At 44.7% G+C, this 72,089-nt stretch overlaps 2 protein-coding genes across 3 annotated transcripts; one reads left to right on the top strand and one right to left on the bottom strand.

Annotated features, from left to right (window-relative positions):
• Positions 1-18,539: 18,539 nt before the first annotated feature.
• On the bottom strand, positions 18,540-56,743 carry shrb (charged multivesicular body protein shrub). Of its 2 annotated transcripts, XM_055061674.2 has the most exons (7): positions 56,398-56,743; positions 54,375-54,552; positions 51,744-51,858; positions 48,681-48,804; positions 26,454-26,586; positions 23,087-23,185; positions 18,540-18,840 (listed from the first exon to the last, which is right to left on the bottom strand). In XM_055061674.2, the coding sequence occupies exons 1-5, from the start codon at positions 56,579-56,581 to the stop codon at positions 26,510-26,512; spliced, it is 678 nt and encodes a 225-aa protein (XP_054917649.1). In that variant the 5' UTR covers positions 56,582-56,743; the 3' UTR covers positions 18,540-18,840; positions 23,087-23,185; positions 26,454-26,509. The 2 variants fall into 2 exon arrangements, with proteins under 2 accessions (XP_054917649.1, XP_050050311.1); XM_050194354.3 differs by lacking the exon at positions 23,087-23,185 and having other exon boundaries at positions 56,398-56,742.
• Positions 56,744-57,026: 283 nt separating this feature from the next.
• On the top strand, positions 57,027-57,974 carry Tcs5 (TP53 regulating kinase). The gene has a single exon (XM_050194353.3). The coding sequence runs from the start codon at positions 57,237-57,239 to the stop codon at positions 57,921-57,923; it is 687 nt and encodes a 228-aa protein (XP_050050310.2). The 5' UTR covers positions 57,027-57,236; the 3' UTR covers positions 57,924-57,974.
• The last annotated feature ends 14,115 nt before the right edge of the window (positions 57,975-72,089 follow it).

Genomic DNA, 72,089 nt, shown 5'->3' with positions numbered 1-72,089 from the left:
AAAAAAAAAGGCCCGAGGACACCTAAGCCCTTATGATTTGCGAATGCGAAAACATTAATGTCCAATTGAACGCCGCTGAGCGCCCCTTCGAGTTATTAACTCCGCGGCCAAGCGAGCGCATTGAGACATACATGCTTGGCGCATTTTAATTTGGCCTTAACGAGGCGCAGTTAAACGCTGGCGAGAGCTTGAGCGGACAAGGAACGCGCGGATAACACAGGCTTCCGAGAGCGAGGGTTAAATGATGGAGTTTTACGTGAAAAACCACGATTTGTTTATGAGGCACGCCGTAGTGGGGTACTCTGGATTAATTTTAACCTCCTGGGGTTCTTTAACGTGCACCTAAATCTAAGTATACTAGTGTTTTTTGTATTTCATCGCCTATCGATATGCGGCCGCGCTGTGGCCGGGATTTGATGCCGGGACTTCGTGCTTAGCAGCGTAACACCACACTAAGCAACCACGACGGGTCCGAGAGCGAGGGTAACATGGCGTGGCGGCGATGCCCTCTTCCCTGACGCAGCACCTGGCGCGCTACCCTTCGCCCGCGCTGCGCCGTCGAGGTGCGCTCGTGCCGTGGCGTCGCATCCAATGGCAACGGAAGCTTAGGTGCCGTTTCGCTGCTATAGACTCGAGGCGCGAGGCTTTTTCACTCAATGAGCCATTTCACGCTTTCGCATCAAAAAGAAACAAAAAATCATGAGTTATACTCGCACTATAGCTGAGTTATTTGCAAAGCCCACGTGACACTTTCCGCATTTGCATGCACGCCGCTGCCTATGAAACCATGTTCGTGGCCAAATTACAAGATATCTCACACTGACTGCATAGAAACCAAATGACCTTTCTTTATGCATCAAGAAAAGCTCTCCAACCCATAATTTCCTTTCAAATGACGAAGAAACCCACAGAACTTCTGAGGCAACCACCGTGCAATAACGGGAGCCGCACGTACACGCAGTGTCTGCGTCGGTGGAAAAATTGTGGAAAAAGCGACATATTAGGGCGCAACTATTAGCTGCCCGTTCCTGCGGCGTGCTCCGGCGTTGTCCCTCGTAATCGAGCGAACGAACACAGCTAAGGATGAGAACGAACGTGGAGCGCATGGGGAGATGAAAGACGGCGATAGCGAAAAGAGCACGAGGAGAAAATCGGAGGAGGATGCAGCGGAACCATGAGGCGGAGGAGGAGTAGGGTATGAGAATAAAAGCATAATGTCATACAAAAATGCCTTTGCGGCGATGATGGCTTTGCGGCGCGGCCAGATCTGCACTCGGCGTACGAGCCTGGGAGCTAGGAGGAGACGAGTGCAAGTTGTGTGTGCACTTCAAAAACGCTTCCCAAGTCACCTGTGGACGAAAGTGGGCATGGAGCAAAATTTCTGGAATCTTACTTCATCAACAATTGCTTCTGGGCACAAGGGCACAATAGCCTAACCTGCTGGCTAGCTGGCATGCACTCATTATGTACCGTGCAAAGGACGCCAAACATCCCGAGGAAATTGGGGGAGCTATTAGTTGTTATAGTGTGAATGGGACTATGCATGGGAATATTACAATAGCACAGAGGGCAGCAGAAAGGGGGGTTGGAGTTGGGGTATTCATTCATAAAAGTATGAATTTACAAAGGGTCAAACAGGAATGCAAGGAGCATTTATGCCTAAAAGGGAAAACAAGAAAATGGTAGAATGCATAGCAAGTAACATTAACGAGCTAAGAGATGCAAGATAATTAGACCTGGAGGCATGAATGCGCACATAGAAGATATGGACAGTTACAGAGACTCGGGCAACATGCTGCTGGATATGTGTGGAAGGCATGACTTAGCTGTATGTAACACTACTGAAAAGTGTGAAGGGCGCATAATATGGGAGGTAGGGAGCCTGCAGTCAATGACAGATTATGCATTAACGTCACATAGGATGCATAAGCAAGGGGTAATGAACATAGATGAACGTGGCTCCAGAAGTCTAGGTAGTGATCACAAGTGTATCAAGCCGAGTTGTAGACGAGAAACGAAAGTAGGAAGGAAACAAGATGAACTACCAAATGAGGATTTTTTACTTGGAAAAGCAACTGTAGATAGCAACCAAATAAATTGAGGAAATAATTTCCGAGGATACTAAAGCAGAAAGAACATACACAAGTTTAACAGGACTGTTTGAGCTAGATAGAGGTTGCTAAGGTCCAAGTCAAGCCCAAAGGGAAAAGACGCAAACTCAAGATTTGGTGGATGAGGAGCCCATAAGGAAATGCCAGGAAGCCAGAGAACACCTAAGGAAACCTTCAGAAAACCCAGATACTCTAAGCAGAGGGGTGATCCAGAAGCTGATGTTGACAGGAAATGGGATAACTTCTTAAACTGTAGAAGGGAAGCAACCCACTCGATCAATGAGAAGATTAGAAGAAAGGGGACCCAACAGTTGTCAGAAGTAAACAAAAAGAATAGAAATACAGCTATGAAATTTTGGAAACATCTGAACTCCTTGAGTAATAAGACTGGCCTAGAGCAGAGGTTTATAGTTACAGCTCAAGGTGTTCGGCTAGAATGGGATGAGGCAATGGAGCATATAAGAACAATGACAGAAAATTTTAAAGAACGAAGAATGTTGCATGTACTTTATCAGATGAAAATAGACCAGTTAGTGCAGTGGCTCCAAGTGAACAATAGTGAGAAAGGGTAGAGAAGAGAGAGAGAGAATAACTTTATTGAACTGGGGAAATGGGGATAGGGGATTAGGAGCTTGATGGGTGGTGCCCCAAGTCCAGGGCTCCACTGGCTTCTGCCGCTAGCCGAACGTGACCAAGAAGAGCCTTCTGCACCTTCGGGTCTGAGCTGGCGAGTTGTGCCTCCCATTGCTCCAGTGTGTTGGTTAGATTATACCTAACTAAGTAGGCATTTAAATTTGGTGGTCTATTTTGGCATCCCCATGAGATGTGGTACAAAGACGGTGGTGAGTCGCTACACCACGGACAGGCACGCCCGTACATCGTTGGGAAAATTTTGCTTAATCTTAACAAATTTGGGTAGACCCCCGTTTGAATCCTGCGGAGATCTATTGCGTCTTCCCCTTGCAAAGATGTGTGGGGGGCGCCGTATTTTTGCCGCATGCCGCGCTGGTGAGCAAGAATATCGCGTGGTGCCATACGTGCCAGATCGTTATTCTCCTCCTCGCGACGGCTTCCCTGTGAAGCGGCGGGTTGTGAATGGGAGTGCGATGGTTGCTCCGCTCGGTTCGTGAGCTCTCGAGCTAGAGCGTCAGCCCTCTCATTCCCCTCCAGGCCTGCGTGTCCTGGACACCAGACCAGCCTGTATGTATTCTTGAGTTCCTTTCCCAGGAGGTGGCTAACATTGAAAGGGAGACGGCCGTTCATAAAGAAGCGGCACGCCTCCTGAGAGTCCGAAATGATGGTGTTGTAGGACGGCCCCGTCCGTTCCCGGTCCTTGATTGCCAAGGCGATGGCGAAGCATTCTGCCTTGGAAATAGAGGACGTGATCAGGGAGGCGCTTGAGATTAGGCTAGTCTTGTCATTGCCTATGACAGTAACTACTGCACGCTTCCAGTTGTACTGAGAGGCGTCAACATAAACGGTGTTCTCATTATTTCTGACTAGTTTGCCTAGCCATTTCACTCTCTCTTCTCTTCGCTTTTTGTTTCTGTCTTTGTGCATATTTCTCGGGACAGGAGCGACCGAGATCCTGCTTCGGACGGGACCGGGAATATCCACCAGTACCTCGTCCAAGTTTTGGGGGTGTGGTGGAATACCCACCCGAACCAGGATCTCTCTGCCCGATCTCGTCTGGCTAAGTCGGCTTCTTTGTGAAATTAAAGTTGCCGCCTTGAGCTCGGAGTATGTGTTGTATACCCCAAGGCCAAGGAGCTTGTCTGTCGGGGTGCCTACCGGTAAGCGCAAGGCCACCTTGTAGGCGCCTCTGATAATAGTGTCAACCAGCTCCTCCTCACTCTTGTTGAGTGTGTGAAAAGGGAGGCTGTATGTTAGTTTGCTGATAACGAGCGCCTGTACTAAACGGACAGTGTCGCTTTCCCTCATGCCTTGTTTGTGGAAGGTGATTCTTTGAATCATCCTTGCCACTTGTTTTGTTGCTGACTTTAGTAAATTGATGGTGTGGCTGGCTCTGCCGTTGCTCTGAACCCAGAATCCCAAGATCCTAGCAACAGTGACCTCTTTGATTTGCTGATTTTCGATTTCAATTTCTATGTTCCCATTACTTTTATATCGTTTCCCGTGGATGCGTATTAACTCCGATTTTTCGGGAGCACAGCTGAGACCGCTGGCCCTGGCAAAGTTTTCAACTGCAGTGGCCGCCTCTTGGAGGGTCTGCTCCTTCTCTGCTAGAGACCCGCGCGTAGCCCAAAGAGTGATGTCGTCCGCGTAAATAGTATAACCCAGTAGCGGGACACCGTCTAGGGTCCGCGCAAGTCTACACATGGCGATGTTAAAAAGTAGAGGAGACATGATCGCTCCTTGAGGCGTACCTTTGTTGGGCATTTGAAAAGGATCGGATTTCACAAGCGATATTCCTATCGTAGCCTTCCTCCCCGTGAGGAATGCTCTAATGTAATTGAAAACATTTTCTCCGCAGCCAATTATATTAAGCTCGGAAAGTATAGATTCATGTGATATATTGTCAAAGGCGCCCTTCAGGTCAAGAGCTAACAATAGGTGCTCCCCACCCTTGGGTACGCCTTTAAGTACCTCTTCCTGTAACAAGAGAAACGCGTCTTGTGTCGAGAGGCCGTTGCGGAAGCCCAACATGGTGGCCGGGAACAAACCCCTGTCTTCAATGAAATTTTGAAGCCTAGTGTGTATGACCCGTTCGAAGAGCTTTCCCATGCAAGACGTCAGTGAAATGGGTCTGAGCGCCTGCAGGGATGGCTTCTTTCCGGGTTTTGGTATTGTAATAATTGTTGCAGTTTTCCACTCTTCGGGGATCTCCCCCTTAAGCCAATAGTTCTCATTAAATTGCCTAGTGATAGCTTCTATGACTTTATCGTTAAGGTTTCTAATCATAGCGTTGGTAATCTGATCGGCGCCAGGGGCTGTATTCCTTTTGGCCGCCTGGGCTGCCGCAAAAACCTCTTCCGTGGATATTGGGGCGTCTAGCTTTGCATTTTCGATGCCCGTATAGTTAATTTGGCCCGTTGATTGTATCGCGCTCCCTCCGACATATCTTTCCTTGAGAGCGTCTATTAATGCCTCATTCGTGCCTGGAAATTCCTCCGCGATCCTTTGCAATGTTCTGCTCGTCGCGGATTTGGACTTTTCAGGGTCTAGGATATTCCTCAGGATGGCCCAGGTTTTTGCAGTGCTCAGTGTGTCTTGTAGCGAACTGCAAAACTGGATCCAGCCCTCAGTTGCCAATTTACTGGCATATTGATTTGCTTCCTCTGCCAGAGCTGCGATCCTGCGCAGAAGGTTTCTGTTCAAGCGTTGTGTTCGCCACCTTTTTAGCAGCTTACGCCTGCTTTCCCACAAGCTTAGGAGATGGCTGTCTACCGCCGGTATATCCACCGTCCGTGTAATCTTTTTAGATGCCCTCCCGTGTGCTGCTTTAATGAAATGGGACCATTCCCCCATGGAGTCCGGTTCAGCATTGGGTGGAGGTTTGTGTAGTCGGAATTTTGTCCAGTTTGTCAGAGTCGTTTCCCCCGCCACCCGGCGTAGTTTGGGAGTTGATAGGGAAATGCTGATGAGGAAGTGATCACTTCCTAGATTTTCATCTAGGTTGGTCCAGGTAGCGTCCCTGATGTTGCGTGTGAAAGTGAGGTCCGGGAACGTGTCTCTACTGACGCTGTTGCCGATCCTAGTGGGCATGGTGGGGAGTGTGATCAGGCTCAGCCCCAGCCTGGATGCAGCGTGTTCGAGACGCGTTCCCTTGGGTGTGTCTTTTGGGTAGCCCCATGCGGTGTTGGGAGCGTTGAAATCTCCCAGCACCACGAGGCGGTCCTTGGTACCCGAGATTTTAAGAGCCTCCGCGAGGAGTTTGCTAAAATCTTCATTCCTGTTTTTGGGGGGACTGTACAAATTTAGTATTACAGTTCTTGCCTTGCCTCTTTTTAGAGGGAATAAGCTTATTATCTGATGATTGATCTGAAGATTTTCTATCTGCTCTGCTTTGGCCGCGATAGTCCTGCTCACCAAGGTGGCAACGCGGGGACAATTTGAATTTTGTAGGGTGTAATATCCTTGCAGCTTGACCACTTTGGGGCCAATTTCCTGCAGGCATATTACATCTGGTCGGATTGGTGCACCGTTTATATAATTTTGGAGTGCGGCTGCGCGCTTGTGAAAAGTGCGGCAATTCCATTGCCAAATCTCTAATTGTTCCGCACTTTTCGATTTAGTTTGAGCCATGATGTACGAGAGCCTCCGCGTCGTCCCGACCCGCCTTTGATGGTTTATGGGTGATTGGGGTAGCAAGAGGACGCTTATTAATTGCTCTCTGCAAGCTCCCCACCGTCTCGTTTACATATTGTTTCTGGATTCTTAATTCCTCGCCGATGAGTGATTTTATGTCTGACATGAAATTTGTTAAAAGGTCGTGGAGATTCGCAATGCTACTCCTATTTTCTTGGACTTGGTTCTGGATTTGCTTTATAATGTTGTTCGTGTGCGTGGGGATGCCAAGAAGCTCATCACCTCTTCCCCCGCCTACTTCCATTTCGTTTTCTTGGGTGGGATGTATTTGTGACTCGTGCCCGTTAGGGTTGACCGCCGAGCCAGAGGCCTGCAGCGTTTTAACTGTGTTTTCGAACTTCTTTTGCAATGAGGAGATTGCCAATTGGAATTCTTGGCGCTCTGCCTCCATTTGGATCTTAAGCTGTTTAATTTCTTGCGTTAGTTTTTTGTTTTCATCAATGATTTTTCTGTATTGCTGATTGTCTGTTATCGGAGCACTGGGAGACACGACCCCCGCCAAGCTCACCTGATTGTTTGGTCGGTTTGCAGCGGCTTCTTCTGCTCCGGTTCCGGTCTGGGGGGATGTCTTCCTGTCGTTTTTGTTGGTCGAAGTATTCTTGAGGTTTGTTTTCCAAGGGGTGTCCTCGGGTTTGTTGGCTTTGGTTTGGCGTGCCCTCGATGTTGGTCTTGATCCTGATCGTGATCTTGATCGGGATTTCCTTCGACTCATTGATTCCTCCCTTTCCGAGCTGAACCATCGAGGGTGCCTTTGTTGCTCGAGTTCGGGGAAGTCCTTTTTCGAATTAACCCACTCCGATTTCAGTCGAGGCTGCTCGATTCTAGACCTTCGGGGGGCGATGTTCTTTAGCTTCTTTCGGCATGAACTGTCGCCCGTCGCGTGTTCGTCGCCACAGATGGCACACTTTGGTGAGCACTCGTGCCCCTGATTAGGTTCTGTCGCCCCACATTTGGAACACATGAGGATATCTGGTGTTGGGCACACATCGGTGCGATGACCCGTTGAACGGCATATTTTGCAAACCTGTATTGTCGGTTTGTATGGGTAGCAGATCGCTTCCGCTCCCATAAAGTACACACACCTTGGAAGCACCTTTCCGGTGAAAGTCACTATCGCCGATTTGGACGAGCCCAGCATGCGGGCTCTTTCAATCTTCACACCTTGAGTGCGGATCCGCAGGTTCTCCATTAGTTCCGCCTGAGGTGTTCCGGGTGGTAAGCCGTGAACAATGCCTCGCAGAACATCTTCTGGGTCTGCCACATATGCATTGAAGGAGTGAAGCTGCCCCCTGATTCTTAGTTGTCTGATTTCGCGCAGCCGTCCCGCCACTTGTTCGTGTGGTGTAGATAATATGACAATATTGGATCCCGGATGAATCCGCAGCAAAAAACTGCTGCCTCCAAAAGTATTCTGGCAGGCCTCTATCACTGCCATAGCGAGCTCCGATCCAAGCAGATCTTTAACCATGAGGCCCTTGTGTGGCCTCAAAATGACCTTGATGTCATCCTTCGGGAGAGGCGGAGGTCCACGGCGTTTCCTACGTCGGAAGTCGCTGTTAGCCTGGCTCTCTCTATGTTTTGTCGAGTCACCCTCGGATTTCTTGATATTCCTTCCGGTTCCCTCTTCGGGTTCCTTTTCGCTTTTCTTACAGTTCTTTTTCTTGCGACGTGATAGAACGGTGTGCCACCCGTCCTCCGTCCATGTTTGAGACGCTGAGATATCCTCGGCGTTCTCGAGAGACGCGTCGCTATTTCCCCGCGCCTCATTATCTGATGTTACATGTTGCAGGATGTCCCCCGCTTCATTTGGTTGAAGGTCTGACGCCCGAGAGGGGCCCGGAATCGGCTCATCTACGTCCATATGGCCTTGAGAATTGCTAAGCCCTGTCCGGCATGCTCGGTGACCAAAGGAAAAGGATCGACCGCGGCCGTCCCCAGCAGTAAACCTGATCTCAGGCTTGGGCTTTTCCGTCAAAACGTGAGTCTTTTCCCACTCAAAAGTCTGAAAAGAGGGGGGAACGGCTCACCTTCGACTTTCTTGGCGTTAGGAAAGGTCCGTAGAGGCCGTAAAATGTTGATTCTAGTCCTGCGAGCACACACAAGCACCACATCCGGCACGGGTGAGAGTCTTCCCGCGCCGCGTCGCCGGCCAATGTCGACGTTAGCGCTAGTACTCCCACATGTGCGTCGAATCTTCTGGTGACGATAGTTCTTCGTGAAGTCGTCGTAGGTCCAAGAATTCGGTATCCTCGGAAACCTTGTGACTTTACGAACACGATGATATAATATATTGGTAGTGTTCAGCAAGATTTCCGCACGATAACATTTTAAAAACGGAGCGTGATGCGATCTGGTACTCACTGCTCTCAGACGCTTGGAGCGTCCCCGGTAGAGAAGAGGTTTCCCAGCAGCACATCAACAGGTCCTGATTGCATCCCAACTGTGTTAATAAAGACATTTGGCCCCAAATCTAAGCAAACATTGAGAGGTAGTGAGCAAAACAATAATGAACAGTAAAGCCCCCAATGGGTGGAGACTAAGCACGATGAGCATGATATTGATACAAGGTAGAAACATTTAAACAACGCGCGCAGGTTCGTGCGCCCCCCTCAAGAGGACAACGGCATATTGGAGGAAAAGGCGAAATAATGGCACGTGTTTTCGCCGCACGCACTCGCATCGCAGGTGGCCGTTGTCGGCGTCTACAAGAAGAATACGAGGTGACGTGACGCTCGAGAGAGAAGAAGGCCTTCCTGATCTCCCGTTTAGAACGCGGCAGTGCTTTTTATTTACCCCCAGGGCACAAGTTAGCCCACAATAAATAGTTGTATCTGGACTCCTTTAACTGTCCGTTACAATTCCGGTGGAGGTGCGGGGTAATGATTTCCAGTCCAATTCGAGTTTGAGAAAGCAGCCCGGAACCACGCCATCTCAGACCCAACGAGCTTACGCCTGTCCATCAGCGCACGAGCCGTCGCCTACGTGGTGAGCCGCCTGTTTCCTCTTTTGCCGGAGCAGACTATAATAGCAGCATACTATTACAATACTGAAATGACATCCCAGACAGCCTCAACCCGCATCGTTGTTGATCAGCCGCGAACGCCCGAGCATTTTCACGGCGACACCTTCGAAGACGCCGAGAACTGGTTGGAAGGCTTCGAGCGCGTCGCTGACTACAATGGATGGGATGAAAACCGGAAGCTCCGCAACGTTTACTTCGCGTTGCAAGACTGTGCGCGAACGTGGTTTGAAAACCACTAAGCTGTCCTCCGGTCGTGGGATGACTTCCGACGGGAACTGTTGGCCAGGTATCCGAGCACAGACCGCCGTGAAAGAGCTGAAGCCGCTTTGCAAGCAAGAAGCCAGCGAAGCAACGAAAGCGTGGCAATGTATCTCGATATGTCCCGCTTATTCCGCCGGACCGACCCGAGCATGAGCGAGAACAAGAAGCTTCGGCACCTGATGCGCGGTGTGAAGCAGGAGCTTTTTGCTGGTTTGGTTCGCAGCCCTCCACGCACCGTTGCTGAATTCCGCTCCGAGGCGACAACTATGGAAAGGACTCTTCAACAGTGTGCGAGACTCTACAACCGCGATATGAACGTCGCCTCTATGGATGCAATGTCGGCAATGTTCGGGAACAGCGTCGAGGTCTTACGAGAACTCATAAGATCTGTGGTTCGAGAAGAGCTCCAGAGGCGACAGCTGAACAACGGCCCCACAGCGGTCTCTTCGTTAGCAGAAGTGGTTCGTGAAGAAGTGAGACAAGCAGTCCGCGAACAGCACCCACCAGCACAGCCGCAAGCGTCGTCACCGGTACGGCCGACGGTATCGTACGCCGAGGTACTCAGGGGATCTCCAGGACGTACTTTCGTCGCGGCAACTGCGCATGCACCCGAACCTCGGTTCTTGCCGTCTCCGCCGGAGACGAGATTCCGGAAGGCTGACATATGGCGCACTCCTGATAGAATCCCGCTGTGCTACCACTGCGGCGAAGTTGGTCATCTCTACAGGATGTGCGAATACCGCAGAGTCCCGCCGGACTTCGGGGGTTTTCCGTAAACGCTCCTTGCCCAAGAAAAGGTGAACGCCCTTTTTAGATCCAGGAGTATTTGTCAACGCGCCAAAGACCGCAGACTTCACAGCAACACCAACCTCGGTCAACAGTGCCACTGAGGTATCGATCACCGAGCCCGCGTCCATCCTCAAGCTCCCCAAGGCGACGCCCCCAAAGCCCACGTCGGGAAAACTAATACCGGCGACCTGTGGAGGTGAGGCCGCTGTCGACGCAAGAACGGAGCCTCCAGCGCTGATTCTGAAATATAACGACGGACGCGAGAGCAGTTGCAAAACGGGTGACGTAGCTTCCGATTTATGTGCGTTTATAGACGGCTGCGAAATTACTGCTTTAGTAGACACAGGCGCAGACCATTCCGTTATAAGTACTTGCCAGAAGACTGAAAGAAGTGCTGACTCCTTGGAGAGGACCGCAAATTCGAACCGCCGGTGGACACCTTATCAACCCGGTGGGCAGGTGCACTTCTAGAAACGGAATACGCGGCTTTACATACGTCGCCAGTTTCATTGTCCTATCAGAATGCTCAAGGGATTTAATTATTGGAATGGACTTTTTGCAGGCGAACAGTGCAGTTATCAACTTGCAGGAATCCTGGGTGTCGTTCTCAACGAAGCACGCCATCGCGACGTTCGAGTGTGAAGAACAATTCGATGCGCTTCAGATTATAGACGACGACGTCACGATACCCCCAAGATCCAGCATAGCTATCGCCGTAAGAAGCACCGTATTCAGCGACTATGAAGGAATGGCGGACAGTAACACTGGGCTCTTACTCGAAAAAGGGATCTGTATGGCAAGGGGTCTTGTTCGGCTGCGTGACGGGTGTTCAAATGTCTTCCTGGCTAATTTTGGAAATGAAGTCCAGCATGTTGCGAAGGGAACCGTCATTGCCCGCCTTAACGATAATGAACAGATTACGGATTTGAGCCCTTCCGATGCTGCACTACTGGAGTCTGACAACGTAGACTCCATACTCGCATCCGTCAACATTGAAGCAGCACTATCACCGAGCCAGAAGCAGCAAATAGAGAACCTTGTACGAGAATTCGCCTCATGTTTCTCAACGACATCGAAAGTCCAGAGAACATCCATCGCCAAACACCGTATCATTGTCGACGAAGCTGTCAGGCCTATTTGCCAGCATCCCTACCGAGTGTCACCGAAGGAGAGAGAGATCATCAGCAAACAAGTCGAAGAAATGCTTAGAGACGACGTAATTCAACCATCGACCAGCCAGTGGGCTTCGCCTGTGGTGCTGGCAAAGAAAAAGGATCAGACCTTGCGCTTCTGCGTTGATTATCGGAAGCTAAACGTCGTCACAAAGCGGGATGTCTAGCCACTTCCGAGGATCGATGACACCCTCGATAGACTACGGGATGCGAAATTCTTTTCCTCTCTCGACCTCAAAAGCGGATACTGGCAAATAGAAGTGGACGAACGGGATCGTGAGAAGACAGCATTCGTCACGCCAGACGGACTATACGAATTCAAGGTACTTGCGTTCAGCCTCTGTTCCGCACCTGCCACCTTTCAGCGGATGATGGACACTGTGCTCTCCGGGTTAAAGTGGCAGTCCTGTCTGGTTTATCTTGACGATGTCATGATTTTTTCTACCACTTTTGCTCAGCATGTGGAATGACTAAGGACTGTGCTCAAAGCTATTAGTTCAGCAGGGCTGACGATAAAGCCAGAGAAATGTCACCTCGGCTTCCATGAGCTCGTTTTCCTCGGCCATGTGATTAGCTCCGAAGGCATCCGTCCTGACCCTGAGAAGACCGCAGCAGTAGAAAAGTTTCCTAGACCAACCGACAAAAAGGCAGTTAGGCGATTCCTAGGACTTTGTGCCTACTACAGGCGTATCGTCAAAAATGTTTCGAGGATTGCCGAGCCGTTAACGCGATTAACGAAAGAAGATATGCCTTTCGTATGGCACAGTGAACAAGAAGATGCATTCAATGAGCTGCGACGGTGACTTCAAAACCACCCAGTCCTTGCGCACTTTGATGAGGAAGTGGAAACGGACATCCACACAGACGCCAGCAATTTAGGACTCGGTGCCGTCCTCGTTCACTGGCAAAACGGAGAGGAAAGAGTGATTGCATACACTAGCCGCACTCTTTCGAGGGCTGAAACCAACTATTCAGCCACAGAAAAAGAATGCCTCGCAGTAATATGGGCCATAGGAAAATTCCTACCATACTTATACGGTAGACCGTTCCGAGCAATCAGCGACCATCACTCATTGTGCTGGCTTGCAAACCTGAAAGATCCTTCTGGACAACTTGCTAGACGGAGTCTGAGGCTGCAGGAATACGACATATCGGTCGTGTACAAGTCAGGTCACAAGCACAATGACGCTGATTGTTTATCACGCGCACCAGTCGAATCTGCTCCTGTAAAAGATGGACACGAATTTCCGTTTCTTGGAGCCGTAACCACATCTGAGATGGCCAAACACCAGCAGTCTGACGCCGAGTTGCTTCTACTCATCAGGCACCGCGAGGGACACCCCGTCCATGTTCCCCAAGTTTTCTGCCGGGGATTGTCATCGTATGTGATAAGAAATGGCGTCCTGTACAAAAGAAACTTTGAGCACAGCACAGAGAAATTTCTACTTGTCATTCCTTCATCTTTGCGATCCGAAATCTTAGAAGCCTGTCACGATGACCCATCAGCAGGACACCTCGGAGTGAGCAGAACGTTCGCCCAAATTCATGCTAAGTACTACTGGCCAAAGCTATTGAATTCAGTACAGCATTATGTACGAAGATGTCGGGATTGCCAAAGACGCAAAACGCCTCCATTAAAACCCACAGACCTCCTTCAACCAATAGAACCCCAACCCCAGGAGCCCCGTTCGAACAAGTAGGAATGGACTTGCTTGGTCCCTTTCCGACATCGTCATCAGGGAAACGATGGATTGTAGTAGCGACGGATTACCTAACCCGATATGCCGAGACATCCTCTCTAATCAGTGCGACGGCCGTTGAAGTGGCTGAATTCTTTGTCACCAAGATAGTATTACGACACGATGCCCCTGCAATTATTATCACGGACCGACGAACTTCGTTCACAGCCGATTTGACGCAATCCATCATGAAATTGACTCATACCAGCCACAGGAAAACAACTGCCTATCACCCTCAAACAAATGGGCGAACCAAGCGATTGAACAGGACGCTGACCGATATGTTGTCAATTTACGTAGACTTAGAGCACTGTACATGGGACAAGATCCTACCCTATGCGACATTCACCTACAATACCGCATTGCAAGAGACCACTCAAGTAACGCCATTCCAACTTGTTTTTGGACGAACAGTTACCACACCGTTGGATGCAATGCTGCCTGTCAGCGACAGTACAGAACCCTGACATCAGTGACTTTACACAGAGGGCCGAAGAAGTACGTCAGCTGGCGCGAGATCACACTCAACAAAGGCAGCGCATCGATGCGGACCGATACAACCTGCGGCGAAGGGAAGTAGAGTATGCACCAGGCGACAGAGTATGGGTGTGGACTCCTGTGCGGACGCGCGGCCTATCCAAAAAGCTTTTGCGCCGTTATTTCGGCCCTTACCGAGTACTTCGCCGCATCAGTCCCCTGAACTACGAAGTTACGCCAGAAGGACAAGTGAGCTCATTCTGATGCCGGCGTCGCACAGAAACTGTACATGTGGTCAGACTGAAGCCATATTATGACAGGCAGTGAATATTCGACCAAACATCTATTCTGTGCCATATACCACTTTAGTATGGACAACAGCTTGTGAACAATTTCGTTGCTTTACGCATTGGGACGATGCGTTTTGGAGGGGGGATAATGATACAAGGCAGAAACATATTTAAACAACGCGCGCAGGTTTGTGTGCCCCCCTCAAGAGGACAACGGCATATTAGAGGAAAAGGCGAAATAATGGCCCGTGTTTTCGCCGCACGCACTCGCATCGCAGGTGGCCGTTGTCGGCGTCTACAAGAACAAGACGAGGCGACTGACGCTCGAGAGAGAAGAAGGCCTTCCTGATCTCCCGTTTAGAATGCGGCAGTGCTTTTTATTTACCCCCAGGGCACAAGTTAGCCCACAATAAATAGTTGTATCTGGACTCCTTTAACTGTCCGTTGCAATATATAAGAGAAAGCAGTATCAAAATAGCAGGAAAGGAACACAGGCCCCTATGGCTAGCATTTCTCGATATCAAGGGAGCCTATGACTGTGTAATCCAAGAGGATTTACGAGACATACTGGACACACTAGATATGGAAGCTGGAGTAACTAATCTTTTTAGAGGTATCTATGAAAGTAACGTGCTTACAAAATGGGAAAAAAGGTAACCGAGCCTATATACATACAGCAGGGGCTTAGGCAAGGGTGCCCTCTGTCACCTTTGTTGTTCATGTTGTAGCTACAAGGATTACAGACCAAGTTGTTGTTGTTGTTGTCCTGAGTGGCCGTGGCACATACCCACAGTGGAGGATTGGCCAAGAATCGGGTGGTTTAATTAGGTAGAGAGGAGCAAACTTGGCTTCAACCTTACTTTTTTCAAGCAAGGACAATGGATTGAATAGTCATTACCAGGACTCATGTACATGGACGATATAGTACTAATGGCTGACAACAAGGAAGATTGGCAGGGACTGATGGACATCTGCGGTAAAGAGGGAGATAGATAAGGTTTGAAGTTTTGTAACGGAAAATCGGCAGTCATGATTTTCAATGATAATCAGGGCGGCAAGCAGAGGATATAGGAGGTAGTGGCTGGAGGAAGTAGACAAGTACAAATATCTTGGCGTGTGGACAAACAATGGGGCTGAGTACCTAATGGAAACTAAAAAAATATGTAACGACTAAATGTAGCAGGAATGCAGCTGTGATGAAAAATAGGGCATTGTGGAATTGCAATAGGTACAAAGTGATAAGAGGGATTTGGAAAGCGGTGATGGTTCCTAGCTTGACTTTTGGAAATGCACTCCTGTGAATGAAATAAAGAGGTTTGAGCAAGGTTGGAAATTGAGCAACGTGGAGTACGTAGGCTTGTTTGGGGAGTACATGGAGATACACCAAATCAGGGGGTATAGGGTACATGGGATGGACATCATTCGAGGGCAGGCAAGCTAGCAGCAAGATAGAACGAGGTGCGAGAGAGAGAAATGGGGGTAAAGCGGTGGGCTAGGAAAGTTTTTAGTTACTTGTACATGAGGTATGTTGACACAAAACGGAGGAAGCGAACCAGAAAATTGTCAAGCAAATATTTGGACAGAGCAGGTGGGACAAACCAAGTATCATCGGTTAAGAAACAGGCTAAAGAAATAGAAAGGGGTGTGTGGAAAATAGGGATACAGACGAAATCAGCACTGAGAACATACAAAACTTTAAAGCAGGAAATTGCCAAAGAAAATATCTTTGATAATTCAAGGGGTAGCACTTACTGTATTTACTCGCATAATGATCGTACTTTTTTGTAAAAAAAAATTGACGCAAATTCAGGGGTGCGATCATTACGCAGGTTAAATTTCCCGCAAAAAGAAAAAAAAAAGTGCTTCATCTCGCATTTGCTGCGGGATGACAACGGGTCAACAAATAGGCGGCTGCCGCTGTATGTAGTGCAGGACACACAAAAAAAATGGTGGCCAGCAGAGCAAGCTGAACGCGCCGAACGCGATTTTTTTTTCTTCTCGTGAGTACATTATGTGCATTGAAACAGTTTCTTCCGTATCAGTAATGAATAATATTGTTAATATCAGCAAGCTTGCGGCAATAACGTAGCCATGTCTACTTTGAGGGGACAGAAACAGATGGGCGCGCTTAGCTGCCAGTGGCATAGGAACACATGGCGGGCATGCTGCGGAAACTGCGGCATTAGTCTTCACTACTATCCTAATACGGCAAGTTTCCACTAAGGGTGGGCGAATATCTTAGCTGTGTTACAAGCGTCGGCGTATGAATAGGGTACACTTCTAATGTATCAGTGTAAACGTGGCTGCTATCGTTGCCGCTCGCGATTTGTTGCGTGCCCACGAGTGCAGACGAGAAGAATCGAAGGGAGCCTTTTTTGTTGTTGTTGACCACAAGCATTATAAAGCCTACACATAATAAAGGCAAGTTTGGTTGTAGCTTTTTTTTTTTTGTCATGGAAGTGCGGAAAGTGATGAAAGTAATGAAATTGGACATCTGCTTAGAATGTTTGGTGCGTGCAGACCTCTTGGTTTGTCGAAGAGTCGTTCGCGTAGCATTCGACAGATGGTAAGTGCAATCATTATTAGCTAGATTTGGCACACAGCATATCGCTGCGGCAAGTTTGGGGTGCGATCATTCCACGGGAAATTTTAAAAATCGAATTTTGACGACAAAATTTAGGGGTGCGATCATTATGCGAGTAAACACGGTAGTTGTATGAAGCCAGGATGGCAGTATTGCAGACCAAGGTGTACTAAGTCAAGTACCAAGGGATAGATACGTTATGCATCGTGTGTGCAGAGAAGGAAATGGCTGAACACCTTATACTTTCCTGTAAAGGGCCTCGCCCTACAGTTCAAAGCAACGGAGCTGATTTTTTCATAGCATTGGGGTTTAGGGACAGTGGCAGCAAAATAGACTTTAAGTGAGTAGAAATACACCAAATGAAGCTTATCTGACTAGTGGCTCAAATCAAGGAAAGAGTGAAATTTCATCCTCTACTAAGTACAATATATATTACTAGTCACGTCTAGGTGGCGTGAGCCGCCGCCCAATTGAAAGGGTTCAGCCTTATCCATCCATCGTGAACAGTAGACCAAACAGCCCCTCTTTCGTTCTCCCTGTAATTTACTTTCCCCAACACGTCTTCCCGTTGGCTGCACCCTACATTTCCAGCAGTTGTTCAGGTATCAGCCGTACCCAGCACTTCCTTCCTTCCTTTCTTTCTTTCAGCAGCGTTTGCAGGTGTGGTTGCGAACACGTGCTTGAAGGAATTTCAGGTAGGTGCAGCAACTAGACTGAGCCAAGTATTGAAATCTGGACAAAAATCTGTGTTTTACCAGCTTGAATGGATGAATGCTATGAGCTTTGTAATGTTTAGTGCCGCCACATTTGAAAAGTGCCTTAACTGACATGAAACAGCTTGATTTCCTTTTTTTTTTTTTTGCAGAGATGGTGCCACCGTCAAAAAACGGCTGCGTGATTTATTTTTCATCTGAACTTTTTTTGTTTCAAGTACTGCTTCATAAAAATTGTGAGTAATAGTAATAACAGGACACTGTATGGTTCTACTAATGGGCAACACTTGTAGTGAATCAGCATGTATATGGAAAATGTCAATTTGCACAAACCGAGCCAGCAGAAAAAATTTGCTTAATTCACTGCTCCATGTAGGTTCCCTATAAAGTAAAGAGTTTTTTTCTCTTCATAGAATCTGAGAGAAGGGCTTGCTGTTTGATTAATGAAAATTTCAGAGTTTCAGCTTGAAGTTTCGTCCCTTCTTCGGGAATGCATGACCAAGTACAGCCACAAATTGCGAATTTGAAATAATAATCACTCGTGAACTAATAGTCAGAACTGAAAACAACTTCGCACACATGATTAGTAAACTGTAGCCTAGATTGTAACTAAAAATTGTAATTCTGCATTGAAAACGAAAAAAGATTCGTTTTAAAACAGTTACTGTACTGCCCATTTTTATTCGGACCTATATCTATTTCTAATCACTTTACACACAATATCTCTCCATAGAAATGTATGACAGTTCATCTAAAGGCATAATAAACCGCTGAACAATTCTGCCATAAACACAGTACAGCTGATGCTACAGTACAGCAAGAATGGCGCTTTGTGCTCATAATGTGTTGATTGCCATCGGGCAACGCTTCCTGCTAGGCGATACTACTAGGCGTCATTCAAAAGCACGGAAAGGAAAGTTTCTAATGCAATATAGCTCTATCTGCCTAATGCGAGCCAAAAACACAGTGCATCCACGAACATTGCCTAAAATGTGGCGTGCGTGCATTAAAATTTTAGTGAGTGCACAGCAAAGCACACAATGCAAGATAACTGTTCCCAGAAATGTCCAAGTTTATTCAAGCAAACCAAAGTTCCGCTCAAGTTGGAACCACGGTTAAAAACCTGTATTTATTAACTGAAAATTGTATGTACATGATTTAAAAAAAAAACCCTACCATGCAAAGTCCTATTCTTGTGCAAGTACAGCAAGGCAGCATTTTTAGATAGCAATCAGCTTTTGTCTTGACATCATGCAGATAAGCTTTCCTCTGGCTCAACTCTTGCAGCTAATCAACAAACAAAAGTGACTGAATCATTCCAGTGGAAGTTGCCAGGGACAAGGTATATTACTCCTGAAAAGAAAAAAGGATGGGGAAGAGATGACAAACTAAAGTCATTCAACTTGCTTTTAGTGATGTTGATGGTGCAAGAAAGCCACAAAAACCATAAACAATTTCAATGACTTTACAGAACACAGTTCTACAATACTACAGCTTTACATAGACATAGCAATGAGTGTGAGTACTCAAAAAAACTCTCTCTACACAAAAATATGCATAAGGAGTAGAACACACTTTTCTCTTAATGCAGACATGTGATGTCAACTTTCAAGACAAATCTACACAAACATCAAAAGGTACACTTAAATCTCATATTCGTACTACTAATAGGTCAAGCACTTGTATAGTCAGATAAGGTGTCATTTAACATGGCAAGACACTACAGACACTGGCCAAGTCGAAATATTACTGACATTTTGGGGTCCACGCATGTCTCATTTACAACAAACTGCACAGAGGACTGCAATCAGCAGACATATTTTAGGTCATGAAACCACACCATACATTTTTGTGCAGCACCACTGATAAATTAGCATGTTGTATTCAATGCCTAAAAGGTCTGAAAGGAAAGCCAAATGTGATACACAAAAGTGTATCATAAAGTCAGCCAACAGGACGAATTATAACAATATGACTTAGCTGGGTAGTCGACCACACTGTGGAAGAAAAGGATTCCAAGAATATTGGAACTGGACCGTGGAGGAAACTAGGGACATTCCTGGGGCCTAGAAGTGTATAAAACCAGCAGCCCCTTGTTTCTTATACTTTATTGTCTTTAACGTTCATCATGTCAGCAAACTGTTCAATTTTGTAAAGCTGTGTCATGTTAGTGCCTGGTCTCTCAGCTACAGATGCCCGTGGTCAGTCTCCTGTGGCCCACCTAGCATCTCATGACAATGGCCACTTCGCAGTGCCACGTACGTGTAATCTAACTAATCTTTCTTGCAATGTTCAAAAGACACCACAGAAATTTCACGAGACATACTTTCATGCAACTGACAATAAAAAATAACATGAAAAATTATGCAGAGCTATGCCCTTTTGATTCGATGTTGGATGTCAAAGCCACTTGACCCATAAAACATGTGGAGTGATGCATTTTCATTACCGAACGAATTATGTAGCTTCCACAGCACTGCATATCAAGTAAGAAATGGAGTATAGTAGGTGGTTGCCTGCCCCACCGCATACACTTGCATGTTTCACACCTTTTTTTCCGGTATTCCTTCACTGAAATTCAACATGCCAACTTACTCGTGTGTGCTGCTATGCAAGCAGTATGTCTACTCAAGACAGTTCCAATCGTAAGGTACAGCGCTCAGCGATTCAAATGCGATACCAGGAACGCATGGCTGCTGGCGTTTTATGTGCAATCGATACTTGCTGGGTACACCGAGCTGATGCATTGCGGTATACAATGAAGGTGAGAGCCTTTGTGACCCATTATGACTGCACTTGGTCCACCAGTGATCACCCAGCATTGACCAGTGGCACAAAAAGCACTGACCGCCATGTGATCAGATTCTTGCGTTTGAATTGCTGAGTGCTGTAAATAAAAGTGTGCAACATTCAATATGGCATTCAATGCACCAACTTCACCTGTGAACTCAGCAGCTGTGTGACCGTGCTAACCGTCCACTTGTATTTCACGCTAATAATAACAGTTAGGTGTGGCAGCTTTGATTCACCAGTCACCAAGTACAGTCGCCGACCGTTTATTCGTACCTCACGGGGACTGCGGAAATGTCCGAATAAACAGGTGTCCGAAAAAGCGGATTAAGAAAAAAAAAATGAAATCCTTTATTTCCACGCACTTATTCAGGCTCTGCAGTAGGCTTGAAGAAATCGTGAGTGCGCCGTTGCACGCTGTTCCGTTTACGCGCAATCAGATAAGCCTGAAGTTCGGAGAGGGTCGTACGGTCACTATAGGCGGCTGAAAGCACAGTCACTGCTTGCGCACGCTCCGCATGCGACGGCAGCGTAGCACATGGTGCGTCATCTTCCGACTCGGAGTCATCGTCCGGCGGTGCAGCAGAAGCCTGACAAATGATCTCGCCGTCGTCGAGTTCTGCGCATGTCAGTACAGCAGTGTCAGCACCTGTGAAACTGTCAAATGAGACGGTGTCCGGAATCGCAATGCAACCACTGCGCAGGTTATTCATGCCCAATTATTCGGTCAGCTTCGCGGCACCGCCATTCTCCCCATAGACCATAATGTATAACAACTGCCGAAAGTTCGAACACCTTGCAACCTCTCGTCTGATTTTTCGGACACTCCTTAAGCCAACTCGTTCGAGAGCACCATGCACCGACTCTGACCGGCGCATGGTTCGACTTGCAGAACGCCATTTTTGTTTTGAACGGAGCCTCCTTGCTGCCCCACGAAGTGGCACTACCGCAAATCCCCGCTCATCATCATCGTTTCTGCCTGGTTCGATAGAGTGGCTCTACAGCAGTTGCGGTTTCAGCTTAGTAAGCCATCTCAAGACAATCCAGCAGCTGATTTGTTTCTTCGCGCACGACGCTAACGACGCTGCGAGTAGGCCACATTTTTCGTTTGTGCGACTGGTGTCGGCATGGTGGTGTTTGCTTTGTGTGCTGTGTCGAGGTTCCGGCAATCCAACGCGGCATACGGAAACATCGCGTCAAATGTATAATGGCGCCGACAGTCCCCGCGCAGACTGCGCTGGGGAATGCCGGCAGGCGGGTGCCGGGAGGCCTAACATTTGTAGCCTTCCTATGTGCTCCGTACTGACGCGGAAAATGTTCTGCCGAGACCTGCGCAGTGGTTGCATTGCGATTCCGGACACCGTCTCACTTGACAGTTTCACAGGTACACTGCTGTACTGACATGCGCAGAACTCGACGACGGCGAGATCATTCGTCAGGCTTCTGCTGCACCGCCGAACGATGACTCTTGAGTCGGAAGATGACGCACCATGTGCTATGCTGCCGTCGCATGCGGAGCGTGTACAAGCAGTGACTGTGCTTTCTCCGAGATTCAGGCGTATCTGATTGCGCGTAAACGGAACAGCGTGCATTGGCGCATTCACGATTTCTTCAAGCCTACTGTCGAGCCCGAATAAGTGCGTGGAAATAAAGGATTTCATTTTTTTTCTTAATCTGCTTTTTCGGACACCTGTTTATTCAGACATTTCCGCAGTCCCCGTGAGGTCCGAATAAACGGTCAGCGACTGTATAGTAGATTGCTGACTGTCAGATGACATAATAGTAAAAGTGATGAGGATGTCAATCTTGTGTTTAATTCTTTTAAGTGAAGAACACAGTGACGTCATTCTGAACGATAGAGTCCAAAGAAAGTATGGCAGGTCCCGTGAATGGTGTCATATAGACCTCAACAATGTTCTAGCAAGACATCCATGGTTCTAATTCAAGGATTTATTGGGACTGACCTTCACTGTAAGCTGTCTCCCACTGCCGCTAGAGCTATTTGAAGCTTACTTTTATAATCTCCTTGATGTTATTGTAGCTAATCCAAATGGGCATGCATCTTGATTTTTTGATGTGAAGGAAGCTGGGCAAGTATTCTCGCTTCCAGAAATGGTTTCCTGTCACGTCTGAAGAATTCCAATTGAACTGAATTTAATTGTGGGGCTTTTACGTACCAAAACCATGATTTGAGTATAAGGCATGCCATAGTGGAAGACTCTAGATAAATTTTGACAAGAGGATCTTTAAGGGGGGACGAGACATGTTAAATTTCTTTTTTGTTTTCTTAAACAATTTTAATGAAATTTGCACAGTAAATGTATTTTACCAGCTGAATTCAGAAAAGCAATTTTTTCCCCTATGATAAACATTTTTTATGATATACAAAAGAGGATGTTCTTTGTTTAAGGCCTGATGAGCTAATTAACAGCAACTTGCACAGTAACATACAGCACACTGAATCGATTCTGAATGTTCACAGTGTGTCGTAAGCTATAAATTATTGTTTTAGGCCATTTTTGAGCGAAGTTATATGTTGTCAAACTTAGTCATAAAACAGGCCCACCTTCATAATAGAAAAATATCAAGTTGGGCTTTTCTTATGACTAAGTTTGACAACCTATAACTTCTCTTCAAAATGGCCTAAAGAGAAGCCCATAATATCAAATTTGATAGGCAATAACTATGTGACGTCATCAAATAGACAGGTTGTGCAATATTCCAATAAAAAATGTTGCCTTGTGATCAAAGAAACCGAAAACAACAAGCACAAAGTCATTATTAAAGGAGACTGTTAGATCATATTTACTTGATTGTGATGTCAGCAGCGGTATGCAACTGCACATGTTACTTGAATATGCCTTGTTTCAAAATGTATCTTGTCCATACCTCGTGGCACACATTGAAACTATCGAGATGGGAAAATTCTTATGAAAGTGCGAGACATAATAAAGCCATCTTTAAAAGCATTCAGCTAGTGTTAATACAACAAGAACTGCTTTCAAATTCAATTTATGAAATGACATAAGAATTAAGTACAGTACATAACTGGTAGTTCAGAAGCAAAGTTTTAGGCGATTGCTAAACGGCTCATCAAGCAATCAGCAGCGATAACCCCCTTTGAGAAAAGTGTAGCAACCAGGCTATTCTAATACGTGTAAAAAAACATTATGCTTGTCATCATCATCATCATCATCATCAGCCTGGTTATGCCCACTGCAGGGCAAAGGCCTCTCCCATACTTCTACAACTACCCCGGTCATGTACTAATTGTGGCCATGTTGTCCCTGCAAACTTCTTAATCTCATCCGCCCACCTAACTTTCTGCCGCCCTCTACTACGCTTTCCTTCCCTTGGAATCCATTCCGTAACTCTTAATGACCATCGGTTATCTTCCCTCCTCATTACGTGTCCTGCCCATGCCCATTTCTTTTTCTTGATTTCAACTAAGATATCATTAACTCGCGTTTGTTCTCTCACCCAATCTGCTCTTTTCTTGTCCGTTAACGTTATACCAATCATTCTTCTTTCCATAGCTCGTTGCGTCGTCCTCAATTTAAGTAGAACCCTTTTCGTAAGCCTCCAGGTTTCTGCTCCGTACGTGAGTACTGGTAAGACACAGCTGTTATAAACTTTTCCCTTGAGGGATAATGGCAACCTGCTGTTCATGATCTGAGAATGCCTGCCAAATGCACCCCTGCCCATTCTTATTCTTCTGATTATTTCAGTCTCATGATCCGGATCCGCAGTCACTACCTGTCCTAAGTAGATGTATTCCCTTACCACTTCCAGTGCCTCACTACCTATTGTAAACTGCTGTTCCCTTCCGAGACTGTTAAACATTACTTTAGTTTTCTGCAGATTAATTTTTAGACCCACCCTTCGGCTTTGCCTCTCCCTTATGCTTGTACTCAGACACAATGAATTGGTAAAGAAGGGGGCGCCAACTCCACAACCCTGTTAGCAAGCTTTAGAGATCAACTTCAAGAAGGCACTCAAGCGACATTAAGCTCTCGTAACTTCAGTCAATTAATCTGTTAAAAACAGACTGCAACCAAACATTAAATATCAATGAAATAGTTCATACATAATTGTTGAAGCCCTAATTTGGATATGCAAATCTACCACTAGCTAAACTGCCTTTATGGAATAAAGCCTGCTAAGCCAAATCTTCTCAACTCAGGTGTGCATACAGACTCTTTAGTATAGTATCCCAAAACACACACGCAAATCAAAGGATGTCATGCTTTTTCTCTATGAAACTGCACCATTCCAATCTGGAAGGCTAAATTATGACTGGCAGACAAATGCATATGCAGCAGAGTGCAGTAAGACCAGGTACAATGTCATCTCCTGTCATCTCATCACACTGTAACATGTTAGCTGCCCTATTCAGCTCAACACAAGCCACCACTGTAAGAGCTTCCTTGCAGATCACTCGCACAATGTGTCAAACCCACTCTCATGGGCTGTTTGCACTTAAGTGCATCACCAATCTCAACAAAACACGTCCCTAAATGTCATACCATCGGCCCACAAGCCATTTGGGCATGTTGGCATGGGACCAGTTTCCCAACTTTCATTATGATGTGTCAGAGCCACTGATAGCATCTCTGTGGGTAATATTATCCACCTGCTCAACCTCTCCAGCCCTGAAGCTACCATTTCAAGTTCACAGCACACACCATCCTCTGAATCTTTCATGAACTACCAATGCATTACATAAAAACCATGAGCCTCTAGCAATTTTCTCTTGTGTGGGCACACAATGTTTTCCATCACACTTCAACTTGTGGACAGTCTTCTCACATATTCTTATAACGAGAATGCCCCATACGTGTTAGCGTGCACAGGCTAATCTAATAAATTTTAACTCCAAGGACACTGAAATTTGGTTTCTAAAAAGGAAGAGTTCGAACTAGTGAGAGTCCCTTCAATGTAAAGCTATGAGGCACCGCTCAAGTTACCACATGATAAATACATTAAATTTGCTTGAACACAGGGCAGTAGGAGCCCTGCCACAAATTTCTTGTCTACAAAATGGCTACAATGTTTGCATGGGATACACGTTTAAAAAACTGCTTAGCTTGGGAATGAAAACAGGAAGCAGCAAGGTGCATAGCATACAGACTGCAGTTTATGAGAGTTTAGACCAATGCATGTAAAAGGGCCACCAGAAAGAAGAATGATTGTGTTATGTTACCACAAGCAGGGCAGTACACTGCCAATATAAACATGCAAGCATGTTGGCTCATGTGCACCCTTTGTGAGCCTTGAGCACCACTGGGAGTGAGCTTGGTGGACTGCAAGTGCAAGGAGCAGAACTGGTGCTACATGAACCATGTTGTTTGCTTATGGAGCGGGTGCTTCGAGACTTGCTTAAAACATGAATTTGACCATTCACAGCAGTGGCAGCTCAACATGTTCACTCTTGATTAATAATAAGTTTGCTGTCACTTTTCAAACGATGATAAGGCATCTGGTCGGAAAAGTGAGCAAGCAATGCAGTTCTGTTGCATGCCTTGAAGCATCTGGCTTTTTAGCAGCAACCAATGATAGCTTTGGCCCACATTCACATGACTCCAGCTGCTTACAGAGAATTCACAATCTGAAACCTGTAGCAGAGTACGCAAATGCAATGTAAGCAGGACGGTAAATGAAACTTTAGCAATGAAATGATCTTGCAGTACATATCAGGGAGCATGACTCGAGCAGGCTCCAGATTGCTGAAGAGCAGTAGTGATAAATGAATTTTTGTTATTGCACTTTTTGAGGCAGTGGTCATTATCTTTTTTTTTACAGAGCAAACAACTATAAAGAATGATGGAACTGCTTAACATTTTCTTGCTTTTGCTCCACGTAATAATTTTTTGTTACACAATCTGCAATTTGGCCAATAGTCATAGAGTTACCATATAAGAGCAGTGAAAGATGGCCGAGACAAAGTTGCAAGAACCCATGATCGAACTTTAGAGCTGCAAATTTCCTGCTGTGCAAAAGTTAGCAATTAATGGCACAGCTGTCCATGACAGCATTTTATTGCAACTAATATGGTTTATTTATCAACCGAATGTGTTGCAGAGCACCTTTAAAGGTGGCAAAATTATTCGAAACCTTTTGTTTAGATCATGATGAACATAAATCATGACAGAATCAACAAACTCATTTCTACTTACTGAAAGTGCTGCCTGCAAGCATCAAGAAACAGGCAATGTGAAAAGCAGTCATTTGTTCAAGAAGCCCACTTAGCAAGTTCCATCATGTCGGGATCTTCTTCATGCACTTTTGCTGCCTTGGATGGGGCTGCAGCTGTTGAGAAAGAAAAAAAGAAAAAGAAATAGTGTCATGAAACATTGCACTGGCCACAAGTTAGCACAATGTTTTTCATCTAAATGAAGTTGGAATGAAATGTAACAAAAAAGTTCAACAGAGCACTTTCAATGCAAGTCACACAAGCAGGTCTCTATGACCAAAAATCAGTTGCACTCTCTGTGGCAGGCAGCCGAATACTCTTGCTTATCCTTAAAAACAACTTAAACATAATCCCAAGCCTGCCATTCATTCTAAGCTTGTAGCTACAAAGTACCTTTGAGCAACCATTCATATTGACAAAGGAAGCCAATGCATAAAGAAGGCTTCAGCACAACAGAAGCAAGACTTCAACAAGAGATGTGCTTTAGTTTCCTTTGTCAATCATGCACGACCTTTTACACCATAACGTAGCCCTTCACACCAACCCTCCTTTTCCTTAGCATGATTATAAAATGTATAAGGGGACATTGCACTAGCGCGTAAGAAATGACACAGACAGAACCTTTTTTACGTGCTAGTGCAATGTCCCCTTATACGAATAACCACCAACTAGCCCAGCTTTCTGCCTTAAAAATTATAAAATGTGCCAACAGTAATACATGTGCATGCACATATGGTGGTCGTCAAGGCAGTGGTCATCATTGGCAATCACATGTGCATGCACATAAACTGCCTGTGCAAGACAAGATAAATGTGCTCAGCATGCACACAAGAGCCCATGCTGCACTGGACACCTTCCATTTGTTTAGGCTGAATTCACAAAGTGGATAGATCACCAATTCAATCTGCACGAGCATGACGTGGCTTGCTGCCGCAGATTCAATTTCACATATAAGGACACTGCAGACAATCTGCTAGCAGCCCGATTCATTGCAGTTGAGCCACATCACACTCATCTGTAGACTCAATCCGTCCATTTGTGTGACTCCAGCCTTAGGGGCATGGTTGAGAATGCCACAAAGAGGGCTCTGCCAACGTGGCCAAGAGCACAGGCACACCCTGAGCACTAATGCAATGCGTAGATATATATGCTGGTGCCAGAGCCAAAACAAAGACACACCCCATTTATTTGGCAGCAACATATATTCGCCTCAAGGACAGATTGTGGCATTCCCTCTTGAATACAATCACGTGGTTGAATGTCAGACACTGCCACAGATGACTGTAGGTAGGATGCCATGGTTAGGCTCCGCATGCTTGATTTGATACGTTGTAGAGATAGTTTTCGAGACATTTGCGAGTTTTTTTCACAACTAATAGAGGCAATGTCCACAACATCAAAAATGTCTCCAGATTGTGATGGCAATATAGCAAGGCCACATCTCAAAAACTCGGAGAGAACTACGTTTCTATCCCTCAAATAAGGAAATGTATTCTTAACACAATGCAGAAAGTTACAAAAGGATTAAATGAGCTGACACACAGTAGCGACACATTGTAATGAAACAGGTTGACGTACCACGTAACGTCAGAGATTAATACACATAAGCCACTGCCAAGAACAGTTTTTCATCAACTTATTCCTCGAGCCACACTGGTGCGCTTCTGTACTTTTTATCACCTCAAGGTTGTGTGAAGAAACATCCAAAATATTTTTTTTTTTTCAACATAATTTTCAGATGTGCGAGCCCCTTCAATTATAAGCATATGGACATTGGCAACACTGATGATTGAGACCAACAGTGATGCCAAACTGCAAAAATTAATTTGAAATGAATGCAACTTTGGTAACAAGAAAAGTAAGTTTCTTAAACTATGCAATTAAAAGCATTACCACATAAATTGCGACAGGCTCTGCATAATACAATAAGTTGAAGTGTTTTCTGCAAGACTTTCCAGCTCCCTGCACTGTTTTAGGAAGCAGGGTATTGTCAAACAACGGTTGATGGCAACCCTAGAACTGGCATTCCAAGAACACCAACAAAACAACAGAAGCGACCACGGAAATGGCACAGTTGTTGAGGAAATCAGATGGGGAGGAGAGAAGTATATAGGAAACACACCAACTGAAGTGCCAAGTAGACAATAATTGGCCTACAGCCATGTGTAGTAGACATGTGATAACCCATAGCATGCAAAAGCTACACAATACAAGCTTTAATCCATTATTTTTCTTTACCAACACTATAATTACATATCTCATGTTCATGAACCAATAAAGCTGCCTACAGGTTTGTTGACACTTGAAGCTCGCTATTTTCAATGGGCTCATGGCAACAGAGAGGCCATACTGAAAGGCTCTGTCATAGTAGTACAATACTATGAGGAAAAAAAATGCCTTTACCTACTTTTGTTAACCTTTACCAACAGTCATAAGTTAACTTTCATTTAATGCTTGGTAAGGCTAACGAGCATGCATTCATGCTGTTTAATTCATGTCATCCGCTAAGCACACAATGTTTTCTAATTTGTGCACAGAATATTTCTTGTGGAAGAGCTTGCTGAAACAGCACTGCAGCTTTATTTAGGAGGTTTAGTAGCTAGGCTTATCTCAGTATCTTGACTTTTGAGCTCTGGTGAGACACAGGGTTTCGGAACGTACATTCTACATTGCAGAACTGAACAATAAACCGCAATGTTGAACTCATTCGTAGAGAAATACCTCTTGCAAACATAGTACTGCAGTACAAACCTCTAAACACACAAATCAACTGCAATTGATGTCAAAAAAAGGCAAACACAGTAACAGTGCAACTTCACATGTTTTATGACGGACTTGTTTCCCACTTGCTCCTATAGCAAAGGGTGAGACAAGATGTCATCCCATGATCCTAACTAGAATGCCATGCCAATGGAAGTGGCAGCCTCTCCATTGGTGGAGCTCAAGGCCAATATTTATCTGTTTATTTCAAGAGTACTGCTTACCTCTGGTGAGAGGCCTTAAGCAGGAGTGGTCAAAGAAATGAACAAAAAGGTAACACAAAAACAATAGATTGAATGCAAAGTGCGAAGCTTGAGCAGAACGACATAGCACTCAACAATTGAAGAAGAGATGAAAGGCGTGTCATTTGCAAAATCACAGCATTTAGTGCTAACAATTTGAAAGCATTACAATAAAATAAGCAAACTGCTTTTGGCACTAGGTTAGCAAACACAAGAGATAGAAAAGCAGAAAACCAGAAAAATACATGTATACGACGCATGGCAAACAGTTTCACAACATATCATCCTGTCAGACCAACATAGTGAAATGGGTGTGTAAATATACGTCAGAAAGAAAGCATCAGAAAACACATGCGCACAATCATGTAGGACAGGTTGAAAAAAGAAAAAATGGAGGGAGGGTAGTCGATATGCCTCGTACATTTATATCATTTCTTTAAGAACTTTTAAAACTGAATCCACGGCATCACAGGCAGCCGCTGCAGGAGACAGTATATTCCATTCCGTAATAGTCTGAGGAAAATATGGATTTCTAAACGCTTCAGTTTTGCAATGGTAATCTTTAAACTTCTTAGCATGACTAGCCCGTAAGAGGAGGTGCCATCAACCTGTAGCAACCCAAAACTGAAACTAAGGTCTGTTGTGAAGATAGCACCATTTTTTCATCTTGCAACTATCTTCATCACAGCACTACTTGTCTTTCACAAATCAGCTAGCCAATCAGAGGTTCTGAAGTGCTGAATGGCCCATCTTGGAATATATAATAACCAGTGATAGTAGTAGCAGATGAGAGTTGGAGAAGTAAACAAATAGGAAAAGAGGACTATAGCCCTAACCTGAACCATATAAGGTTCTTTACCAAAACTAGGTTTTAGATTTACAGAGACCTACAGCATCAAGAAAAACCACTCTTCTCCACTTAACAAAGCTAACGTCTACCTAGAATCTAAGTGCCATAGCCATGAAAATTTATTTTGCGAGTAAAGAAGCCGTGGCTAGTTGTATCATGCTAATTATTATTACTATTAAATCACAGTTGACTAATTACTATCAGAACACTAGGCCTAAATATGAGGCAGACTGTCCATAGAGCCAAGTATACCTCTGAAACAGGTCTGATGCAATTAAAGGATCAAGCATTGAGAAATTAAGAGAGACCACAAAGGCTCAGGGCAGCACCAACATGACAAAAGTGCTAACAGAAGCCTCACAATCTAGAAAAAATGCACTTCATGCAGTCAATCGATCAATTTCTTCTCTATTACGAGAAGAAATCCTTCGCATTAATTTCAGTGAAATTTTGAACGAGGATATCGACATTGAAATAAATAACCTAATTGCATATCTTAATATCGCCGTAGATAGGAGTAATCGCAAGGTCTCGAAGGGTCGACATGATACGCCCATGTGCCCTTGGATGACAAGCACATACTTCAAACACTTAAGGCCAAAGAATACTGGCATGACAAATGGCGCCATAATAAAGATGACATATACTACTTACAGCAACTCAAAGTACAGCGGAATAAATCTGTCGCTATGATTCGATCGCGCAAAAGGGCCTATTATGCTCACCTAATTACACAGACCGCTGGTAACACAAAAAAGCTGTGGGAAATTATAAACGAAATCACAGGAAAACAACGCAAGCTAACTGTGCTTCCTGAAACCACTGATAATGACGTTGTAGAGAATTTTAACACATACTTCGCATGTATCGGTCCATCCCTGGCTGAAAAGTTTAGTGAATCAGAAAATATATCTATCTTCCAGAGTCCCATACCTAACACTTTCGTTATGTATACCATTGAACTTGAAGACGTGATGGCAACAGTCAATAAGATGTCAGTCTCTAAAGCCTCCGGACTAGATGGTATTTCTATTCGAATGATAAAAAAGAATATAGATATGTTAGGGCCAGTATTATGCCACTTGTTTAACCACTCCGTGAACTGTTCTAGATATCCGTCTCAGCTGAAGATAGCTAAGGTTGTCCCTATCTTCAAAGAGGGAGACCGAAATGACCCTTGCAATTACAGGCCGATATCCGTGCTCAGTACCATTAATACTATATTTGAAAAAATTCTAACGCATCGGTTCCACAAATTTATTGATAAGTACAAGGTTATGTGCCCACAGCAACATGGCTTTCGTCCGAATCATTCAACTTCGTCAACAGTGTTAACGTTAACTCAAATGATTAATGAAGCATTGCAAAATAATATACTTGTATGTGTCATATTCCTGGACCTAAAAAAAGCATTCGATACAGTTGATCACAACATACTCTTACATAAACTACAACATTATGGCTTCCGCGGTAGCTCATTAGATCTTCTTACTGATTACCTTCATGAACGAGTACAAGTAGTAAGAATGAACAATATTGCATCATCGCCTAAGCATATGCGCACTGGAGTCCCTCAAGGATCCGTCTTTGGACCCCTTTTATTTTCATTATACATTAACAACTTCCCACTTATTTTTGGTACAAGTGAAACCCTTATGTACGCCGACGACACTTGTATTGTAGTAACAGCCGATAACACTTGTGATCTTGAAACTAAAGCAAACAAAGAGTTAAAAAAAGCAAGTGAATGGTTCTCAATGAACAAACTTACGATTAACGTTAGTAAAACCAAGTATGTGGTATTTCGAACGCGTAACAATACCTTTCCAGCTAAATCATTACATTTAGAAATAAACGATTTTCCATTAGACGAACTCAACTCATTTCAATCTCTTGGCGTGATTTTCGACAGCAATCTGCACTGGCAAGAACAAATAAGCGCAGTTTGTAAAAAGCTCGCATCAGGATGCTATGCGCTCTCACAAGCACGGCATAGTCTCGATACTAACACACTGCGTATTTTATATTTTGCACTCATCCATAGCCATATCACATATTGTAATGAATCATGGGGTACGACATACAAAACTTATCTTGAACCTGTATGCAAACTTCAAAAGCGCGCCCTGAGAATAATTACCCATTCAAGTTACGATAAACCAAGTCTGATTTTATTTAATAGAATGAATGTGTTGCCATATGACAAGATACACGAATTAAAAATTGCCACGTGTGTATTCAACATTGTTAAACACAACCTCCCTTTTCATGTATCTATATTTTACTCATCTTATCGTGCGACCAGAAATCAAACGTGCGGTAATCTTAATCTTCCTCCAACTTAAAATATTTACAGACAACGTTTGCTAGTTTTCAGGGCCAAAAATTTGGAATAAACTACCAGCAGAAATAAAACAAGCAAATAATTTTTCATCGGTACTTAAGAAATACTTGCTTAGCCTCAATAATGCTTTTCAATGGTAACAATCATGATGTCCTTTCTTTTCTTTAGTAACTCGCTGACACCTGCAGTGTTTCGATTTTGTCTAGATTAATATTGTGTATTCATAATAATGCAGAAACTTGCCTGCAATCCTCCTAACTAGTGTATTGTATTTACTTAGAAATGTTTAATAGTATAAGATGCTTTTCACTGTTTCGCATTTCATTGTGTACGCTCGTGCAACTTAATGGTATGCGACAAATATGTGTATGCACGTGATGTATTTTAATTGCTTTGTACTTGCAATTGTTATTCATTTTACATTGGACCCGACACTAGCCTGTGGCTATGGGTCCAACCAGTTCTGGTATTTCTGTGTGTTCTATGTCTGCAAATAAAGAATTGAATTGAATTGAAATTGAATCTGCCCTGTAGTTCGAACATAAAGCCACCATGCTCCCAACTTCTACATGGCATTTTCAAAAGGACATTTCTGATGTTCAATGCAGGTAGTATCTCGACTCGACATAAACAGATGCAGCTGATTAAAAATTTTCAATTGCAATTCTAACTTCTCGAGAAACGAACCTCGAGAGACTGACTTGAACCTAATTAAGCCATTAGGATGAAGGAAACTGCTTTTACAGATCAGTTTTGACCCTACTGATTTGAAGTAAACAATTCATTTCATACAGTGGACACGTAAAACGCTAGAAGTGTTTTATGTGTCCACTTCATTCTTTTTATGTGTCCACAATTTATGTGTCCACATTTAATTCTTGAAAGCTGCCAGTCGCACTCGCCGCCACTTCCCTAAGTTAAATGTGACTACGTACACAGGTGTACATATTTATGTAATGTTAAGCTGACTCATTATTTAGCTTCTGAGGTGCACTGTTTGCCTCATAACCCAAATAGGCAGCAAGCGGATGCCCTTTCGATACAGCAGCGCCTCATTCAATTGCCTCGTTCAGCCGCCAGTGGTGTCAATACTGGCATCGGCGCTTCCGCAAGAAAACTGCACATTCTATAAATTAATGCTAACACGTGCAAAGTTTTAATCTGTCTACTTTTGGAAACATTACTGCAAAATTCTGAGCAAGCAACCCCCCATGGTGAAAGATAATCCAAGAAAGTGTGCGGGGAAGGCCTTGCTCAGTCACAGAGCAAAATTCAAGGGCTGTCAGCCAGGGATCCGGCAGCCAGCGACCTAGGCCAGTACCATCTCGTAGCGATCGCAGGCTGGCCTGGCATGCTCATTCCTTACCGTCGGCAACAATAAAATCAACCGTATTGCCATTTAAGAACAACATACCGTATTTACTCGAATCTAGGCCGACCCCAATTCTAAGCCGACCCTCTAAAGTCCGAAGCCAACAACAAAAAAATATTTTACTTCAAATGTAGGCCGAACAAAAAAAGCAAAGACAGTCTTCACAAAATGCAAACAGTATTTATTGAATCTGAACGTGCAGAGCTCATTCAACGTCGTCGTCGCTGTGTTCCTTGTCACTGTCACCTTCAAAAAGTGCACCATCTTCGGTACCGTCAAGCGCATTAGATATGCTGCACTTTTTAAAGACGCGCACGATCAAAGTACCTGGGATGTCATTCCTGGATGTACCTGGATGTCATTCATTCCAGCCCGCCAGCTGTGACAGCGATGCACATTTGATGCGGCCCGTTGCCATTAGCATGTGGTCTTTGTCAGTCAACCAGTCGTGTAATATTTCCGCAGACGATCCTTGAAAGGTTTGTTGCAGACATCAAGTGGCTGCAAATGGCCCCTCATGCCGCCCGGTATGACAGCGAGGTCCGTGTTAGCTTGGGCGAGCGCAGCCTTCACGTTGTCGGTCAAGTGCCCACAGTAAGAGTCGACGACAAGGAGCAAGCTCTTTGTCAAAAGGGCTCCTAAACGCCGTCACCACACAGTCTTAACCCACTCTTCCACCATCACACCCGTCATCCACCCGTTCTCATTTGCCCGCACAATGACATTTCTTGGGAAAGTTTCTCGAGCACGCAGTGTCTTCCTTTTAAATATCATATAAGTTTATGTCCATCAGCTGTGCAGCACAGAATCACAATTGCGCGCTGCTTCTCGTAGCCCACAGAGTGCACCTTCACCTCCTTGGCACCCTTTTCATTCACGGTGTACGCCACTAGCATATCAAAATACACAGCCGTCTGGTCGGCGTTGCCGATTTGCCTAAGGTTGTAGCCTGCCGCTTCTCTCTTTCGCAGCACGTAGCGCTGAAAAGCTGTCAGCTTTTCTTCAAAACCACTTGGCAGCTTCTGGGTGATTGAAGTGCAACGTCGGAGGCTGAAGCCGAAGCGCTTCATGAATTTCTGAAGCCAGCCCCGGCTGGCTTTGAAATCTTTTGGCGTTAGGCCTCGCTCCCTCGAAAGTTCCCTAGCTTTCGCTTGGAGCACTTCTGTTGTCACTGGAAGGGCAGCTGCTCTCCGCGTCCGAACAAAGTCGGCCAAAACTGTCTCCACTTCGTGGTGACGGCCTTTCTTTGGTCCGCTAAATGCCATCCTCGTAGCGGCGGACGCAAAAAGCTGCTGTCGTTGTCCCCTCCAACGACGGACGTTTTTCTCGTCGACGCCGAAGTCCCGCCCGGCTTGAAGATTCAACGATGCCTCTGCGGCTATCACAACTTTTCGCTTGAAAGCGGCACTGTAGTGGCATTTCCTGCTTGGTGCCATCGCGATAACATCACGCCGCACACCGATACGGCCGACACGACACAGGTCAAAATGGCGACCTCGCCTGTGTACGGTTGGCTACTGGCACTGCTAGTAACGGCTGCGATACTGACTTTTCTAGATGGTGCGAGCTATGCACTATATTTAGCAGTTTCAATTGAAAAATGCACGTTTTTTAAAATCCTCAAATCTAAGCCGACCCTAGAGTTTGGAATATGATTATTTGAAAAAAAACTATCGGCCTAGATTCAAATACATACGGTAATTGTGTACACGTTGTGCTGACCAGCATGCCATTATTTATTCGAATCCAATGCACACATTTTTCGCGATAAAACAGGTCCAAAAATTGCGTGCACGTTAGAATTGAGTACAACCATGAATCTGCGTTACCATATCACCATCGGCCTTTCAAAAAGGTCACCTCGTATGCGATTCGAGCCTAGCTGCCATAGCTTCCTCCATGTGCTGTAGTACATGTGCTTAGGTTGGTCCACAGTCTGTCTTCCTGTTTCTGCATTTGCTCTATCAGCACAGAAATGCCGACTGCAAAGACCATTCCGAGTTTGTCGTGTTGCCGCAATTAAAAGGAAAGTGATCATGTGAGTGGAGACGGATGAAAATCGGGCTGCATCACCGGCGTTTGGAGTTTCTGAAACTTGCATGCAGGACTGGCGCAAACAGAATCAGAGGTGCTCTACTCCCACAGCTGCTGCGTACGGCGTGGCCACGCGGACCTTATCTTGAAAGCGATCTGCGATGCGGACAGAGTCCACACATCTAGGCGCACCACCCTCTGTTCTCGTCACTTAGTTCGCATTGAAGCGAAAGGCAGCACAAAGGTAAATTCGCTCGCTCCTGCTAGCGCACTTCCTCACTCCAGCATATTAATATTGACACGTGTACCGTATTTACCCGCGTATAACCCGCCCCTGCGTATAACCCGCACCCCTAACTTTGAACTCGGCGGAAAAAAAAAAAAAAAACTCGCGTATAACCCGCACGTTTACCTGAAAAAAAAAAATGAGCGCTAGAAAGATGCAACTCACACTCAGTGATCATTTCGTTTTCAGAACATTTATTCAAACGACCGCCACCACGTCACTGGTTATCCGATTCTTAATCGTCGCCGCTCTCACTACTGCCATCCGAGGCTTCATCGCCACTCTCAAAGACGTAGTCGTCCTCGGAACCATCCAAACTATTACTGATCGCACATTTTTTAAAGCTTTTCCGCACCAAATCGGCCGGTATCGCTTTCCACGCATCCACGATCCACTGGCACAGCAATGGAATATCAGGCCTTCGCACGCGTCCCGTCGGTGTGAGGGCGTAAATGCCGTCGGCCATCCACTGGGCATACAGCCGCTTCACGTGTGCCTTGAACGGCTTGTTCAGGCACACGTCGAGTGGCTGTAGCATGGACGTCATGCCGCCAGGTATTATGACGAGGTCGGTGCTGGTCTCGGCAAGGCGAGCCTTCACCGCATCAGTGCAGTGGCCTCTGAAGGAATCTAGTACGAGCATCGACCGGCGTGCCAGCAAGGCACCTGGTCTTCGCTCCCAGATTACTCGAAGCCAGTCACCGACTAGGCCACTGTTCATCCACGAATTTTCTTCCGCACGCACAACGATTCCTGGGGGCAGTGGAATGCTAGGTAGCGTCTTGCGTTTGAAAATGACATACGGGCGCAGTTTCGTGCCGTCAGCCAAAGCGCATAGCATGACTGTGCAGCGCAGCTTGGCATTTCCGCCGGTCAGCACGCTGACTGATTTGGAGCCCTTTTTTTCCATGGTCGTGTCCATCGGCATCTCAAAGTACACAGGTGTTTGATCAGCATTTCCCACCTGAGACAGCAAATAGCTGTGCTCCTTCCGAAGTGCGATCACATATCGTTGAAAGTTCAACAACTTTTCCTCGTAGGCTTCAGGAAGCCGCTGGCACATGGTTGTTCGCCGCCGCATAGAAAATCCATGTCTTCGCATGAAGCGCTGAAGCCATCCACGGCTTGCACGAAACTCACGTGGAATGTTCAATTCCCGGGCCAACTTCAGGGCTTCCATTTGCGCCATCTCAGTCGAAACAGCGTGGCCACGACTTCTCTGCTCCTCAATGAACTTCGCAAGCTGCGTCTCGAGGTGGGGGTACGCGCCAGTCTTCGGACCCCGAAACGCTCGCCTGTCCCGGTTCGTTGCTTCGAGACTCTCTTTTTTCTTCCTCCAGTCGCGAATGCACGACTCGTCGACGTCATGCTGTCTTGCAGCAGCTCTGTTGCCGATTTCTTCGGCAGCGGCTATAATCTTTAGCTTCTCTTTCGCTGTGAAACACTGCCGTCGAGTCGCACTCATGATGCCAAAACAAAGCAGGCAAACAGTGCAAACTGGGGTAAGTACACTAAACAGCGCCTAACGCGAGGCTCAACAATGCTGGCCTTTCGTTGGCCCTTCATCGGCTTGACAAGCGTCGATGACGATGGGGATGGCGGACTACACGGGGAGGCCGCCGCACATTGCGGTGAAGCCGACCCCCCCCCCCCCCCTCCCAAGGAAAAAATTCGCAGATAACCCGCACCCCCACTTTTTAAACGCGTTTTTTCACATTTTGGTGCGGGTTATACGCGAATAAATACGGTACTTATCTTTATCGGGCAACCACGTTTCGCCGCCTAACAAATGTAATCGCACAGCGTGGGACGCGCCTGCATGTATCCGAAGTTTCTGGAAAGTTATCGATGCTTCTATCCGCTGTCTGTTGTCGCCGAACCTTATGTTATCTGATTTCATCACCTGACCCGAATGGTGTAGAACTTTGTGGAAGGCAAGCGGGTCCGAATGATTAGTCTGGAACACTCGACGACTGTTCTTTAAAAGCCGACGCGCTTGACCCACTGATCAGATTTCTCGACGATCGCCGACCGTGTTCGCCGCTATCGTTGTGCTATAAGTGTAGCCTGTTTTTGTGGGCACAGGTTCGCCACTACCACTGCGGAGAAGCGGGTCACATCTACCGACGATGTCCATACCGGGAGATGGGACTGCGAGGTTTCGGCGTCAACGCTCCGCGCCCGCAGCAAGGTGAACGCCCTCGCGATATCGCTGACTACCTCGCGGCTACTCAGTGGAGCTCTCGACGACCGTCGCGTTCGCCATCACCAGGCCGCTACCTGTCGCCGCAGCGCCGACCATTCATTGGCCCAGCCCAGGGCCGGTCAGCAAGCCCATATCTGGAAAACTAAAAGCAGCAACCGATGGAGGTGCGGTTGCTGTCCGTCGAACTGACGAAGACCCTCCGCCGCCGCCGAAGACGCCGAAGAAACTACCTCGACGACATAACGACACGCCACCGTCCCGACGAAGTCTGGAAAGAAAGAATGCGACGACGAAAGACGACCTGACGACGTCACATACCAGCCACAGGTCAACGCGACGCAGCCGTGATCCGACGCCAAGACCTAACTGCAACGCCAGACAAAGAACCACCGACCTCGAGGTGCTTCTGGACGGCCACGCAGTTACCGCCTTAGTGGACACAGGGGCTGATTACTCCGTAATGAGTGGACACATCGCCGCCCAGTTGAAGAAAGTTAAGACCGCATGGGAAGGCCCTCAAATTCGGACCGCTGGAGGACACCTCATCACGCCGACTGGAATCTGCACGGCAAGAATAACCATTCATGACCGGACTTACCCTGCCACCTTCGTTATCCTCCAACAGTGTTCACGAGACGTCATTCTCGGTATGGACTTCCTGGACCAACACAGCGCAACCATCGACGTGATGTCGAAGTCAATAACGCTGTCGGAAGATAAAGCGATGCCGCCGGAGAGCCCTCGTAGTCACCACGCCTTGAGTGTGCTCGAAGATCAAGTGAGCATCCCGCCTCGCTCCAGCATCGTTATTTCGGTCGGCACCGAAACACCCGCTGACGTAGAAGGCGTCATCGAAGGCGACCAACGTCTACTGCTAGACCGTGGAATTTGCGTCGCAAGAGGGATCGCTCGACTGCATAGAGGGAAAACTGAAGTGTTGCTGACAAACTTCAGCCGGGAGTTCAAGCACATCAACAAGGGCACGACGATCGCGTACATCGAGGAAATTCTGGAAACCAGCAACGCGTTTGTCCTCTCAGATTCCGCTGCATCTACCCCGACGACCATGGTTCCCGAACCAGACTACGACATTAATCCAGGTCTCCTCGTGATTAAGCAACAGCAGCTCAGAAGTCTGCTCCGACGATACAAAGGCTGCTTTTCGACGTCATCGAGGCCATTTGGACTGTGCTCGGCGCTTGCAACGTTCCAACGCGTGATGGACACGGTTTTAGCAGGACTGAAGTGGCAGACCTGTCTCGTTTACTTGGATGACGTCATTGTCTTCGCCGGAAATTTCGACGATCACCTTAGGCGGCTTGCAACAGTACTAGATGCCATCAAGTCATCAGGGCTCACTCTGAAGCCAGAAAAGTGCCGCTTCGCTTACGATGAGCTTCTGTTCCTAGGCCACGTTATCAGCAAGTCTGGAGTCCGCCCCGACCCACAGAAGACAGCTGCCATTGCAAAGTTCCTGCAGCCCATCAACAAGAAGGCAGTGCGTAGATTTCTTGGCATGTGCACCTACTACAGGCGATTTGTCAAGGACTTTTCACGCGTCGCTGAGCCGCTGACAAAGCTAACTAAATGTGACGTCGAGTTCAAGTGGGAAACGCCGCAGGCCGACGCATTTCAAGAACTCAAACGACGCATGCAGTCGCCGCCCGTACTTGTGCACTTCGACGAGCACGCCGATACCGAAATACTGACGCCAGTAGCCTAGGCCTCGGTGCCGTCCTAGTCCAGAAAAAAGATGGACATGAACACGTGATAGCTTACGCTAGGCGGTCGTTGTCAAAAGCGGAAGGCAATTATTCTACAACCGAGAAGGAATGCCTCGCCATCGTTTGGGCTACAGCAAAATTTCGCCCTTACCTCTATGGCAGGCCATTCAATGTGGTCAGCGACCATCACGCATTGTGTTGGCTAGCTAACTTAAAGGACCCTTCAGGACGGCTGGCACGGTGGAGCCTCAGACTACAAGAATACGACATCACTGTAACATACAAGTCCGAACGAAAACACTCAGATGCCGATTGCCTATCACGCGCCCCCATTGACCCGCCGCCGCAAGATGACGAGGATGACGACGCCAGAGTCCTTCCATTTTTTTTCTGGTCACAAAACTGCCGCCTCAGTTTCATATACAGCCAGCGCCCGCCGCTAGAGGCGCAACCGTGCATGAGAGGGCATGCGAACGCCGCTACCGCTGTGGTTGTGTGTGAGGCCGCCTCGGTATTTCAGCTTTCTCAACTTTCTGAACCGTCGCATGAGTTTCACGTAACTATTTTTTTACATTGAGTATGCTTAAACTACTGCCTGAGCGCGTCTTCTGCCATGATATGAGCGCCCGGGACAAAAAGAAAGCCGCTCATAACATGGAGCTTGCGGCGGTCTCAGACCAAAAAAAGAAAAAAAAAGACTGGGATTTTAAGAGCTAGAACTGCGATACGATTATGAGGCACACCGTAGTGGGGGACTCAGGATTAATTCTGACCACCTGGGATCCTTTATAATGCACCTAAATTTAAATAAACGTAAATAAATGTCTGAATGAGATTTAGGTAGGATTAATGCGAGACAAACTTCGCTACTAAATGTCTTTAAATGCACCTAAAGGTCTGCAAAGCGATGCCATTTCTGAATGAGATTTAGGTAGGATTAATGCAAGACAAACTTCGCTACTAAATTCCTTTAAAATGCAGCTAAATTTAAATAAACGGGGGTTTTGCATTTCGCCCCCGTCGAAATGCGTCCGCTGTACACGGCCGAGGGGTATCGGTTCAGATTTCTTCATCATCGCCGTTCGCCCCAACACTTCGGTGGGCTCCGCTCTTTAATATTTGCCTGAAATTAAACACCGCGCATTCGCAACAAAGCGCCAGTGGTCCCACTTATCACCAGATGCAAACATATGGGCTGTTGCACCCCCGCTTACCCGTAAGTATAAGCGCCAACTCTCCGTTGCACATAGCGCCATATTGTTCGCCAAGCACAGTGTTCACTTTCTGTTAAACTGTGGTAGAGAAGGACTGACTGTGGGCAGTAACTTATAAGGAGATCAAAATAATGAAATTGTTATTGCAAAGAGCTGCTACCGTAGAATACTTAATGACAAAGAATCCGTGCGCTTAAGATTTCTCTGCAAAGCCATGCCATTTCTGAATGAGATTTAGGTAGGATTAATGCAAGACAAACTTCGCTACTAAATGTCTTCGGTGCGGCTTTGAGCAATGGATTAAGGCGAACGTGCACTGTTAGGACCTGCACAGTTGAAACTAGCTGTATTGTAATTAGGCAATTGCCTTAGCAAGCAGTCGTTTAGAAGCGTCAGTAAGCCCAGCTTACTGCTCGCTGCTCTATTCACGCTGCTCGTGGTTTCGACGCAGAAACGACGAGACTAGGTATTTTGGTTCCTAATGCACAACTATTTACAATGTGTTAAAATGCTGCAATCACCGGCCCTGATATTCTTATCATGGTCGAAAAATGAAACAAAAAAAAAACTTTATAATTCGATTAAGAAAAGAAATAGAACGTGCTGGTGCAAAGACAACATACAAGCACGATCATTTATTTATCATGTAAAATAAGCGGAGCGAAATACAGACAGCACAGAGGCGTCCGGTCACGAATGGTCCACCATTCACTATGCAAGAAGTTTGTTAAAAGCATGACACTGATATAATAGGCGTAAAAAAACATAAAACGTGAGAGATATGCACTGGGGGGCAGGAAACAAACACCAGCAAACGAATGACAATAAATACAAAATGCATAATCGATTGTTTCTATAAACAAGAAAGTGTAAAGCATAAGCATTTCATAACACATGGCAAAACAACTCTGAAACGAACACAAGTCGGCACATCACAAATACAGCAATTTTTTTTTAATGGCTTGTTAGAGATACCACCATTCTACTTCTTCAGCTGTTACTTGCAACACGTGTTCGTCATCGTTGTCCCACCCCGCCACTTCAACTAAACAGCCCAGCACTCGAAAAATAGCGCAGCACATGCACAGAACCCACCCGATCACTCAGCTCGCCTCGCACTGCGCACGTGTTTCGGTACGCGAACGATGCCCTCTGTGGCACAGTGGCGCCGCGTCGCGGCATCTTTGGGCAGCATATGAACCTCTCCCATAGCGTGACGGCGGAGTTTCGTGACCAGAAAAACATGGAAGGACTCTGACGACGCCTTCCTTGTAATAATAAGCGCGGAAGACTTCGCCGAACAATAACGAGGGGACCCGGAGCTAAAAGCCCTAGTCGAGTATTTGGAAGGGCACACCGACGTCCCTAGGGCATTTAAGCGTGGATTATCTTCGTTCACGCTTCAAAACAACCTACTCGTGAAGAACTTCTCACCAGTCCGCGCCAACTACCTTCTTGTTGTTCCGTCGGCGCTGCGTCCAGAAGTACTGCACGCCTTACACGACGATCCTACCGCTGGGCACCTAGGATTCTCCCGGACGCTGTCGAGGATACAGGAAAGGTATTACTGGCCACGTCTGACCACCGACGTCGCCCGTTACGTCAAGACATGCCGAGACTGTCAACGACGCAAGACACCGCCGACAAGGCCAGCAGGGTTACTACAGCCGATCGAACCTCCTCGTCGACCATTCCAGCAGATTGGGATGGATTTGTTGGGGCCGTTTCCGACGTCAACATCCGGGAATAAGTGGATCGTCGTGGCGACGGACTATCTCACCCGCTTCGCTGAAACTAAAGCTCTACCAAAAGGCAGCGCAGCGAAGTGGCGAAATTTTTCGTCGAGAACATCCTGCTGCGACATGGTGCCCCAAAAGTCCTCATCACCGACAGAGGAACGGCTTTTACAGCAGAGCTCACCCAAGCCATTCTGCAATATAGCCAGACAAGCCACAGGAGGACAACTGCCTACCATCCGCAAACGAATGGTCTCACGGAGCGCCTGAATAAGACCCTCGCCAACATGCTAGCGATATACGTCGACGTTGAGCACAAGACGTGGGACACGGTCCTGCCGTATGTAACCTTCGCTTACAACACGGCGGTGCAAGAAACAACACAGATCACGCCATTTAAGCTGGTTTACGGCAGGAACCCGACGACGACGCTCGACGCCATGCTGCCGCCCGTCACTGACGAGGAAAATCTTGACGTCGCGACCTATCTCCAGCGTGCCGAAGAAGCCCGACAGCTCGCCCGCCTGCGGATCAAGAACCAGCAGAGGACCGACAGCCGACACTACAACCTTCGACGACGCTTCGTCGAGTACCAGCCCGGTGACCGTGTTTGGGTTTGGACCCCTATACGCCGACGAGGACTGAGCGAGAAGCTTTTGCGTCGCTATTTCGGACCGTACAAGATCATCCGACGTATTGGCGCACTGGACTATGAGGTCGTGCCAGACGGCATTTCGCTATCACAGCGGCGCCGCTCACGACCTGAAATAGTCCACGTTGTGCGACTCAAGCCGTACTACCAGCGTTAATGAACTTTGGGGCTTCGCGTAACTGACCTTTGGACTTTGTTTCATCTCGTTGTTTTGTTACTTATGTTTAATAAGTGTCCTTTTGTGTTTCGCTCTCTTATATTTGTAGCATCAGGACGATGCTTCTTAAGAGGAGGGTATTGACACGTGTACTCATCTTTATCGGGCAACCACGTTTCGCCGCCTAACAAATGTAATCGCACAGCGTGGGACGCGCATGCATGTATCCGAAGTTTCTGGAAAGTTATCGATGCTTCTATCCGCTGTCTGTTGTCGCCGAACCTTATGTTATCTGATTTCATCACCTGACCCGAATGGTGTAGAACTTTGTGGAAGGCACGCGGGTCCGAACGATTAGTCTGGAACACTCGACGACTGTTCTTTAAAAGCCGACGCGCTTGACCCGCTGATCAGATTTCTCGACGATCGCCGACCGTGTTCGCCGCTATCGTTGTGCTATAAGTGTCGCCTGTTTTTGTGGGCACAGGTTCGCCCAATAAAAGCTAGTTTTGTATTCCACCGTATTGCTGCTTTCTTCACCGTCACTACCACGTGACACTATCAAGTGGTCATCAAGTGATATGTTCATGTTTGCTTGTGCACACGTGACAGCATGCTTCTTAATTGGGTTGGTAAGCGAATGTTTACAAGCTTATATGGATACAAGCTTATATGGATTAAATTACTATCCTTACTTCGTATAGCTGTCTATTCATTTGCTATCGCAATCGATGCTTTGCCTTTCGGGCAAAACAAACTTTTTTTCATTCATCGCAACTTTAGTGCTTTGGGAGTAAATCTTTGTTTTTCCACATGACAGCAGTTGTATTTCTGTATGAAAGCATGAGTTACGCAGTACTGTAAAGGAGTTTTCTTTTTTTTAGCTCACGGCAAACAGGTGCACATTACATTGAGGGCGCTTTAGAATCGAGTAGGTAGGCACTTTATTACGAGATGCGTGCAGTTGTGTCGCAAGCACCACCAGTTTCCAATTCGACGGCCCAGCAAGCTAAGCCTGCTGGCTCCTAGTCATCGCTGGCTGTCAATAGAACCGACACTGTGTCTACGCTGCTCACATAGTCATGTTTGTATTGGCATCTTTTTTTTAAGACGAGAGATCTGTGCAAACACGTTTGTTTTCACTTTACTTGCAACGTCATTCCAAGCATCCATGCAGGGGCACCAGTTCTGGGCAGAGCTACGCGCCAGCCTCCGACTTCGCACGTTTGACCAAAATGGGGATTGACGAAGGCCATGGCAATCAGTTCCCGCTTTGGCCATGAAGATACCTGGCTACGGTGAACTATCGGGCCTCGGCAGAAGTACGGCTAAATTCTAAATTCCTTTCTCACTAAACTGTGTCATTTTATGTAATTTAATATGCAATTTCGTAAGTTAACAAAGAAACTGCAGCCAAGCGATCCGGTGAAAATGCATGAAGTGTTGAACAGGCTGAAGAAAGGGAGGGGGCGCTTGCTCAGCAGCTGGTGCCAATTTCAAATCACTCGAAAGTGGAGGGGAAGAACTTGCACGGCTAGGGGCGGTTGCTTAGGATTTTACGGTAATTGCATGCATGAAGAGAGTACAAAGAATGATAAGCAGACAGTATAACATTCCCGTACTACGGTCTCCTGCTCATTATTTTTTCGAAAGTATGTGGTCGATCATATCAGCGGAACTTAAGAGTGATGCAACGACACTTACATGCACAAAATCTGTGTTTTTTTTGCTATGTTCTGACATTATTTGATGTCACTTATGCACGGTTACCACTATATTTCAATGAACGATGAGTGGTCGCTGTACAGCTGCTAATGTAAACAAATGCACCAGTCAGTGCTTTGGACTGTCAGTGGCATTCTTTCGGGAGCAGTGCTTCACAACACATTATATCAAGTATGTGGAACGCTTACCTGAGAAGGGGTAAAACACTTAAAATAGCAGCAGCACATATAAAATCAATGGTTAGGGCTACTCTTGTTCTTCATGCTGCAGTGCGATACGTTGCACATGGGCAATGGCTCTCTTGGTGGTGGTTGAATGCGAATGGCGATTTGTAGCTATTGAATTCGCCAGAATTGTAGCTGTCACTGTTTGACAGATCCGACGAGCTGGTGCAACTGGCACTGTCACCCAAAGGTCCGGCGCAGTCCCGAAATCAGCTGAAAATCTGCTCCACGCCACTTTCATCTTCCTATGGGTGAGACCGGCATGCCTTGCCCACCTTGCCCGCTGGTGTGTCACTCATGCCGTCACACGAAGAGGTTCGCTCGGTTGCTCGGTCTGGTTCTGGATTTGCACTTTCTTGCTTATTTAAATTATATCCGAATTTTTGGAACAAATCTACTATCAGACACATGACAGGGGGGTCTTGGGAACCTAAGAATTTCATTACCTTGACATGGTCGAAAAATCGTCATGATTTGCACTTTAAATCACAAAGTCAACACATGAACACATTGTGGAAGAATTACCACATCTAGAAATTCCAGAAACTTATGGTGCAATTAATTTTACCTTATCTAAAAATTGAACAACTTGAAACACCTTGTGAAAAAAATGTTGTGCTGTCAAAATGAAATTTTATGCATAAACTACATGGCAGGGAAAACTATATTACATAATAACGAAGTGCCTCAAAAGTATCTCACTTTTTAGTAACAGAATGATGCAGTGAAACTACTTCAGCAAACATCACTCAAGTGAATTTTTATTTCAACAAAGCTCTGGAACACTTTACCAAAGCCTCGTTATTGTCCACTGAAATAAATTTCATTTTAATAAACTTCAGTCAGCACAACTTATTGTTGTACAAACCATTTCCACGACACTACCTCACATATTCCAGGTCATAATTTTTCTTTAATGCACACACCATAATAGTAATGGCAAACCACACAATTCAGCATTGCCTTTGTGGTGGCTGCTAGGTCGGCTTTGAACAGATGGTTACAATTCTTGTTTTCTAGCCACAGGTACAGTTCAACAGAATGAAATGTTTCAATCTGCATCAAAACCACAGACAAAAGTTCATTCCGTGTAGTGGAAGTACAGTCGCCGATCAATTTTCCGGACTCCAAAAAAAATTCGGACATGCTCGATTATTCGGTCTGCTTCGCGGCACCGCCATTCTCCCTATAGACCATAATGTATAACAACTGCCGAAAGTTCGGACACCTTGCAACCCCTCGTCTGATTTTTCGGACACTCCTTGAGCCAACTCGATCGAGAGCACCATGCACCGACTCTGACCGGTGCATGGTTCGACTTGCTGAAGGCCATTTTTGTTTTGAACGGAGCCTCCTTGCTGCCCCAAGAAGTGGCGCTACTGCAAATCGCCGCTCATCATCATCGTTTCTGGCTGGTTCGATAGAGTGGCTCTACAGCAGTTCCGGTTTCAGCTTAGTAAGCCATGTCAAGACAATCCAGCAGCTGATTTGTTTCTTCGCGCACGACGCTAACGACGCTGCGAGTAGGCCACATTTTTCGTTTGTGCGACTGGTGTCGGCATGGTGGTGTTTGCTTTGTGCACTGTGTCGAGGTTCCGGTGATGCAACGCGGCATACGGAAACATAGCGCCAAGTGTCTAATGGCGCCGACAGTACCCGCGCAGACTGCGCTGGGGAATGCCGGCAAGCGGGTGCCGGGAGGCCTAAGATTTGTCGCCTTCCGATGTGCTCCCTACTGACACGGAAAATGTTCTGCCGAGACCTGCGCAGTGGTTGCATTGCGATTCCGGACACTGTCTCATTTGACAGTTTCACAGGTGCTGATACTGCTGTACTGACATGCGCAGAACTCAACGACGGAGAGATCATTCGTCAGGTTTCTGCTGCACCGCCGGACGATGACTCTGAGTAGTAAGATGACGCACCAGGTGCTACGCTGCCGTCGCATGCGGAGTGTGTACAAGCAGTGACTGTGCTTTCAGCTGCCTTCAGTGACCGTACGACCCTCTCCGAGATTCAGGCTTATCTGATTGCGCGTAAAAGGAACAGCGTGCAACGGCGCATTCACGATTTCTTCAAGCCTACTGCCGAGCCCAAATAAGTGCGTGGAAATAAAGGATTTCATTTTTTTTTTTTCTTAGTCTGCTTTTTCGGACACCTGTTGATTCGGACATTTCCACAGTCCCCGTGAGGTCCGAATAAACGGTCGGCGACTGTAACCTCTTACAGCACCTTTACTTAGCAGACTACCGTGTACAAGTGACTAGACACAAACAGGCGTACAAGTGACTAGACACAAAAATCCACTTAGCAGGCGCACGAGTGGCTTGACACAAAAACCCACTTTACACAACACCTAATATACATGGTGCATAGAGCAATACATAACATCACTTAAGGCAAGGTGCTGAAAGTCTGTGTGCCTCAGTGAAACCCAAGATAAATCTTTCTGCCTGACATGCTGTTCTACTTTTCTTCGTGATGGCAGGTTCTTCCTTGTGTATTGCACTTGAAAGACCTTTCACTTTAGTAAACACTTTGCTAAGAACTACTGAAGTTTGTTTAGGCAAGCTTTCATAGCATAAGAAAAGTAAACACAAATATTGTTTCCCTGCGAGTGTCTTGTATGTCTTCTTTAAGACCAAGAACATAACAAACAAAAAAGATTGACACCATTAACTTACGAGCTTTGGTGGGTTCTGCAGTAGGCACCTCAGGAAGGTCCTCAGCAGCCGGTCCGGCCACATCAATAAGTTTCTGATCAAGTTCCTGTTGCTCTAGGGTCTCCAATTCCTCAAGCAGTTCATCCTACACAAATCAAATGTTACAGAAATCAATCAACTAAATAGGATGCAATTACACAGTAGGCAAAATACTTGTAATGTATATACAGTGTCTGAGCTTCAACAGACTTCAACCAAAATGTACATTTGTGAAGCTAGCATTAATTCAAACCTTTCTTAGGCTCGATGTATTAGATTGCAAAACTAAATACTACTGTGAAATACAAAATGCTACTTGAAGACACAAAACTCGCTGCACAATGACATAAATGTCATTAAAATGAGAGTATACTCATAAATCTGTATGGACAAAATATCAGTGAAAAGCTCATGACATTTGCTTATTTCATCAAAAATCTAGTTTGTGAAAAGTTCATGAAAACAAAATACTATAAGATTTGTCAAGTAGTGTTTGTACTTCAATACCTCAATTTCGAATAACAAGCTATTGTTAGCACTGGAAGCTGTTCCAACTGCGTAAAAAATGATGTAATGTGGTTAGATGTTCAAAATAGTAGCGTGCTTCAAATCACAACATTTTCAAGAATGTTGCAGACAATTGCAATTTATGTAAATTAATTCCTGAAACTTGTTAGAATCAATTGGAAATAGGCAAATGTGAATTGTTACCTGGCTATTGTTACACAATGAGGTACAGTTTGACCACTCACAACACACAATTTCAATGCAAAACTAGACAAAATTATGAGCAATGTTTGAAGATGTTGGCTCAAAGGCTGCCTACTTTGTCACATATCACACATGCATTGCACACATCATATTCCACACAGCAATCGAGTTTTACTTTCTAAATTGCAAGGACCAGTTGCTTGCTCCTAAGCTTCGTACTATGTGACACCTGCGGTAAAAGAATTTTCCAGATCTACCGCTTTGGCCGTGAGTTACACTGCCGCCTAGAAGCTAATCTTGCACACATACATGAATACCCAAGAAAGGGAACAGGAGGATGGCTACTACAGTAGCTTAATTACTAAAGTCCCACCACCGTAATGCAGAAGATGTGGGTTTAGTTCCCACACATGACAAGTTGTCTTTTTGTCCGCTTTCATTTTCACTTCCACTGTCAATTTTACAGTTCAATTAAGCATGACAATTAATTTCTCCTATGCTTTCTCAAGCTTCATAGTCTGTTTCTTTATATGGTTGTGAACTTGATGACTAACAAAAAAATCTAACCGCTCGGATACCCTTTTCTTCTTGCCAATTGAGATATGCATCAAATCCACCTTGCAGATATCCAGTAACAAAAACTTGTAAAAAAATTATGAAAGTTCAGAGATCAGCTATTGCTAAGTTATTTTGCAGCCTATTGGCTTGATTTCTTATCCCAAATTCTGGCATCATACAGTTGATTAGGGGCCTGTATGCACCTAATACATTCGCACCACAAATGCTTATGCTTGAACAAGCATCCTCAGAAGCAACACACGTAACTGTGTAAGCAGGTTGTCCAGTTTCTTCCAACACTCTATAATGAATTAAGGAGCGAAGAAGTTAACAAAAATTGGAGGACGCTTAAGCTTCGCCTTCAAGAGTGGAACGCGACAGCGTTCCCGTCGACCCGCCAAGGGGTGTAAGACAATGGGCTACGGCGCAGCGACTACGCGCCCCGCATCGGACGCGGGGAGCGTCGAGCAACGCAGCGTTCGGCGCAACAACGAAATGTGCGCCTAAGCAAGCGACGCACGCCTGAGCCTTAGAAACAGCTCGTTTCTAAGGCAACACCGCATTCACTAGAGGCACTTTTGTACCGCTTTGAAGCATCGAACTCGTGGCTCAGTGGTAACGTCTCCGTCTCACACTCCGGAGACCCTGGTTCAATTCCCACCCAGCCCATCTTGCAAGTTGTTATTCATGAAGTGCCTGCTGGGATTTATCGCTCACGGCCAACGCCGCCGACGCCGACGACACCGGCTTTTCTGCGACACGAGCTGCTTAACGCTGTCGCGTTAATAAACAAAAACTCATTGCATTACTGGTTACGAAAGAGGATACTTCCGCAATACCGTTCAGCCACATGTCAACCTTGTAATGTCACAGGATGGTGCATTACATTGAATTACCGGCACTATGGTGGTATTCCCTTACGGTTGCACAGTTTGTTAGAAGAACAGTTCATGGATAGAATTACAGTGACAAGTGCCTGCATGGCCATGAAGAGAGGGTACGCTAAATTGCTTACATTTCTATTGCTTAGCCCACAACCTAGAAAACATACTCAATCAGCATTCCTGCTACATTTGTGAACGTAAGAACTTCAGGAAGCTGCCTATCCCATTTAACCAACTTTCACTACTCACAACGATATTAGATCCAGTTTAACAAGCTCTTATTGTTTACGTTAAAGTAACTTGTACAGAGCTGATATGGACTGCATTACCTATCCTAATATGAAGTTTATTCCTAATAAGGCAAACTAGACACAAGATAAATGAAGGCAGAAAGGAGTCTATGGTCTCCTCTTCATCTGTCTATTTCCTCACGTTTCAACACAAATATGTACGTACTTGCTCAGTTTACTGTTTTACAAAGGCAAACTTCTCTGAAGTATAGTACGCCTCATTAATAAGTCAATGCAACAATAAATCCGTTGCCAGCAATCTTTGCAGCAGCAAGTAGTGCGTACAGCAGACTCACCTTAAACGGAACCTTAAGGGATCAGGGAAATTGGTTCCATTTACTGAGAGACATTGCAGAGAGCATTGCATGAATACAAAACCAACCAACCATGAGGGTGGTGTTCCGTTTAAGCAATATCTGTTTATCGAGATTCCACTGTAGTAGTAGTGATCTATGCATGAAGACACACTGAGCTCTGGTTAGCCTCACATATCTTGTTTTGCTAGAGCCACTTTTTAGTTCAGCTGCCGGTCATCCCAGCTTTCATGCTTCTATTGCAACTTAAGTCTTCAAGCAACATTGGCACTGATCCTCGAAACTTACCTCATCGACGTCTGTGCCAAATGCAACAGGATTAGATATGGCTTCTGAAATCTCATTGGCAATCTCCTGCTGTTCTTGTACTTCATCCATAAGGTCATGCACCTTGTCAACATCCCTGAGTAAAAAAATAACATCACAAAAATGCACCTAACTGCAACACAACTGTGTAGCACAATGGAGACATTTCATACTTAACTGATAAAGCTATCTTTGAGGTAAGCTGTTATCATGAAAAGTTATTCCTTTAAATGCATCCACACTTCACAGGCTCAAGATATGCGTCACTATATATGCACCTGACCAGTCCCACTGCGAGTCATTTTCACGTTAACCCTTTAAACGTTCTATTACCGTATTGCACAATTCTACCGAGCCCCCGATTGTAACGCGCAGTTATATAACCGCCAAAATATGTAAAAAATAACCTGGTGCTAGTTCTGTTGTGCACATCAAGTAACGAAACCTGAGTCAACGCATACCGAGTTGAAACGATCTTATGAAACATACAAAGACACACAGACTGAACCTTAGCAGCTAGTCGCTATCGGAGTGCAGCAACACATCCCTCTTGCTATCTACTGACCACAGAACATCACCTTCAGTTCTATCTAATGCATTATAAATGTCACACTTCTTGAAGGCTCGAGCAAACATTGTCTGCAAGACGGCATTCCATGCACCATGGACCACCTTGCAATGTCTCGGAGCGACCGCAAACACAAAGCCATAAAAAACGAAAAAATGTCCATTCAATGGCAGTATGGCTAGCTACCTTGTATTGAGATATTTTTTTTTTTTAGTTAGAATCGGTTTAGTTTTTGATTTTGCATAGAATTAGTCCCCACTGTAACGCACAGCCAAATATGAACGCACTTTTTATTCAGAAAAGTGCGCATTAGAATCGTGCAAATATGGTATTTTGACCAAAAGTGACCATATTTCGCTTTTTTTTTTTCATGGCTTATTTTACAGTGTTTCAATATCAACTATTCTGCGAAGCAAAGTTCTATACTCCAGCAAGTTTTTTGTGCATTACAGCACTTCTAACGTAGGCCAGAGTAAAGCACCAGCTTTCTTTTCCCCGCACGACTCACGTGCGAGCTGTCAGTGGCACACGCCATTATTCTAAACCTGCCAAAAAGCACAAAAAGCGTGCGATTCCAAAAAACACTGTCTTCAAGCACTAAGAAAGTTCTACCATCTATGCAACAGAAAACCAAGACTGCAATAAATGCATTCCTCCAGTGCTGATGAAATGGCTGCCATCTATGTTGTAGAACACGAAGACTAAATCAATGCAGCCTTCGAGCTGCTCAAAAAGCGCCAACATTTATGTAATAAAACAAAAAAGTGTGAAATAACTGTGGATTTCAAACGCTGGCACTGCAGGTATATATGTAGTACATGTAGAAGAAAAACTGAGTGGACATGCTGAGTTTCACCAAATCACTTTGAAAACAGGATTGTGCTGACAAGCTGAGCTCATCCAAAATACTTAAAGGGCAACTCCGGCGATTTTTTGAGGTCCACTGATCTTAATAAAATTTTGAATATATGTTCTCTTTTGCACTCTGATTACCTGTGCCAAACTATATGGCTGCAAGTCATTTCGTTTTTCTGAAAATGAATTTCAAAATTTAAAAACTCGTGACTTTCTACTGGCCACCCTGTGTTTGTGACATGGGAGACTACACTGCCACTGCCGCTGAAATCGGCGCTTAATCGCCGCTGCCTAATTCAGAAACTCTGTAAAAGCTTCCTGTGTTGTCAGGAGACATCAGCGTTAGCACCAAGTGTACTGCTTGCTTGTTTAGCACGCGTTCTGCGCGTTGACATTATGGTAGTGTAGGATCTGACGTCATCGACTCATGGTGCCATCACACGCATCAGCTACCTGTTTCGGTATCTTGTTTATTTAATATTATTGATGAATTTCTAAGCAAATTGAATCACCCTACTGGTGACAGGACTGTCAATGCCATTTGAAAATGACAATATCCTAATATGATATTAAAAAATGCCGGAGTTGCCCTTTAAGGGGTTTAAGCTGGGCCACAGCGCGGTAGATGGAGGCATAAGCACTTGAGCCATTGAACTAAGGATGTGAGGGTGTCTGCTTTCACAGGTCTCAACAGACAAAAACCAATAGGAGCACTCTTTGGTAGGTGTGCCAAAAAACACCAAGCTAATTTGACTGAACCACCACAATGTGGCTAACCTCTAAATTATATTCAATGTTGCCTTGAACCTATGCACATAGGGGATGCTGCAAGAACTATGGCATCCCAGCACTGGCAGAACCTATGCATGTGCAGCTGCGAACATGGTGAGCCCAGTGTATTTTACGAAACCCAAAAGCTTTCACTTGGTTATGCTATAGTGCGAGATGGGGTTTGTTTTTTTCAAGTTCAAAGGTTTCAGTGTCCAATAAATTACTAGAAAGACAAATTAATGTGAACCGAAGTGGTGCATCACCTCACACCCCCCTGGTGCTCCTGAATCAAATACCTATTCTCTCCCTCACTTTCTCTACATAACTTACAGTGATAAAAGATTAACAGTTTTAACGAGCAAAACCATAGCAAGAGTAACTGAAAAAAAAAAGTGAAATGTGGCCTTTGACCAACTCACATGTTTTCATGGGCATTCTTGAGAGCCTTTGCAGCAAGGGACATAATCTTGAGAACTTCTGTGTTGGTGTTGGCATTTTCAAGTGCCTCTCGCTGATACTCAATGGTGGTGAGAGTGCCATCAATCTGTGCAAGCTGCTTTTCATACCTACGCTTCCGCTTCAGGGCAGCAAGGGCAGCTGAAAATAAAAAATAGTAAGAGCCCACATCAGGATCCTTCACTTACACTGTGAATAAAACATATTGTTCAACGCCTAGTAGTGTGTCTGAAAACTGCATGCTCAAGGCTACCAGAAAACCTGGACAATTGAGAACAGGCTTTATGTTTCTAGTTTTTATTTTAATAATTGAAGAAAGAATGCTCTTTGGTCAGTGGAAGCAGTTTTGTATATGTTATTCCTTATCCACTTCTCTTGCCAATAACAGCAACAACGTTTATAACAACTGTTATGCATGGCACAAAGCACTGCAGACTTCCTGCATGCATAATGTCACTGTGTGTTCAAGTATCTTTACTGTAACCAAAAGTACTGAATAATGTTTTAAAATGGTGGGAAGCAGGTTCGCACATCTCGCTTTGCAAGAAATGCTTTTCTTTATACATAGTTCGGCAAACTTCAGTCTTTTCTCCGACTTCCATGTAGTAACTGCAGTAATGTGCTTTTATTCTATGCTGTGTACAAAGGTGTGTATTAGTTTTGAATGTTTACTGAAAGCCTTGCATGTATAGTGACATAGCAACATCCATAATTTTTGCAGAGTGTATGACTGGACTTTCATGTATGGCAAGTATATATTGTGCACTCTTGCTATGCAGCGTGTCTTGCACAATGTTAAGCTAGGCTTGACCTGTGTTATGCTGTTTTGCTTCAGACATTTTTCTTTCATGCCTCTGTCGTTTTTGTTTATTCACATTTGTCACTTAGGCTTATCTCTTCTTTTTGTGGCATAGTTAGCCATTCATTGATCTATTTCACGGACGACACTTATCTATGCACAATAATATCTTAACATCACAGTCACAATGTCACAAATCGCAGCGCTAGCGTAAATTTATGGAAACAGGGAGAAACCACCAGGCCACTAAGTTTATATTAAATTATATTTGCGAGAAATATCAAATTATATGCCTTTAGACTTGCGGGAAACGAAACACTTCAACAGCTGTTACCGCAGCGAAACCGCTTTGAAGTTGACGGAACTCGAGTTCGTCATTTGAGGCGAGCGTGCTTCTCGTTAGGAGGTAACTTTAGCTTAGGGCTCAACTCAGCATCGAGTGTCTCCGAAAGCACTACTTGAAGTAGCACAGCTTGCGGAGAATTTTCCCTAAATTTTATGGTCTCACTTTAGGAATTATGAAATTTCATAGTCTATATCGATAACAAATGAAGCGCTAACGTTTGGTTCTTGTGCGCACAGCCGCAAAATCCACGAATTTATAGAAACAACATATTCCGACAGCAATGTCCATGTGATAATGAAACACTGTTAGCTTCATTCGGCCACGGCGCAATCAGCAGGGTCCAGCGCGAGATGAATGAGATGAACACTGAGATGAGTGACCTCAGCATGCATTGGCTCCTCCTTTATACGGCTTCGCCCATAGTAACAGCTGTGAACGCAACATGAAAAGACTACCCGGTAGTAATAAAGAGAAACCGCTCTTCAATAGCGCATTAGCATGAGCAGGCAACTAGCTTGACACACGTAGGAACACTGCTGACCGCATGAACCTGTTTCCGTATAAGAGGTCGTGAGTCATATGTAGTTTGAGTTACTGTTCAGATGCAAGGAAGCGCTCAACCGTGCAACGCTACGTTGCACAAGATTTACAGGAGATTGTTCGTATTATTAGGCTTGTGACATAACATAGACGCTCTGAAGCACACATTGACACTTCCAATACGAATTAGCGGCGGGTGGCAACTGCGTGCCAAGAATCTTCACAACGTGATGACACAACACCAGCGATACCCCCATCCCATGCAAATGTGAAATCACAGATCAGGGTCCGCTTTACTCACCTCGCTTATTCTTCGTTCCATGCTTTTTGGCAGCTTCTAGTTCTAATTTGACTTTCGACTCAAGAAAATCCTGCTTCTTATTAAGCATTTCTTCGATCTCGCGCAATCTTTGAATCGCCTCGCCTGGCGAAGGTGCTTTCTCGCCACCTTTCCCGCCACCAAAAAATTTCGCAAAGAAACTCATCGTGGAGTTAGTGTAGTCTTTCTGCTCGGGGATACAAGTGATGACACGGTAATAGTAAAGAGAAGTAAATCGACAAGTTTAGCGAAACTGCAAGCCTAGAAGACGCTACCGTACCGCCCAAGGACTCTTCCTACGCTACACCATGCTACACCTAACTGCAGCCGGTATATTAGCGAAAGTGTCGTATCCGTACGATGGGTATTTCATCATTGCGAGAAATCACACATCAAAACCAAACAATTAATTAAGCAGTCATAATTGTTGACATTCATAATAGTTATTTGTAGTTCCTAATGAGATATTTCCTCCTTAATGTTAACAGGCATAAATAATTGTACTGCATTAAGCAGTAATTCTTAATATACCGTTCTCACCACAACATAGATATACCAAATTTATTGGTACGTTTTTATTTAGCTTTAAACGATCTGCAGCATCACATCATGTGTCGCAGTAAAAGCCAGTGCACGCTGATTTAAAAGTTTCGTAATATTAAGTCGATCTCCGCGCATGTCGTGGCGCATGTTGAGCAGGCGCGCACGCAAAGTTATTTTTGAGTTACGAGGTTACGACTTGAACATTTATGACATTACGCCGGTCTTAGCGGCCTGCTGTTACTGCAAGACTCGTGGTCTGAGCGTTTTGTGTTGATGTCATGATGGATGCATTTGACGCAGTTCTCTTCAAACAAGGAGCAGAAGCAAGGGTGTACAAAGGCACATATTTAGGAAAACCTGCTGTTTTCAAGGAGAGATTTGAAAAAAGGTACAGGCACCCCGACTTGGACAGGCTGCTGACTCTTGAGCGCATGCGAGCTGAAGCCCGCGCTTTGCGAAAGACCAGAGCTGCTGGTGTGCGGGTTCCGCCTGTGTACTTTATCGACTTGACGTCGCGAATCATTGTGACAGGATACATCGAAAATGCCGAGACAGTCCGTGAAAGGATTGTTTCTCTGCAATCGGAAGAAGCGGCGGGCCGCGCGAGAAGCTTGGAATTTCTTATGGACAAAATCGGCGAGGTTGTTGCACTTCTGCATAAGAACCATATAGTCCACGGTGACCTCACCACTTCCAACTTGATGGTGCAGCATCGCGAAGCAGCATCTCCTCTAATCTATGCCATCGATTTCGGCTTGAGTTTTATTAGCGAGACAGCTGAAGACAAAGGCGTCGACTTGTACGTTCTAGAAAGGGCATTCCTGAGTGCTCACCCAGGGATCGAAAGCTTCTTTCAAAGATTCCTGGATAGCTACTCAAGAAACTACCCACAAAAAGCTGCGAGCATCAGGAAGAAATTCGAAGATGTGAAACAGCGTGGAAGGAAGCGAGCGATGGTCGGTTGACCGTGGACATGCGTGCTAAAAGGAAATGTGCCAGTAAAGGTGATTTAGGAAGCTTTCGCCTTGTTCTTATGTGGGTACATTCCCACGCTCAAGCGTACATGTATTGTGCTTAAAGGTGTGCTTTAAAAAAAAAAGGCAGTGTTATTAGCCATTTACAGTTACACTGTTATTAACAGTTAGACTGAACAGTTATAGCAGACATTTTTCTTGGCGATAAAAACTGTTTACTGCCACCTTTACAAAGGGAGTGCACACCATGCATTACCTGCATGCTCTATGCCCTCGTTCTGATGTACCTTTGTTTAACACGTTTTCCTAAAACGAAACCAACTCAGCCGAGCAACACTACCATTCACCTTTGCAACTACAAGTGCAAAGGAAATTGGTAGTACACTTTGTGAAAATGGGGCTTGTAAAAATTGCACAGCACTGTGTCTCCTTTCCGAGTCCTGTTTGCAATGTACTGTTCGACAAACTGATCCATAGTATAGGCCTCTCGTGCTGCACCTTTGAGGCAAACTTGTGGGACCACCTGTCAGCAGCAGTGGCGAAAATCGGGTGGCCCCAATGTAGAGTCACACAGCAGTTAGCTACGATGCATCATACTAAAGTGCCTCATAGAAGAGAAGGCAAAAGTGTATGCATGACACAAAAGTGCTACAAAAGCTCTAGTGTAGTTGGGAACACTTTGAATGAGGGCAATTCTTTCTGTTGAAGCTGTACAGCAGGCCATAGCACTTGGTCAGAACTGCTGTTGCATACCTATCCATTTATATTCGGGTGGCATCTCTTAGGTACAAAAATGTGCACAAACATGCAGAGTCAATGAGCAAGCTAGCCAAAGGGATGTATCCTTTGTGCACACCAACTTTGATGTCTACCCTGCGGAGGTTATTTAAGGGAAACGTCTTGATGTTTTTTTTTTTTCTTTCTTTCTTTACCAATAACGGACAGTTTTGCAAATGTCTTCCTTTCAGGGGACAAAATAGCTCTCAGCTTGATCATTTCACACAGTATTAATTCTTTTCTTAGTGGCATTCTAATTTTGCTCTGCAGTGCCATCTGAGGCATGTCACTATACTGTGTCCCTGGGTAATTTCAATGTGTTCACATTCCATGATGTGCCTTGATAGGCAGTGACATCCAAGAATTGGCTATGAATGACATAATAGGGTGTATCTGTAGATGAGCTATACTAGCACCTGTGTGGTCTTGACCCGCCGTGGTTGCTCAGTCGCTATGATGTTAGGCTGCTGAGCACGAGGTCGCGGGATCGAATCCCGGCTACGGCGGCCGCATTTAGATGGGGGCGAAATGTGAAAACACCCGCGTACTTAGATTTAGGTGCACGTTAAAGAACCCCAGGTGGTCGAAATTTCCGGAGTCCTCCACTACGGCATGCCTCATAATCAGAAAGTTGTTTTGGCACGTAAAACCCCATAATTTTTTACCTGTGTGGTCTTGAACTTATTCTTATATCTTCTTTTCTTTGTTAAAAATTTGGAGAACACTTCAGCTTCATCTTTAAAAGTGGAACACGATAGCATTCAAAGATCCCTGACTGCTTCTCGTGCTTCCCGGCAACTGCAGCTTATGTAACCTGAAAGGGACTGACAACTGGCCAGAATGTGTTGTGAGATGTTGATAGAAATGAAATGACCATGCTGGTTTATAATGATAGAATCCAGCACGCTGTTGGCGATTTAAGTAGGAATTATAATTTTAAATTTGCAAAGAAAATCTCAAAAACCAGTAAGTGGCAAGGCCTGGCGGTGAAATCGTGGTACTTCGGATGTAGTCTGTGAGATTACTGTATGTAAGTCGGCTGTTATTAAGTACAGCATAAGTATTGCTTAAAATTGCAGTTGGTATATTTTTAGACACTTGCACTTTATTCTATGCTTCAGAAATCAAAAGTGCACACATGGCTGCGGCAACACACTGAACTACCTATCACATGTAAAAGCGTTGTTTCATTTTCAATCCGATTGGTTTCGTTTTGACTCATTAAATACCAAAGCAGTTGGACAGGAAACCACGAAAACACATAGAAATATTTTAACACTTAAGAAAACATGAATCGCAGGAACATCAACTTGATAAAGTAATTAATATTTTCTCACAGTTACGGCTGTACTTGTCTTTTGCCTCCCACTAATACTGGTGTATAATCACCATTGCGCTCACCTATCACCATTTTCAGCATGCTTTCAGTGAACGACTACATCCTCACTACAGATAGAAAATTTTGAATAAAAAATGTTTTACGGTGTTTTCCACATTACCACTTCATGATTAGACACTCCGACCATTAAGTTTTCTATTGCACTAAAAAAATGGGTACCATGAAAATTGGTTGTCAGTCCTTTTAATGTTTACCGGGAAACGTTGGCGGCGAATGCTATGCATGAAGGCAAGCTTTCTGGTAGAAACATGGCCTCTTGCATGGGCCAATCCCAGAGCTGGTGCACAGCTGCGCTAAGAAAATGACACCATTTTCAGGTTTCTATTATATCGCGCCTTTAATATTTCAGTCTGAGAAGATTTAACATAAAAGACATGCACTGTCGGTGTTTTGTTTCATGACATTTGTTTGTGGGCTGCCATTCCCAAAATTCCAAGGAATAATGTCAAGAATGTAAGAAAAGGTATGAGCAACTTTAGTGATAGAATGGTGTGGCAATATATACCGCATGTCATATAGCAAGGCGTGGCATATACATATACCTAAATATATATGGGAATTTTCGTTCACGGGGACACTGGCGCCGGATGCCGACACCGGATTTTCTGCGACACGGGGCCCTTAACGCTCTCGTGTTAAAATCTTTTGCTACTATGTAAATTACAGTCAGCCCCTGCGCTTACTTACTGAGTATGCCATGTGCTGGCATATGGTAAAAATTTATGTATTTATAGTGCTATTGCATGATAGGCATCTGCTGGCAAATAATATTGGCCATGCTTACTTGAAGATTATGACTTGATAATGAAGCAGCGCACTTACATCTGACACATACACGTACACATAGAAAGAACATACAGAGGCGCCTGTGTATGTCCTTTCTATGTGTATGTGTACAAGTCAGATGTAAGTGCGCTACTTCAATATCATAGCTCCCCAACTAGCCCATCAGTATCTTTTAGAATCATTACTTGTCAGGTACTCTTATGTTTTGCCTCAGTTGCCTTGGCAGCTGCTTCCAAATCACACACCATAAGGTTCTGCATCACATGTTGTCGGGCATAATGCCAAGTAACCTTGCTGCAATATAATTTTGTGTTCTACAACATATTCATTGTTCTATTTGCTGCTTGCACTGTGCATCTTTTGTTGTGCTCATAATGTTTTTAAATAAGAGCCCAACAGAGCATATGTTATCTGCAAAAGGAAGAAAAAGAAGTTGGAGGGTGATTAAACCTCCATTTGAAGTCTATGAAAGTCAAAGTATTCCTGAGCAAGTTTGGGGTGAGATAGGGGCAGGGTCAATGCGCATGGGACGGTATTGCATCAGCCCTTATGTGAGGGGAGTAAAAGGATTGTCAGACTTTTAAATTGTTTGACTGCACTGCCTTCAGAGTCTGCTGACATATTGAACTGTACTATCTTGTGCACCGGCTTACATGTTTATACTGCACTATCTTTGCGATCGGCCCACGTTTTGACGCATGATATGTTAAGGAATTTTAAATATTTTCCAGGGTTTTACATGCCAGAACTGGGGGAAAACCACCTGTGGCATGACAGTAGGAGTATCGGGCTTCTGTACTAGAGGTCTGTTGTTCAAATCCAGTTGTCGGACAACTTAATTGATTGGTTTATCTTAAAAACTGGCAGTTGAAGTAGCAATGGCGAGGATCAGCCTCTTGCTTAGACTTCCTCGAACGGTGTTGAAAGTGTACGCCAGTGCGAATATATATACATCAAGGTGACTACTGGTCCCAAGGTATCCCAGGGGCACATACGTAATAGCACATATCCAACATTTTAGGCTGCACTATATGCGGGATCGGCCCATGAAAGAGGCTAGAAACATACCCGATACGGAAAAGTGCTGGTGCCTCGCTGAGAAAGGCTTTGACTTTAAAATTGCTGCTTGCTTCAGTGCATAATCGTTATTAATGTGCGCTAGGTATTTTCTGGTGACATCATAATGTACTGTGGCACGCAGCATTGCCTTTTGTAAGGGTGACAGGCCCCGTGACCAACTTGGCGAACCGTCATCCTCGCGTTTATTCCTAAGAGCAAGCGGAATGGTGATTACAGCGTCCAGCCTAGCCAAGTACGAAAGTACATTCTTGTTCACCTGTGGCTGGGCTCACATGCACGTACACAGCACTGATGATTGTGGCTGATGGATACTCGTGGTGATGAAGATGATGCTACGCCTTTCTCTTCACTGTGGATGGAGCCATAGTATGCCGATAACAGGCACATGGTGTTTAGATGGTCCTTTGGTGCGCTCGCTGATGTTACTCCTGAAACCTTTGAAGCAGCAGACATTGCACCAGTTCACTACCATTAGCATGCTGCATGCCTAGAAAGGCCTTACTGGAATGTACCGAACTTGGCCACAGGTAGTGCAATTTGTCGTGGAATGGTTGCATCACTATTCAAACACACTAGGCATATAGAAAGGATTCTGTGCTGCTGAGTAGCTGTACCATCCTATTCACTAAAGTGGTTTCTTTCACAGCCTGAAAGGGTCATTGCAGAAATTCTTGTGCCTCAGTAAGCTTCCCATTGGACCAGCCTATACATTAGCATATGTGGCCATTTAAGATAAAGCGTGCCTCTTTGCCACTCTGCATGCACTATAACTTTGGAGTGAATGTGGCAAATTTACTTTCTTTTATTTTAATTTTTTTTGGATGGAGCCTTATTGTAGAGTTTGTTGCAATGCACATGTACCATTCAAGAGCTCCACCAAGGGAACAATACATAAATCAAGGTTGAATCCGTGGGTAATTTAAATGTTAAACATTCATCATTTGTGACTGTCTTGCTTGAAGGAGAATGGAAGAGCTCATGCCATTGCTGCAAATCAAACCTACAAACTGCTGTGTGTCACATGCAGTACAACATACTGAGATTGAAAGATTTGGCACAAAAATACTAACAGATGAGATTGAGATGCAAAGGATGAGCATTCTCATGCATAACCAGTTCACTCAACAAAAAGTTTTGCTGGTGCACTATGCACCAAGATAGGCAGTAGCTGTCCTGCGCTCTTTCATTAGAATTTGAATGTTTCTGGGCCTAGCCTTGAGGATGTTGGCCAGCACTGCTTATGACCATTGCGGCAGAAGTGAAACAGCTTCTTAAGTCAAGGACACTATATAAAACATAGCTTTAGGAGCAGGTGATTAGTTAATATACCTAATTTTTGTTATCTTTGCTTCGCGTTCATAAGACTGTCATTCAGCTGATGTGTCTTGCAACACTACAGAACATGCAAGTTCAGCTTGGTAACATATTTCATTATTTGCTAGCGAAGTAAAAACCTGAAGCACTCATGTTTACTTTCTCACTTAACTAAAGACAACTAAAGTATGTATGTATTTCTTTGGGACCTGTAGCCTCAGTGCAGGTATTGATGGTCCCTCCTGGAAATTTTCAGCACCCACTGAAGATTTAAAGAATGAATCAGCATTCTTACTGCCACAATAATTTTTCATAAATATTTAGTGATAGTGAAGAAGCAAATGAATGTTATAAGGTCATAGTGCAAGCAGGTTGGCCTCCCTCCCTGCAGCTGCAGAACTTCTCGACCAGCAAAATTCCTCTCCTGCTTTCTCCAATATCACTTCCACGAGTTTGCCACATTTACATAATGAGGTTCATCTTTTCATTTTTATTCCTTCCTTTGCTCTCCAGCACATTTCTGGCCACAGTTTCGCACACCCTGTGTTCATATTGTTGCTGGCTGTGTGTGTGCTACACCGCACCTGATCTGTGATGTTGCAGGGAGGACCTGTGACATGGTAGTAAAGGCATTGGGGCATTGTATCTTCTGCAGCAGAACTGATAGTTGGGCGAGTTGGTACGAATTCATAGTAAAATATTTAGCGCACACAATTGACAAGGACACAGTGAAGGGGGACACACGAGCGCTTCGTGTGTCCCCCTTCACTGTGTCCTTGTCAATTGTGCGCCCTATATATTTTACTATGCATTGTATCTTCTTGTGAGGCATGACAAAGACACATGAAGCACTATCTGACATGTCTTTTGTCTGTGTAGCTATCGTGTCCTGCTGTCACATTGTACGGTACATGTGGAAGCAAATTTACTGTCTGGCACATCAAGACAAGCGAGATAAAACTTTATTGTATCATTGTAAGTTGTATAGGGATGTGCAAATAGTGATTTTTGAGACCGAATACGAATTGAATAGCACTAAAAGCAAAGCGAATGAAGTAGTTTTTGAATAATGAACAGCTGTTACCACAATTATAAAGCGATGTTCACATCCTGGTATTCCTAAAGTTAGCAAGTTTCTGTCATTTCATAGTTATATAGTGTTGTTTATTAAAACCACAAATGGTACATTAGGAGCAAACAGGTAGTTTCTTTGCATGTGATTCATTGCTGTATAGCCTGTAAAGTATACCCACCGTGGTTGCTCAGTGGCTATGGTGTTTGGCTGCTGAGCACGAGGTCGCGGAATCGAATCCCGGCCACGGCGGCCGCATTTCGATGGGAGCGAAATGCGAAAAACACCCGTGTACGTAGATTTAGGTGCACGTTAAAGATCCCCAGGTGGTCCAAATTTCCGGAGTCCTCCACTACGGCGTGCCTCATAATCAGAAAGTGGTTTTGGCACGTTAAACCCCATAATTTAATTTTTTTTTGTCAAGTATGGCTACCTAAGCAGTGTAGCCTGCTCTGCTACGAAAGTTATATTTTATGTCTATACTATGCTCACGGGGGTGAAAATTTACCATAATTTTGCTGCAATATTATGTTTAAATGGGCACAGTTGACGTATTGAATTATTCGAAAAGTATTAGAAAAATATTTGCATTTACGAATAGTTGCTATTCGATGCAGTATACGAATCAAATAGTACACTACTTAATTGATTTGTTATTCGAAAGTTTCAAATATTCACACAACCCTCAAGTTGTACTGCTGCTCAGCATTTGATGAGCAGGTGGCATCAGTTTAGGCCTTTTCTATGAGCACACTTCAAAGCAGATATTACGTACACTACCACACGATTTTGGTGCTGAAGTGTTGTGGCCAGAGTCAGCCACTGAGGGCTGGAGGGATAGAGACAGGGAGGTTTAATGGACTTGGTCCTCTCCCATGGGTCAGCACTGAATCTGCAATAACTCTGCAGAAATGAGCAGACATTGGAAGCAGATTCATTACCAGCAGCGAGAGCACAAGAAGCACTGTCTGACACATGTCCTCCGTCTGTGTAACTACCATGTCCTGCTGTCGCATCACACAGGACATGTAGAAGCACATTTACTGCCTTTGGCATATCAAGACAGATATCGTGCTTAGACCATTGGTGCTCCAGAGCAGCACTACATCTGCAGTAACTATCTACAGAAATGAGCGGACGTTGACAACAGTCATTGTTAGCAGAGACAGTGCAAGAAGCACTGTTTGACAGATTTCTTATGTTGTGTAGATTAGTTTTCTGACCTTGCTGTTGCTGCCATGATGGTTGTGTCTCTTTGGCTCAGTGTTATTCTAGTTTGGCTTTCCGAAGCCAGTTGTAAAATAATACCTGCTAATGCAGTACTTGCAAAGAAGCTTTATCAACTATGTTCGAGGCTGGTCATGTTATCAGTCTGTATGACAAAATTTTGAGCAACTTCATGTGTAAAGCTGATGCTTCCAGACTGAATGTTGTTGACATAAAAAAAAAATTGACAGCTTGAATTGAAGTCTCTGACTGGCGAAGTCAAGAAACTCTGCACTGAAAATGCCATGCTGATTACAAATTGTCTACCATGTAATTGAACTGGAGCAGTATTCACTGCTGAACAGGCACGTCCTGAGTACAAAAGGTGACAGACTGTGCGGCGGTCATGCAGGCGGTTGGGGAGAAAATCGGCTGCCCTCTTGTGCCCACTGATCATAACCTTGCCGAACGTGTTCCTACCAAAACAGAAGGAATGGAAGACCTTATGGTCTGTCTTTGTTCCTGAGCAAAAAAAGCTGAATTCATCAACAGTCTTTTTAATGCTCTGAGTAATGAGAGCTGGTGTTCTCTATAGTATAAAGGGCGCCTAAACCACCTCTAAAATTTTTTTACACATTTTAAGTAAACACACGCAGCAGGTACAGTATATACCAGGATGATCATCTTTCACAAACATGGTAGCACTACACGCAGCAGGGACACCACAAATTAAAAAAACAATCCCATGCTCCTCTCCAGGCTTCTTCTGTCGTTTCACATGTCATGATGCCTACAGGGTCCTGCATGTGGCTTCACCAGAGTAAAACCAGTTGATTGGTCAGCTAATGCAGGACAGCAGCGCTAACGTGGCTGTGTATTCTGATAAGAATGGGGAGCTCACCCATTGTGTGTCAATGATCTTTTTATGAAGCTTAGATTCAGTCAGCATCATATGGAGGATGATTAGGGGTGCACAATGGGGTAGCCTTTCTTCTGGTGTACTGATGCAACCCATAGATTTTTCTGCACTGCATGGAGTTGGTGAGAGTATATGGCAAGGAGGACAGAGCGCCTGTGGGGAGGGTAGCAAAGGCGAGTGATAAATCTAAGCAACCACATAGTCGTTCATGAAATGCCTGGAACTCAGCTATTATGGCATCACTGTAAAAAATTCTTGCGGCTCTATGTTCATTGTAGACTCGTACACAGTTACCACTTTATATAACAAATTTCCAAGCTCAGAGTGATTCAGGGGCCTTCTAAAGGACCCACAAAAAACATTTTCACAATTTTTATACCCACTATGTATTTACATGCTATATTATTTGTTGGAGGAGGGAAAGGAAGGCAAAGGAAAGGTTCTGCTAGCCACACCGTTGCTGCCTAGCTTGAAACTGACACTGGAACACTGGCCAACAGAGGGAAGGGGATTGAGGGCTTGTGGAGCTTAGCAAGTGCTGTGATAGGGATAGTTGGTACTGATCCATAACGTTGGATAACACAAAAAGAGACAAAAGATGAACAAGGTACACGAAACAAGCACCCGTCTTGTGTATACTTTGTTCATCTTTCACCCCTTTTTGCGCTATGCGAAAGTCTGTAGCAGTTACCTACGAAAGTTCCAGCATGCATGTAGCAGCTTGCACTGTGTTATAGTTTTTATGTCTACTTAGAGAGTTTTCAGCATCATTCGTGTAAATGAAAATGCAGAAAAGCAGTGGCTACTCCTCAGAACCTTTGGGTTACTGACACCCACTAGGAAGCCATGCACAAAAAGAAAATCTTTACAAAAAAACTAAGAAACAACCCTTCAATACAAAGCTACTTGCTCGCTATAAAAAAATATTTTCTCTTTCTTCAAAATAGGAAAGGGCACCAGAACATTACCTTAAGAAATTTATTTTAGATTCCAAAAGTGACATTTGACAGAAATAATAAATAGTCAGTGTTTTCTTAATTGTATGCAACAGTGGTACAAGCATCTCTAGTACTATTTGTAATGGCAGAGTACATACTCAACCACCATGAAGAAAAGGCTATTCTGTTTATACAATGTTGACTATACTTCAGGCAAGTGTAACTCCACTAGGTAACTCAATTTCTTGGTGTACTCCTGCTACAAAGTGCAAACAAGGTTTAAGGATGTGCATATAGTGACCTTTTCTTTCTTTTATGTATATTGAACAGATTTTTAAACAATTGCTTGTGGCAGATGGCATTATTCCACCTCTTATTACTAGATATTACTAGAAGAGGTGAACATTACTTGCATTACGAATTGCGATGTTCACTTAGCTTAATTTCACAAATTAACATTTTCATTGCTGACTTCAGGATAGCATGTTTCAGTTGAGGAATTATAGCTCATTGGTAATGAGGTTACAGTCATTCAGGAGGAATCCTCATACTAGCACAAGTTCTGAGTGATAAATAATCAGAATGGTGCTAGAAAATACACTGGCACCCTGATTTCTCCCACAGAGCACAAAGGGGCCTTTTGGGAAACTGGAACACCAGTATATGTCGTACTACAATTATGGAAATATCTCAAGAATAGCACAGCTATAACATTTCTGTTAAATGAACAACCAAATTACTCTTAGGCTTCACTTCAACAATTCCAGCACTTTCCCTAAAATGAATAAAGTCAAACCTCGATATAAGGAGCAGGGGTGTAACAAATTATTTAATATAACGAAGTAAGTATAAAGTTTTGCTGGTCATTTGCTTTATTTCAATGGAGCATTCACCTGCTACAATGACATCGGAAATGCGGGATCCGACATGGTATCCATTAAGCGAAGCAAATTTTTATTTGCACATGTCTCAAAATAGATATTCTGGTTCCGCAAAGATGTCAAATGAAGTCACCGACGAATTTTTCAGATGCCTGATTTTTTGCACCTACACAATTCCTGCGGCACCACCATCTACCCCTAGCTAAGGTCCCTACCCAGTGAAATACTTCGTCTGTAGGACATTTGAATCGTATCCCAATGTCCATGCACCATTTGGAGACAAATGAGACGTCCACCAGACATCCAATTTCAGATATTCTACCACGGATGTCCCAAGGATGCCTCACATGGACCTGTTTCGTATATCCTACTGCGAATGTCCCACGGTTATCCCGCATGGACCTTTTTCGGTGTGCACGGGAATATTCATCCTCAAATTGAGACTTTCTCTTTGAGTTTCCTCATAACAGAATTTATTTTCTCACATGTTCGAATTACAGTCTCACGGTATCATGTGTGCAGCTCATGTGTATGTGGTACTTATGAATATTCCGACGCGATATACTTTGAAAAGGTCAGTTCAATAAGCCACTTGCACTTGGTGGAAGGTCTACAAGAATGAGGAGTGCATACATATATATATATATATATATATATATATATATATATATATATCATAGGAAGCCAACAAACAATTGTTGGCTTCTTATGACCAGCTATGGGTTTATGGACCAGTTGCCTTCACCCAAAAAGATCACGTACTCGTGACACCTGCGTAGGAAAGGATGCTCCACATCCGCCGCCAAGATTTGTGAGTGCCAGCGCTGGCTAACACTCCCAGGGTTAGTTCTAGTAGTACCACATAATTAAGTACCCCAGAAAGAAGTGGATGGGAAGACGGTGCCACGGTAGCTCAATTGGTAGAGCATCGCACGCATAATCCTAAGACATGGGATCGTTCCCCACCTGCGGCAAGTTGTTTTTTCATCGACTTTCAATTTCATTAATTTATATTTTCTTTATTTCATTTGGTAAGTACAAGTAATTTCCCCTGTGTTGTCCTTGGTGTCTTTGTTTGTTGGCTTCTTATGATATGATTAATAAAAATCAGGCCCCTCAGTTAACCCCCTTTCGTTGTTCATTACATAACGAGGGTCTCGAATCCGGCAATAATGATGCCTTCAGGTAGCATGTGTGGGTTTATTGACTAGTTTCCTTCACCCAAAAACATCACATAGTCATGATACCTGTGGCAGGAAGGATGTTCCACATCCGCCACCAAGGTTTGTGAGTGGTGGTGCTGGCTAACACTCCCAGGGTTAGTTCTAGTAGTAACACATAAATATCCCAGAAAGTGCATGGGAAGACGGTGCCAGACAGCAGCTCAATTGGTAGAGGATCGCACGTGTGATGCGAAGACGGGAGATCCTTCCCCACCTGCGTCAAGTTGTTTTTTCATCCACTTTCAATTCCATTAATTTATAATTTCTTTATTTCAGTTAAAGGGAAAACAGGTGGAAGTCGAAGATTGAAATTCAAGACGATGAGCAAAACGAGAACAAGGTGAAAGCAGGAGGAAAGAAGGAAAGAGAAAAAAATGGAAAGAAGGAAAGAGAAACCACTAAGCAACCAAGCTAAGTGTTATTGCCTATTGCTTGAAATTTAGCATAGCGAATAGATTCTGAAGCTCCCTTTGAAACGTTTATGCCTATTGGTTGCAATGTCTTGAACTTATGGATAACGTATGATTCTCTGTATTTTCTTTCTCGTTCAGAACGTAAATTTGACTGTAAGATGTAGAGCTTAAGTTCATCAAAGTTATGACCTGGTTGGTTGAAATGCTCGGCTACGGCTTTGTCAAGTTTTTTTAGCTGTGTCCGCACGATGTCCATTTAATCTGACATTCATTGATTGTCCCGTTTCACCTATATAAGTTGTTTCTTACAGAAGGAACATTCAAGCATATAAATCACATCCAAACTTTTACAAGTAAAGCTAGATTTGACTTCGTGTGTGTAACAATTTGTGGTGCTTTTAATTTTAATGCCAATTTGAAGGTGCCTGCACTTTTTGCACCTAGGGCGACAACATGCTTTTATTACGGGGGAATGCTGCTGGCTGACTTTTGCGTGCACTAACATGTCTTTAAAGTTCTTGTTTCGACAATAGGTAACCCTGGGTACATCCGGGAACGCTTTTCGCAGACGCTCGTTACTTGATAATACTGGGTGGTATTTTCTTAGGATGTTGTTTATGTTTGGGAGTGCATTAGAATATTTTGTTATAAAGGCCGGCGGTGTCAGATTCTAATGTGGGCTGTCTCTTCGCCAATTCCGACTGTCTCTCCCATCTTGACGCGGTATCATAAGCTCTATCGAGAGCAACTTGTAAATAGTTTCTTTCTGCTAGCGTTGTTTTAAGGTTATTTAGATGGTGGATATAATCATGGTCTTCACTGCAGATTATTCTTATTCATTTCGCTTGTCCGACAAAAATTCCTTGCTTGCAGTGTCGTGTGTGATGACTGTTGTAGTCTAAATATTGCTGGCTATCCTTAGGCAAAGTCTTGTTCTCAGTTTTCCATTTTCTATGTAGACCGTCGTGTCGAGGAAGTTGATCTGACTAGGAAAGTGGTGAGCAGTAAATTTAATACTCGGGTGAAATCAATTGAAATGGCTAATTAAATCAGTTAACACGCTATATTCCATATTATAATATGTCTTCAATGTAACGAAGATAGGTGTGAGGTGTTAAAGGGTAGGATTTCAACAGGTCTGCTTCAAGATGTCCCATGAAATTGTTCGCCTACGTGGGAGCGAATGGTGTTCCCATGCTAGTGCCGAAAGTTTTCAGGTAGTGAATAGAATCGAATTCGAAATAGTTGAGCGTGAGAACTAACCTAAGGAGCGACAGGTAAACTTCAGGAGTGTGCGCTTGGGGGATGGATTGTGAGGGATTTCAAAACAGCTTCAATTCCTTCACCCATGGGTATGTTAGTGTAAAGAGCAGAAACATCCAAAGAGACTAGAATAGCGCAGTCGGAAAGGATTTGGTTGGCGTTGATGCCATTGAGAATTCGAAAGAAGTGCAGCATGTCTTGAACAAAAGATGGGAGGGTGGTGGGGATGTTTGACAGGTGGTGATTTAAGAATTTAGATAATGACTCGGTAGGTGTGTTGTTGTTAGACACAATAGGCCGACCTGGCATTCCTGCTGTAAATATTTCTTCAACGGGAACTTATTTATGTATTTTAGGGAGAAGATAAAAGCGGCCTGCTTTTTGATGATGGGGCCTGCTTTTTGATGATGGGATTTGTATGCTTGAATATTCCTTCTAATGTATCGCTGAAACGGGACAATCAATGAACGTGAGATTAAAAGGACATCACGCTGACACAGTTAAAAAACTTGACAAAGCTGTCGCCGTGCATTTCAACCAACCACGTCATCACTTTGATGAATTTAAGCTCTAAATCTTATAGTCAAATTTCCGGTTTGAATAAGCTAGAAAATACAAAGAATCATACCTTATCCATAAGTTCAAGACATTGCAACTAATAGGCATAATCGTTTGAAAGGGAGCTTTAGAATCTATTTGCTATGCTAAATTTCAAGCTATAGGCAACAACACTTGGTTTGGTTGCTTAGCCGCTTTTTTTTTCTTTCATTTATTTATTTATTCCATTTCATTATTATTTTTTTTTTTTTTACGAGCACCGGTTTCTGCCGCTCCTTCTATTATTTTTTTCAGAGACACTGTAGCCCACGACCACCAGACACGCCGG

Source organism: Dermacentor andersoni, chromosome 1, assembly GCF_023375885.2.
Source record: "Dermacentor andersoni chromosome 1, qqDerAnde1_hic_scaffold, whole genome shotgun sequence".
Classification (NCBI taxonomy): Eukaryota; Metazoa; Arthropoda; class Arachnida; order Ixodida; family Ixodidae; genus Dermacentor; species Dermacentor andersoni.
This window is presented reverse-complemented; position numbering and strand designations above follow the sequence as displayed.

Bases quoted from the DNA above. Each gene is read 5' to 3' on its own strand.
- shrb (XM_055061674.2), bottom strand. From the start codon at position 56,581: ATGAGTTTCTTTGCGAAATTTTTTGGTGGCGGGAAAGGTGGCGAGAAA. The intron at 54,553-56,397 runs GTGAGTAAAGCG...TTTTATTTTCAG, and splicing joins TGGAACGAAGAATAAGCGAG to CTGCCCTTGCTGCCCTGAAG. The intron at 51,859-54,374 runs GTGAGTTGGTCA...TTTTTTACTCAG, and splicing joins AAGAATGCCCATGAAAACAT to GGATGTTGACAAGGTGCATG.
- Tcs5 (XM_050194353.3), top strand. From the start codon at position 57,237: ATGATGGATGCATTTGACGCAGTTCTCTTCAAACAAGGAGCAGAAGCA.